Here is a 72,089-nt window from a genome sequence, read left to right on the forward strand (position 1 = left end):
ATGGTGGCCTTCTTAGAAAAGGTTAACAAGGAAATAGGTGAGGAGAAAAGCAGTGCATGGTGGCTACCATGGTCTGGTAAGGCATTTCATATAGTACTCAGCTTGGGCATTGTTAACAAACATGTGGAACGCGACATAAAAAAAAACAAAAAACTTTATAATGTGCTGGATTGCAATCTGGCACATGCATAGGACCCAGGAGGTTATGATCGGTGAGGTCTCCTCCACAAACAGGCCAGTCACCAGTAAAGTCCCTCAAGACTCCATGCTGGGCCCACTCCTCTTTGGCATCTACTTCTAGAAGTTCAAAGCCAATGTCAAAGGCCTCTGGCTGAAAAGGTTTGCTGATGATTTCAAACTGATGCAGTCAAAGAATCCTTCAAGATGAAAACATCCTACAGGCAGGTCTAACACAGAAAAACGGCTGGTGCCAAAGTCACAGCTTTAAACTTAATGTCAAGAAATGCATTATAATATCTTTTGTGAAAGTTGGCCACTTTGGGAAAATAGGCCATCAATAAAATACCCCTAAGACTTGACTCACTAGTGAGGGATCTGGGAACTCATGCAGAATGTAACCTAGCCTTCGACCAACATGTGCCCAGGGTAGTACGAAAATCCTTCTGTTTTGTTCAGCTTGTAAGTAAGAGTATGGTGTCTAGGTCCTGGGAAGTCATCATACCACTGTACTTGGCCATCATCAGATGTATCATATAGTTTAATGTTCCCACCAGCATGCACCTGACCAGACACATGCAGCAAAGATTTATTACAAAAAGAATACAGCGAGTAAACATAATGTCCTATGGGGATTGCCTCAAAGCCCAATCATTATATTCATTCTCATACAGACCAGTAAGATTCATCTATGTCTGGAGTGCAAGGCATCCTTGCTCTGATGAACATTTTGCATACCTGTAAAGTAAACATCAGAAAAAAACAGATCCAAAAACCTACATTTTGCTTGTGACATAAATAGGACATGTAGTGGAGACAAATATGTTTTTCAGGGAATTCCTATTCTCTGGAATAGTCTCCCCATCCAGGTGAAGTAAAGTCCCTTTATAACTCTATTAAACTGTAACTTGGATGAGAAGATGGAAAATCAGAAAATTGGAAAATTGAAAAATCACCTCCTGGTCTGCTGGACAAAGGCAGCCAGTAAATCATTTCATAACTAAAAATCACCCTAAACTGGTGACTTGGCTTGAACTCCCTAACTACCTAGACTACCTCCAACTCACCACTGCTCATAGACTCATATTTCACCCAACAAAATGTCTGGCCCTAACTAATCTCCTCCCCCCCTACATACCCAACAGAACACTAAGATCCAAACATCAGAATCTAATAGCTATCAATAAACCTAAACATCCTGCTGGCCAGCTTCTCCTCTCTTACTCACTTGGCAAAAAATGGAATTCCCTTCCATCTACTCTAAGATCTACACCAAACTCTGAAAACTTTAAAAGCCTGCTTTTCAAACACCTGTCCTCTAAGCGAAAATGTACCTGCCTTCACCCTACCTAATAAAAGTTAAACCTTCTCCCAGTGTGCTCTCTTTCTCTTTCTCCTGGGCTCTTTATGCTCTCAACAACAACTATAGCCACTCTGACTCAACTCAGCCTTGTAAATATTGTAAATAGCATCCATGTTTAATTGTGCGTAAGCAGAGTGTATTCTCTATTTCTTTATTCTTTTTTCTCTTTCTACTCATGTTCATACATATATTGTTGTCAAACTCCATATATTAGAGTGCTCCTTAAATGAAATTGTAAAACCTAGAACTCTGTTAAATACCATGACACCAAATGTGTTAATTGTAACTTTTTTGTATAATGTATCTTTTATACCTGTGTACCACTTGTATTGTAACTGTATTATGCAACTTGGAGCTTTTCTCCCTGGGCCTCCACTGAAAATGGGTCATTTTGGCCCAGTAGACTTCCCTGGTAATCAAACTGGAAATAAATAAAATAAGTAAATAAAACATAAAGGTTGGTCACATTTCAGTTGCATGACTAGACTTATAAAGGCCTTAGTGGTTGTTAACCAATGAACTTATGATAACACATTTTAACAGTATAGGAAACACCAGTGCGAGATATATATGCGTTCAAGTCTAAGCAGTTATGAACCACAAACAGAACACTGCTCTGTTTGCATATTATGAAATGTCTGCATGTTTCTTTAACATACACACATGATGTTGCTGTGTTTGCAAATAGTACTTCATGGATCCTAAATACAGTGTTTAATTAATGTATGTTGTGAATCATATTAAAATTTATTGGTGTTTTTGTCGGTAATTCAGACATATGGAGATTGAGTTAAATTGCAGTACTTTTCAAGATTTCAGTTAACCGTACTGTAGGCTAATGATACACATCCTTTTAAATTATTTCTGTGAATTTTTATTTTTTGGCTTCTGATACTAGCGTTGGTACAACATAGATGGACTTTAGACTGCTATAGAGGTTCTTTTATTTATTTATTTTGCAAATTAAGGGATTTAAATACTTTCATTGGAGGGACTGAACAATTACTCCTTAAGTGAATTACTGCATCATAAGTTTCATAGCAGCAAGTAGGGCTCATTGTCTACTAATTACTATAGTAGCTGCTTGTTACAGACTCCGCAAGAAGAAAATGAAGATAGCTTAGAGAACATGAAGAATAACAACAGGAGAAACAGTATACAGGAAAGACAGACTCCCGGATTCCCTAATCTGCCGTGCAGGACTAAACTAGTCCTGCACAAAGCGGCAGATGAAGAAGAGGATGGCAGCGCTCCATGCATAATAATGAAGGTGCTCTGCCAGAGCTCCAAATCCTACACTGAGCATGGATGAGTGCATGGGGCGTGTCTGAGAGCAGAGCTCTCAGAATAAACACGCTCCTGCAAAGTAGAACAGAAGAAAGTGTAAATAAATGAGTGAAACCACTCATAGGTGTCCACATATCTCCACCAACAGTCCCCATGTGTTCAACAGCAACAGAACATTGAAATAAAATGAAGAAACCCTTGTATTTATTTTTTTTAAAACCCTGAGTACAGCTAACCATAAGTGCGTGGGTTTGTCCATCGTTTAGCTATGGTTAAAGCAGCTGAAAAAGCTGAAGAGGATAACAAGGAACAAATATGACACTAAATCAGCACAGCAATAGTGAAGTGGTTAGAGCATCCGACAAACAAGCATTCCTGGTTCAAGTCTCACTGCAGCACAAATAATTTTCCATGGGAAATCTGTATATGAACATAATTTTACATCGATTTGCCATATAACCTACATAATAACATTTAAAAGTGAACTGGAGTACTGCATGAAATGCACATGTGAAGTGTAAGTGTCATAATGAATAAGGCAAAAGTAAGCAGGTCTAAGCACAAATAAGCAGTGGTAAACGTGTGCAAGAGCGTTTTGTGGAAGGGGTAAGCATTGCCCACACAGATTAAGCAAAGTAAAAGCTAACTGAGTGTAAAAAACTGTAACCGGAGGTTAGCAGTGCTTACCTTCGTGCAAACCCGCACAAACCCGCTTACAACCGCTTTAAAGTGCCTAATCACTCTGGTCCATTGGCCCATGTTCTGCCCAGAAACAAAATAAACTGTCTCAGCAGGGCTCAAACCCAGGACGCTGCACACTACAGTCAAAGATAGTTAACCACTAAGCCATCATAGCATTAGATAAGTAAGATTAAGGCCATACATCCACATGGTTTTAGATATACATATATATATATATATATATATATATATATATATATATATATATATATATATATATATATATATATATATATATATATATATATATATTTATATACAGCAATATATATATATATATATATATATATATATATATAATATATATATATGTGTGTGTATAATGTGTGTGTGCGTGTGTGTGTGTGTGTATGTGTGTGTGTGTGTGTGTGTGTGTGTGTGTGTGTGTGTGTGTGTGTGTGTGTGTGTGTGTGTGTGTGTGTATGTGTAGATATACACAGATATATAACTACGACAGCACACAAGAATGACATATGTTCACAGGCAATGCCAATGGAAGTGAGGGGCACAAGCAAGACTTATGTAACACGTAGCATGACCTCCCCCCAGCCGGACAGCGGGAACATACACACAAACCCACAAACAATGTAAATATTCCACTGCTCCCCAGACCACAGGCAGGATGGCAGAATACAACCGGGGGGGGGGGGTACACAGTGGACCCGTGAAATCTAATCTTGGAACATAGACAGGAGCATCCCTTGTGGGATGCCCCAAAAATTGTCATATTATGGGAGAAAGCCGGTGCGACTACCTTTGTGTGCGGGGTGTGTACATACCCGGAATACAAGGATGGGAAAGCCTGATGACCCATGGGTCGAGACAACATACGAGATGGGTCCAGTAAAGTGGAGAGAGGGCAGCGTGTAGTGGTGTGTTCAGACACGACCTGCACCAAGAGTAAGAATGACTGCTGTAGAGGAGGTGCAGGTGAGGGAACTATGGGTAGCTAGTTATGGGTCTAGGTGTGCAGGTGTTGGCTGTAGTGGGTCTATACGGACAGCCCCAGGGATGTAAGCAAAAGTGTTCCTTGGGCAGAGGCATCGCCCAACGAGCAGCCACACCCACTACGAGTCCCACTGCAGCAAAGTCTAACCTATATGGCAAAGAACAGAATAACCAGATGTAGATGTATATATGTAGAGGTATGTGTGTGAATATCCACCCATAGCTACATGGAGATATACCTCTCCCTCTCTGTAGTACAAATGCATACATACAGAGACAGAATGCATATAAATACCCACATATAGATAAATACATATGCAGACACCCATCCACGCATATGTCGTTAGTTTTATATATATATATATATATATATATATATATATATACATATATATATATATATATATATACATATATATATATATATATATATATATATATATATATGTATATATATATATGGTTCTACCTCACATAAACGAAACACCAAAACACCGACAACGCAATCACTGAAACCACATAACCGACAGTACAAAAACACGAAATTCCACATGCCCGACAACGAAATAACCGACGGTACACAAACACGAAACCTCATACACTTCACACACCACAATCAACAAACAAAACACATTCCCGTCCAAAACCACATACACAACACAAACACAACAAAATCCCTACAAACCCACACTACACCTCACATACACAACTACCTACAACCCTAACCCAAACCCTAACCTAAGGTCCGTCACTACCGACACTTACCTGACCGCTCCCTAACCCTAACTCACTTATCCCTAACCCAAACACAATCACTAACGCACACTTACCTGACCCGCTCCCTAACCCTAACTCACTTAACCCACCCCTATCCACACTTACCTTACTCGCACCCTAACGTCCGTCACTACCGCATACTTACACAGCCTTTTCCCATTTCGGCATCCTCGGCGTCGGTGCTTTCATCCGTCAGGTCGGACTTCTGCTTGTCGATCTTCTAGGTCCCGTCGCATCGGTCTTCTGCGCTGTCGATCTTCTGGGGCTCGCGATTTCCGTGTTGATGTTCCGGCGTGTCGTTGAAGTGAGGTAGAACCATATATATATATATATACAGCAATATATAAATATATACATGTATGCATACATATACAGATATATCTGTATATGGTAATGTAAATATATATAAATATATATATATATATATATATATATATATATATATATATATATATATATGTGCGTGTGTGTATATATACTCATGTATATAGCTAGGATATGATACAGCAGTTATGAATTACATATGTTCACAGGCCGTGCAAATGGAGGTGAGGGGTAAAATCAACAAATGTGTAACATGAAGCATCAACCCCCCCCGCCCCACCAGCTAGACCAGTGAAACATACAGACACACAATAAAAGTAAACACACCCCTGCTTCCCGGATTACAGGCAGGATACTACCAGTGGGAGACACCCGGCAAGTCTAATCTTGAAACAAAGACATGTATTCAAACATTTTTTGGTTTCCTGCCATTACCCCACTGTCGAATGGCAGGCCACACATGTTCCCAGTGTACAAGGTAGGGGAAGCCTGGTGATCTATGGCGTGAGACAACATACGTGATGGGTCCCGAGAAGTAGGGAGTGGGTACAGTGTACTGTTGTGACCAGACCAGACCTGCACCCGGAGTAAGGAAGACTGCCGAAGAGGATGTGCAGTTTGGGAACTATGGATATGAAATTATGGGCCTAGCTGAGCAGATGTTGGCTGGAGTGGGTCTATGTGGACTGCCCCAGGGATGTAAGCAATAGTGTGCATTGGCAGGGTCGCCGCCCAACGGGCAGCCACTCCCGCTACGAGTCCCACTGCAGCACAGTCTATTGTACATGACAAAGAGCAGAATAACCAGATGTAGATGCACAACTGCAAAGGTGTGTGTGTATATATACCCATACCTACATGGAGTGAAACCTCCCCTTCTCCGTAGTACAAATGTGTACATACAGAGACAGAATATAATTAAATACCCGCATATAGATATATACATATGCAGACACCCATACATCCATATGTCGTTAGACATATATATACAGCAATATATATATATATATATATATATATATATATATATATATATATATACACATACATACATACATATACACATATATATATATATATATATATATATATATATATATATATATATATATATATATGTAGAAATATATATGTATATATGTGTGTAAACATACACATATATATAGCTAGGATATTAATAGAATTATGTATTTAAATTACATTTGTTAACCGGGTAAGTCTGGCTGAGCTTTTGGCTCATTTACAGCAGAGACCCGGGGAGAAAAGCTCCTCAGGACTAGAAAACAATTTATTAAGTAGTAGTATACAGCAGATATATATATATATATATATATATATATATATATATATATATATATATATATATATATATATATATATATCTATATATATGTAGATATATATATATATATATATATATATATATATATATCTAGATATGTTACACCAGTTAAGGATTACATATGCTCACAGGTTGTGCCAATGGGGGTGAGGGGTCCAATCAACAAACATGTAACACGTAGCATCAACCCCCCCCACCCTAGACAGGTGAAACATACAAACACACGATACAAGTGAACACACCACTGCTTCACAGACCACAGGCAGGATACTACCAGGGAGATACCTGCCAAATCTAATCTTGAAACAGACACATCAATGTCCAAAAATTAATGATCATCGGAGCCAGTTCCTGTAATGATTTATCTAACCAGGCTGGATACATTCATGGACCAGTAGGTTGTGCAAGCCTGATGACCTATGGGTTGAGACATTGTAAGACATTGGTCCCGACATATGGAGAGTGGGCAGTGTGTAGTGGTGTGGTTAGACCCCACCTGCACCCACAGTAAGGATGAGTGCTGTAGAGGAAGGGAGGGCAGGTAGGGGAACTATGGGTATGCAATTATGGGCCTAGGTGTGCAGGTGTTGGCTGGCGCAGTTGTATTCGGACCACCCCGGGGATTTAAGTAATATTGCGAATTGGGAAGAGCTTACACCCATACTACTCAGCCTCTAAGAGCAAAACCACTGGACAGAACCTAAACCGTTGGGGGGACAAATAGGGACAGAAAGCACATATTCCACTTACAACCTTAGAAAGCTGAAAGAATAATATGTTATGCATTAGCATGACTCGTCTGAAGGATGTGGAGTCTTAAACCCAATTACTTGTCTGTATTTAATGGCATCAGTTACCAGGTATTTGCCAGATAGGTGCAGATTGTAAGAGGAACACACCAATATTATGAAACAAACTCTGTACAGGCCGCAGATTCTGTACAGTCAACAGGCATGCTTTCACATAACGGTCAGCCATTCCCGATATGGGTCCCACCGAAGCACAGTCCAGTTTACATGGCAAAGTACGGTATAACCATATGTGTTGTTGCATAACCCACTACACAACACCTATGAACACATGGTCACAACACCCCACTGTAGGCATGTAAGCCGATGTAATAGGCATCACAAGGTATTATTGAAGTCCTCATCCCCACCCAGGGGTGTGAGTGTCCAGTGCTAACACCAAATGCAGTGCATATGCACAGCTGTTGTCGTAGACAACATGGCCAGCTGTGGACTTTCCTTGCAGCCATCTTGCACATCCCTGGATAATCCCCCTACTAACACCCCCCTTTGTGCCCCATGCACACTATGTACCTATCAGCCCCTGTTCCATTTCTATTAATGTTTATGGGTACACATAGGTGACACCCTCTTCCCTCACTATATTGCCAGTATCTGGAACCCCAACCCACATATAGTATCACAGCTGTCCCACAAGACACATGTAAATAACACATGAAGGAACACCACAAGCACACCTGGAGCAGCACAGGCTCACCACCTTGCGAAACCCTCCCCCCACCACCTCACAATCTATACCACTACATTAACTTGTGATACTGACACCTGTTGTCCTGCCTCACATACAAATCCCAACATCCGACATACCTTCCCGATTGCTCCCCATCCAATTATACCTACGGGCTACTATACAGTTATAATGTCACCCCCACTACCTACCTACCTACTCCTTAGCTATTCACCTCTACTGTACCAGACAGGTATGGAATAACTACACCTACCTTGAATACCTGCATGTAACCTATCCAGACCTGTGAAACAGGAATCCAAACTCACCTTAAACTGACCTTTGTCAACAGTCATACCTGACATGTAAACCTGACCTAAGCATGGATAATACCGACAGTTTAACGTAAACTAAGCATGATTAATGGGGGACGTAGCTATGTTATGTCTGTTACCCTCTATGAATGTGAACACCCCAGTATTAATTGGGATATGTAGCTGGGGTAAATGTGGAGCTCTACAACCCAGGCCACCACTGACAATGGACAAGCATACAGTCCGAGTGTCCCTATTGACAGTTGTGAACAAAATGCAAGACTTTGTATGTGTGTATGCGGGAGCAAGCAGCTGTAAGCCTGTTTGGCCACCGGTATGTGAGTACCACACTGCTGAAGCAATGTAGAGGCTAACTGAGTGCAAGATACCACAACCAAAGGTCAGTAATGCTGTGCTTCGCGCAAACAAGTACATACCCGCCTACAAATGTTCTACAGTGCCTTAGCCACTCTGTAGCCAACAGCTGTTGTTGTGCCCATTAAAAAAATAATCTGCACTGCCAGGTTGCAAACCCCTGACTCTGCACACTATAGTAGATGTGAGTTCCACTAAGCCATGGTGGATACACATTCAGCTGCTGTGATCACAAATGCATCATCCAGCACAGGCATCCAACAGTATAGGAAATGTATATAAGTGTGTAGATTAATACCAGAACACATGTCCATTGCTCAACCACAGTATTATGAGCAGTCTATGTGCAGCACAGAACAGTGCCTGTCCAATTATACTGTGAGAACAGTAGTCCTGCATAATACCGAAGCAAATAATGATATACAGTGCACATCATGGGGACGTGTGAGCATGCTTCATGCACAGTATGTCACACTTGGGGCGTTGGTTCCGTTGAACCAGGAGATGAGGCTGGTCAGGTGTGTGAGCAAACTGCTGGTACACAATTCCCTGGCAGGATGCTACCAGTGGGAGAAACACTGTAGACTAGCTAGGTCTACTCTTGACACAACAACAGGTCCGTCCCTGGTGGGATGAACCAACAGTTGTGGGTCACATCGATGTCACCACCAGTATCGGAGGAGGATCAAGGGAAGGCTGGTATGTACATAGACTAAATGGATGAAGAGTCTGCAGACGCTTGGGTGGGGACAGTATACAGGAGGTGTAATGAGACATGCAGAGAGGGAAATGTGTGGAGGTGTGGTATGGCAGGGCTAGCAACCGGGGAATGGATGGATGCTGTATACGTGGAGCTTGGGGGCCGGGAGAAGGGAACATGGGTATGTCATTATGGTAGACATATGCAAATGAAGCAGAACAGCAATAGTGCAGTGGCCAGAGCATCCGCCTAACGGGCACGCATTCCCAGGTCGAGTCCCACTGCAGCACATCCTATTTTCTATGAGATATCCATATGTTAACTTCATTGTGCTGTATAACCTACTAAGTTACATTTATATTTGCACAGGAGTACTGCCTTAAATGCACATGTGAAGTGTCATAATGACTAAGGCACTAGTAAGCATGTGTAAGCGCATAACAGCAGTAGTACGCATGGATAAGCAGTTGTAAGTGTGTGTACATGTATTCACGCGGGGGTAAGCATTGCCTACATAGATTGAGCTAAGTAGATGCTAGCTGAGTGTAAGGAAATGCACCCCGAGGTTAGCATTGCTTAGCTCTGCGCAAACCCGTGCACACCCACGTACGACAGCTCAAATGTCCCTAACTCACTCTGTATCCGACAGCCGGTGTTCTGCCCTGAAACACAATATACAGCCTCTGGAAGGCCCACACCTGGGACTCTGCACATCATACACTACGTGATTTACCATTAAACCATGACAGATGTACATAACCACTCATTCCACATAAATATCATCCAGCACAATCAGTCAACAGCACAGGGAATGCAGTGATAACACACCACACAACCTCTTAATGCATGAATCCTGGACATAGTGCACCATAATGTGGGTACATATAGGGATATCTGTCATATCCTGCTCCAATACACTTCAAACATTGCAAGTTACACAGTTATATGTGGTAGAGCACATATATTGCTGGAGATGATACGTCTCAAACACGTACATGTCGGCACGAATGACTGACCTCAGTCCTAAGGTCATCCATTTTAATTGCCAAGAGTATGAGGTACAGGCCACACATATAGACCAGACATGCATGGACATATGGACAGCTATACATCTGTAAATGTAGAGAGATAGACAGCTATAGGTATATATATATATATATATATATATATATATATATATATATATATATATGTGTGTATGTATGACTCACAAGTAACCATATAACAGCAATCATACATAGAAAGAAACACAGGAACAGGAGTACTCGGCTTTCACCACAAAAACAAAAGTATAGCCATGAACAAACAGGACTTTAATGTAAAGCGCTTTTCGTCTGCTTGAAAGCAGACTTCTTCAGACATAGTGAAAAAAGCAAGCAAACATATTTATACTCACAAAAAACATCACTAATTAACAAGTCAATTAAGAATCAATTAACTGACAAGTGTTGATACACTATGGCTTAACCCCACAAAGCCTAGTGCAAACATCATTCTAACCTCAGTATGTGTCTTAAAAAACAAGTTTTAAAATAACACATAACATTAAAAGTAATTAAAATTAAAAACAGGCAGACTCTAATATTCTAGTATTCTAATATTAGAATCTAAGTATACACTGCCTTAAGCAAAAGTGTACCTAAACAAAGTACACATATTTACATAATAGTACTAGACTATATTTTAACCATAAACTATTATACTAGATTCTGCTTAAACTTTAAAAACAATCCCTATATGGTCTCAAGCAACTTGATTCAAAAGCGATGAAATGAGTGAAAGAGTAACATGTCATACATTTTATATTTTATATGTTGTACAGTAGATAGAGAGTTACTCTATCTCACAAGACTTTTTAGCTTCAATAAACAACTGATAGAACAGTTGTCATTCAACACTGGGTATGAGTACGCGTTTAATCTGATGTGCCATTTGAGTTCAAGTTCTTGAAGAAGCAACTGAATTGGTGCCCCTCTTTTAGATTCTGATAAGTGATCAATGACCATAAATTTAAAATTATGGTCACTATATATTGAAATATGTTTGGCTAGAGCGTTATCTTGTTTTCCCTTTTTGATTGCATATAGATGTTCATATATGCATTCGCAAAGCTTCCGTTCAGTCTTACCCACATAAAATCCAGGGCATTTTTGGCACTGGGCTAAGTAGACCACCATACAAGAATTACAATTTGCTCTACAACGCATGTCAAACCCACTTTTATTAATATAGAATCTATTAGATTTGTGTATAAATTTACAGTAATTACAATTTTGGCATTTGTGCATGCCTGGAGTACGTGTTAGATTGCAAAACGTACATTCAAGCAGTGATTTTAAATTCTTAGCCCTCCTAAAGGTTATTTCAGGACTAGCGCCTAGTTTGCTATAAACAGTTGAATTGTTCTTAAATATCTCCCAGTTCTTCTTAATAATATCAATAACAAGGCCACTATTCACATGATAGGTTAAGATTAATCTAGAATTATTATTTAAAGATGGATTCTGTATAGTGGTAGTGGTATTAGTAAGTGGAGTAATGGGAGTATTGTTCTCACTGTTGATGGTAATTTTTAAAATAGGCTGGTAAATTCCTTGTACTCTTTTACTAGTCACTTCTTTAACTAGTTCTTGGAGTAGCGAAGGGGGGTAGCCCCTGTGTGTAAACATATTAACTAAAAGGTCACACTCGCTGTGAAAGGCTGCATCTGTGGTGGTAATTCGGGCAGCTCTTACCAACTGACCTTTAACTACCGATCTCTTCTGGTAGTAAGGGTGGCAACTGCTATAATGCAGAAAAGAGTTGGAGTATGTAGTTTTCCTGTATATACTTGCTACATAGGCTTTCAGCTCATAATTCTTAGCCAGCCATATATCTAAATAAGCAATGGCGGTAGTACTGAAAGAAAAACTGAATTTCAAAAAGTCAGTAGATGAGTTAAGCAGATTCAAAATTGCTAAAGCATCAGATTCAGCACCTTCTAAAAGGATGAAAATATCATCCAGGTAGCGAGTATAATGTTTAATTCTCTCCATTATTATCTTGTTACTAAAAATATACTCTTTCTCCCAATGGGCCATTACCATGTTGGCTATACTAGCCCCGCATGGTGAGCCCATAGCCACTCCCACTTTTTGAAGATAAAAGTTGTCACCTAACATAAAGTAGTTGTTGTAAAGAATCAGGTCTAACAATTCCATAGCAAGTGCAATTTCACTAGCAGTAGCATTGTGACTTTTCAGAAAAATTCCTACCCAATCTGTGACTATATTAAGTGGGATACAAGTATATAAATATTTAACGTCGACCGTTAAAAAATTAAAATTAGGGTCGAAGTTAAACTCACCTATTTTTGCCAAAAATGCCCAGGAGTCTTTACATATCTGGTGCTCTTGACTCAGGTATTTTTGTAAAGTTACATCCATCAGCTTCGCACAAGTATAAGTGGGAGAACCGCGTCCATCCACTAAAGGCCGCATCGGTGGATTCTCTAGTCCTTTATGTATTTTTGGAATCCCAAAAATACAAGGGAACCTGGGATACACTGTAACTAGATATTTATGTTGGTCTTGGTGAATGCGGCCTTCAGTGTACATGTCATCAAGACAATCTTTAATAATGCGATAAGCTCTCTTTATTTCAATTTTCGAACTTAGTTCGTAAGCCTCACCATCCAACAACCTAGTCATTCGATCAAAATAGTCCGCGTTGTCAAATACCACAACACCACCCCCTTTATCAGGTTTGCATATCCGTATATTGTGGTTTTAGACAAAATCAATTAGTTCAAGTTCTTGCTGGGTAATCTCATCTTTCTGTATTGAAAATAAGGAAGCAGAAGCTTTCCTTAAATCTAGTTCACACATATTCTCAAAACACTGTATAGTGGGATGCAGCGGGGGGTTGAATGTACTAGGTACCCTAAGTGTGTCGTTAGTCGGGTTATGCTGGTCATGGCCAAACATGATGTTAAAGTTAAGCTTGCGGGTATACAGTTTAAGGTCAAGTATAGAATTCACAAAGTCAAGTTTCTGGTGCGGTACATAAGTATATCCTTTTGCTAAAAAATTGGCCAAGTCATTACCTATTGGTGTATCAGAAAAATTATAAATACTAAAGTCTCCAGTACTATTAGTAGTTATTACTGGTTTCTTAAAAGTAGTGGCCAAGTCAACTTCTAGAACCGCAATACCAGAACTAACATCTAAACTGGAATCACAAGAAGTATCACCACTAAAGAAATAATCAGTGTATATTGTCCCATTATTAATAATGGGATTAATGGCAGAATCAGCAACATAATCATAAACATGGTCAATATTTTGAGCATTCTCTAAAGTTTCTATCGAGGTCTGCATTGTTTGGGTCTTGAGAAGTTTCCCTGGTTCTGTTAAAATTTGTTCTGTTGCTTTGGGATGGCCCCTAGGTGGTTGGGATCTTGAAAACCCTGTAATGGGCCTATACCAGCTGGTGGACCTCCATTTACATGTTGGCCTCTACGGTTCTGTAGCCTCTCACTTCTCCTAATTATTGGATCCGGTTGTATCTCATCAACAATCGGATCCAAGTCCATCGTCGAAAAACCACTAGGAGGAATATTGTCACTGTTGTTCACAGTATTGGCTCCATAGTCAGTATTGGGAGCCTGCCATAACTGGGAAGTTGCTGGAAGGGGATAAGCCGTCCCCTGCTCATAAGCCTTACGGTCACGGTCCAACTTCTTAATTTTATTGAGTGTTAATTTGTTAAGGTATTGGTCTATGCTGTTAAAGCAGTGAGTGTATTCAAACTTATATCTATCAAATTGAGCATGTTGTTTAATGTCACTGTCCAAAGTCGTTGCTTCTAATATCAGCTCATTGACCCATACACTATAGTGTTTGATCATAAGATTAAGTAGTTCAGCCCCTTGCTTATCAAATAAAGTTATTAGTTCCTTGTGAAAAACAGAGTTAGGGAGTAAACCAGTAGGGTATTGAAAATGTCTCAGCCCTTTCGGTATCACGTTGCTTGAAAGACATTCCCTAAAATACGAAATTTCCAACTGCAACTTTTTGATTTTGACCAACATTTTATCAAAGGACTTTAACTTAAATACTATGTCGGCTACATGGTTTACCTCTTGTCTGTTTGCATTAAGAGCCATCCGTTCACGGTTAATGGTATCATAACCCCTTGACAGCAAAAACCCTTCGGAAATCCAGTTGCCAAATGTAGGAAGATCATCAGAATTACCACCACTCGTGTTTGTGTTAGGACATGAAACAATGTTCGTAACTCCGGTACTGTTTTGTCTTGGTACCACAGGTCTAAGTTGCTCAGCGTTGTTACACTGTGGGTTGCTAATATTTGGTCCAGGCGTCCCATGCAAGGTAAGATTCCCCATTACCACAGAGTTATCAGTCGCCAAAAAGTTCGTAGTGGTAAGCGGTTCGTGGTTGCCCTGGATTTTATGTGGGTAAGACTGAACGGAAGCTTCGCGAACGCATATATGAACATCTATATGCAATCAAAAAGGGAAAACAAGATAACGCTCTAGCCAAACATATTTCAATATATAGTGACCATAATTTTAAATTTATGGTCATTGATCACTTATCAGAATCTAAAAGAGGGGCACCAATTCAGTTCCTTCTTCAAGAACTTGAACTCAAATGGCAGATCAGATTAAACGCGTACTCATACCCAGGGTTGAATGACAACTGTTCTATCAGTTGTTTATTGAAGCTAAAAAGTCTTGTGAGATAGAGTAACTCTCTATCTACTGTACAAAATATAAAATATAAAATGTATGACATGTTACTCTTTCACTCACTTCATCGCTTTTGAATCAAGTTGCTTGAGACCATATAGGGATTGTTTTTAAAGTTTAAGCAGAATCTAGTATAATAGTTTATGGTTAAAATATAGTCTAGTACTATTATGTAAATGTGTGTACTTTGTTTAGGTACACTTTTGCTTAAGGCAGTGTATACTTAGATTCTAATATTAGAATACTAGAATATTAGAGTCTGCCTGTTTTTAATTTTAATTATTTTTAATGTTATGTGTTATTTTAAAACTTGTTTTTTAAGACACATACTGAGGTTAGAATGATGTTTGCACTAGGCTTTGTGGGGTTAAGCCATAGTGTATCAACACTTCTCAGTTAATTGATTCTTAATTGACTTGTTAATTAGTGATGTTTTTTGTGAGTATAAATATGTTTGCTTGCTTTTTTCACTATGTCTGAAGAAGTCTGCTTTCAAGCAGACGAAAAGCGCTTTACATTAAAGTCCTGTTTGTTCGTGGCTATACTTTTGTTTTTGTGGTGAAAGCTGAGTACTCCTGTTCCTGTGTTTCTTTCTCAGTTTGCTGTTTTTTGTATTTTACAAGCAATCATACATAGATAGATTAATATGTTCAGTATATATATATATATATATATATATATATATATATATATATGTATATATATATATATATATATATATATATATATATATATATATATATATATGTGTGTAGATACATGCACATATATATATATATATATATATATATATACATATATATATATATATATATATATATATATATATATATATATATATATATATATATCTATATATCTATATATATATATATATATATATGGATACATATACATAGCTAGAGCTATATCAATGTCCAGTTCAATCCCTCTATATATGGGGGTGTAACATATATAGTTATGCATATATATATATATATATATATATATATATATATATATATATATATATATACAGATAGACATGTGTATATGATTTCCACATGGGAACAGACTCCTGGCCCACTCCGTACTACATAACAGACCATGAGCACAGTTAATGGGGGTGGGGGTACAAATGAGGGACACCTGGTAATTACTGCTATGTTACCCCCCCCCAGCCCTAACAGATATTCTGTGCAATCCAATATCCAGCACATGCAGTACTTGACAGCAGGACCCACCACAACACAGCTACAACAGCTACAATGCTCTAACAGTTATCCATGTCACCTGTACATGTCAGGGCAATATCTGTAACATATCATGCAGATACACCATTGTACCGCAGGGAATGTACTATGTTAAAGGGCTGAACATGACAATGATACAAGTATGCACACACATCCACACATTGACAATCATGTGTGTGTATATATATATATATATATATATATATATATATATATATATATATATATATATAGAGATATATATATATATAATATATGGGATATATGGGTACATACACATACACACAAAGGGTATTAGGAGCCATACATGTGTGGCAGTAGTGTCGACGTACTGGGTGCAATGTATATCCCCAGTCACAAGCTCTGTAACCAGTACCTGTGACATGTGTGGTGTGGCAACCAGCCCCACAAAGGGGATACTTACATTGCACATACACCCACTCACAATTCTAAGGACATGACACGACACACAGGTATGTATACACAGACAACTTTTATTTGTGTACCATACAATAATGTATGCCATTACTGACAGCACATGGATGTTAATGTATATAACCAGTGATGGATGCAAGGCCTACACAAAACAGTAGATGCAGACAGTGTGGATATATAACATACTATGGTGTCCAGGCTAAGCCCTTCGATCTGTACAACAGTTAACAATGGATTTGCTTGCACGATATGTAACAGTCGACAAAATCAGATGTAGTTCAGCAACCTCCAACTGCACCCTGTAGTCAAGCCTTAGTGGGACATTCATTACTTGTGGTAATGTCAGTGTATCTGTCACATGTATGGTCCCTGGCCAACAAATGTTGTCGGTGTCCACGCTATGACTGGGATGATAATAAGAATGCTAGCAGTAGTCAATGATAGGCCATTACCTAACAACCCCTACCAGTATCACAGCAGGACAAAGGCTGCCATATATGAGGAGGATAAAGGCAGGAAGGCGGGGCCATACCTGCAATATTGAAGTTATACACCCTGGAACATGCTGGTTACAGGATGTGTTGAAACATACCCTTATGCAGGAATATGACATCAGGTACACAAATGGATATAGCCATGTACTGCTAGCATGCAACACACACACTGCCAGTGTAATATCCGACACAGGACCTGTGTGGTGGACAGACAACACATGATAGGCACACCTCTGTCCAGCTAGAGCATAGGCCCACAGTAGTGAGCTATGCAGACAGACTGCAGTCCAAAGTAAACTAGTATGTACACACACACACACGCACACACACACACACATGCACACACACACACACACACACACACACACACACACACACACACACACACACACACACAAACACACACACCCTGTAACACCAGTACTATGCAAAGCATTACACCACTCTACTCACAGTCTATCTGTATGTCCTGATCCTCCTACATATATATGGCTGCCCTGAGTGTGCAGGTTCTCCTTTAAGAGGTATTGCTACCTGCTGTCTGTAACATTGATGCCCACACACATGAAGGATGTCCATCACACAGGGAAAGTACAGGGAATATGCCCACATGATGTAGGGAGTCAAAGTGGGTGGTTGCCATGACAGTGGTAATTGGAAGTACTACACATGTGTACTCAGATATATATATGGCTATCTGGATAAGTACATGTCCATATCGTCCCACCATATGTCCTGGACATGGAGTGTAACCCTACCCCAGCCCTTATAGTCCCAATGTAGTAGTGCAAGGGGATGTCTGGTATGTATAGCTGGTATATTAATAGACATTTGCTACTGTCATTGCCATTGTCGTCACAGACATGGTGTGTGTGGAAGGTGACATCTGCTCATAACATGTGTGCCATTGGCTACTGACTGACATCCTAAGGTTATCATGGTACAGTACCTGCATATATAGCAGGCTCAACAGCCATGTCACAGTACAGGGTAGGATACACCTGTGTGACAGTGCATAACCAGAACCAATGTGAACACAGCCACATATGGTACACTAGCATAATAGTACAGTATATGGACTATCTGTCCCACACCATCCTCATATGTGCCACTCACAGAATGACCCTACATATACTGGGCTGCTACACAGTCTGGTCTGATGGCTGTCTGTGGAATGGGACATGTGTGTGTATGGCCCTAACACACATGTAAGGTAAAACAGTACCATACAGTGGGGCAGCATGTAACAACAGATAGAAGGGGACCTAGAACAATGACATCTACCACAGTCTGTAGACAGGCCATAATACATTTTAACAATACACACACTACCAACATTCACCATCACTACACAGGCCTAAGTACTGTACAAACATCCACAGAATTTCCAGGGTATGGCATTAAGTGTAACCTCTACTGTACATGACATGTGTAGCACTCTGATATATCACTGACATGTTATCAGATAGGATGACACTTTTTACGGTGTACAGCACATATGCACCCCTTCATGCACAACATATGTACAAACGTTGACAGAGGTGTGGCTGACAGCACATACACAGGGCCAGTATAGACATGTTGCTGTGATACTCTCATTAATCTACCATTGTAACGGGGTTTGTTGCAACATATGTCCAATGAGGGATATGTAGTCAGTAACTGTCACGGTCTTCACCATCAACAGACTGCAATCCTCACACTGCCTTCTGCATTCCATGGATAGATGCATCGTAGCTTACACATGGCACCAAAGGCACAACACTGCCCAGTCTGCAGATGAGCCTGCAGATGGGGATTCCTGATATACATGGAACTGACACGGCAGGTATTGCAACATGTACGACAGGCATATCCAGACAAACACTGTTAATTGAACATTACTCCATATGCAGTATAGCAGCACTTACAGTTCGTAGTCAGGTCAGGCATATCCCCCTCCTGTTTATTACCATCTTTCCACAATGCATGTTGTTAGAGGTAAATCCTCAACCCTATCTGAAATGCCGTTTGTCAAAGGACAGTTCTAGCTCCTGCTCACAGTGACAGACAAGGGCCAACACCACCAGGATGTTCCCAGGTATTGGAGTGTGTTTCCATGCAATTGGCTATGGGAATGTTACCACACTGTTCCACATGCAGTCAGCTAGGGAAGGGCTGGAATTCGTGCAGAGGCCATCAGCTGATCATGAGCATCATGCTAAATACACATGCTGCTGCCTAAGCAATGAAAGTGTGGCCCTCCACATCTGCCAGAGAGGGAGTGGGGGAGGTAGACAGAGGCGAATACTTGTCAGGGAGGGTAAAACCAATGCATGTTTGTGTCACCCACCTACCAGCACAGGGTATCAAACACCCGACGGCAATGTAGTGCTATCACAGTTCGATGCTGTTATTGGATGCGCCACATGGGTTATCTGGTGGGGAGCACTCAGAACATATATGTGATGGTGAGTGACATCTGCAGCAGGGATACGGTAGATATACAGTAGGTGATGTACACATGCCTGTCTGCATGAACAGGTGCCAGCATCAGCACAGGCATACTCACACAAGGATGCACACACATTAACACACTTGGCAGGGCCAGGAGTACAACCCGTCACTAGTGAAATTGCCAAAACACATGCACCACACAGATGATATGGAGGTCGTATGGGCAGTGAGTATGAGGGGGTGTCAGACATAAGACGGCATGCTTCACTGTGCCCTGGGGGGAGTAGTGTATGTGGATGTGGACATGCGCACCATACAACACACACACAAAAACACACAGGATCCAGTTTGGACATGCATGGGTGCATGTCTGCATGAGTGTGTGGTGGCCAACAGTGCCAGCAGGCTATACATGGGTAGACAATGGGTATACCTTGGTATCAGCCCACATGACAATGGTCTGCATTGTGGCACAGGCTTGTAGCTTCTGCATTTGCTCGCACAGGTGGGTATTGCATCCGTCTTCCAGTCACCTGGGTGACTACTATGTGTGGCCAATGCTGTGTATCACCTGCCATGTATGTGTTCCCTAGTCCATGACTTGGTTGGTGTCTAGGATGTGCACACCTCCCACATGCATGTAGAATGACATGTGGAACTGTACGTGGGGTGTCTGGCCCATGCTGTGAACACAAATTATCATCAGATGTGCCAGTCTTGCCCACATGTGGCAGGGAGTGGTACTGGTCAGCAGATTTACCCTGCACCTACATTGATAGCATGCTAACAGCATTTCCTGATGTCAGTGTCATCTGTCCATACAGGCCATGTTGTCAGGCATGGTATGTCTGTTGTGAGTCACATGTGAAGGCACAGTGGGGTTGCTAACTGTGATTGGCAGGCCTTGATGTCACATGTATGTGTATGGCTTTGCACCCCAGCCTTTTAGCAATTTGCATCTGTTATCCCTGTATGGTTGACATTGTGATATATAGTAGGGCCACCATAAATGAAATTAGCAAAATCCCTCCACATTGCCCACAGGTGTCACAGACTCACAACCACCTCTACATAGGATACAAGTTACAAACACACACACACACAGACACACACACACCTGTCATGTCTGGGAGTAGAACCCTTACCTAACTAGTTTACTACACTACAGCACTACACAGTTATATTATGCACCACAGACATTACTGAAGTACATCTTCCCCAAAGGTGTATTTCACAATTAATGACATCAGCAGGATGACTAAAATAGTGGATTTGTAATGTACTGCGAGTGAATAGCCTATAATGCATTGCTCCATACACAGACACTGAGACACACACATCACATCCGGAACTGGTATGGATGGAGATGGAACACTACCACCTTTCTAAATCACACTACATCAGTACACAGTTACAGAATGTGCTATGGCGATTACTGGGCTATCAATTTCCCAGAGGTATACTTCTAGGTGAGTGACATCAGCAGCCTTGGCAAAGTAGAGTATTTGTATTGTATGGAGTGTGAGTAGCCTAAAAAGCATTGGTCTTTACCCAGTCACACACACACACACACACGCACACACATACAGCTGCTAGGGATGGGGTTCAAACACCTACCTAACTAGTTTATCACACTACAGCAGTAAGCAGTTACAGGACGTGCTACGGCAATTACTGGGCTATCACATTCACAGAGGTGTACCTCTATGTGAGTGACATCAGCAGCCTTGGCAAAGTAGAGTATCTGTATTGTATGGAGCATGAGTAGCCTAAAAAGCATTGCTCTCTACCCAGTCAGACACACACAGACTCACACACGCAGTTGCCAGGACTGGGGTTCGAACACCTACCTAACTAATTTATCACACTACAGCAGTACGCAGTTACAGATCATGCTACTGCAATTACTGGGCTATCACGTTCCCAGAGGTGTACTTCTAGGTGAGTGACATCAGCAGCCTTGGCAAAGTTGAATATATGTATTGCACAGAGTGTAAGTAGACTGACACAGTCAGAGGCAGACAGGCACACACACAAACACACACTCACACAATTGATAGGTCTGGGGTTAGTACTACCACTACCTAACTACTCTGTTACTACAGCAGTATGCAGTTATGGGACGAGCCATGCATATTACTGAGGTATAGCTCTCCCAAAGGTGTAATTCACATTGGATGACCTCAGCAGGCTGGTCATGCTACTGCTAGGGGGAAGGCAGTGTGTGCATGGGCCATTCCTCATTCATATAGGGGTTGACATGTCACATGCGGGCACACACATGGTCATATGTCACAGGTGCTTGTATACAGCTACTGGATGGCTGCTTCCTTGTACAGTCTTGTTGCACAGCTGGCACGTACACCACATAGTCTGTCATGCTGACAGGTACTGGTGGCTAGTATCCGCAGTGGGTTACATCTGCACCTCATGTGTTGGGGGCCCTTTGGCTGTGTGCCAGTTGGGAAAGGCCCGCATGTCTCCTTGTCATGGTCACCCTCTTCCACACATCTATGCCCATGTACATGTGGCTTATTATAGTGTGTTGTCCTTACATATTTGTCTGTATTCCTATCCACTGTATGTGCAAGGCAGGAGTGGCGCATACTGACATGTGTCCGCACTGAGAACTGCAACTTCCAGATATGTCTGGTCAACTGGTGTTTGCAGACATGGCCTTCATATGTTTGTGTGTGAGCATGCCCAGTATGACCTCTCAGTATGTTGTAGACTGACATTGCCTTCATTCCTCTAAGTGTTTGAGCATGCCCAGTATGGCCATCTGTGTTGCATGTGTGGATCATGTCCAGGTTGTTTGTACTGTGGTGTTGACCTTTTGTTCTACACTGACAGGTACCATGCTGTGTCTGCAGGGTATCCGTCGGTCATTTGCCATTGACTGTTGCTACATTTCTGCATAGCGGGGGAGGCACCTGACTGTTTCTACTGTTCTACACAGGAGTGGGGGGGGGCACACCTGACTGTTACTCTATGTTTACGTTGGATGGGAGGCACACCTGACACTTGTACACATTTGCTAGGACTGTACTGGTATGTCAGTTCCTCCATTTCAGTCTGTAGTCTTACCTATCCTGCGGGCTAGGGCTTACCAGTGTAGTACAGATCCTAGCTTTGTTTACCTACATATTAGTGTCTGACTTCCTAGTCTTCACAAATTACATCCAACTGCCTGGCCTGCTGTGGTCTGTCTGTGTAGGCCTGGGGGAGGGGTTAACCACAGAGCACATTCAGAGGCCATAGTACAGCATTTTTTTGTGTTTGTCTTCACCTGTCCTATTGGCTGAGGCTGTTGTTGGGTATGTGATCCTTCCTGACTGGTATGTGTGGCTCTTATAGACACCCCTGTTGCTCAGGCCGTTTCCTGCAGTGGGTTTTGTCACCCTGTGTAGTACTGGCTACTATGGTGACACCAGTGTGTGTTACAGATCTCATGCTGCCACTATGGGTGTCTACTCTCTGCTGCCTTGACATCCGGCCACCCAATTCCCTTGCATGTTCACATCCATACCATAGCTACAGGGAAAAACACATTCTACTCCATTTGGCAATTGGTAGGTTGATTGACTTACCTTGAGAGTGTGCCGGACTTGAGGATGGTGCTGGAGGACTGCCTACATTGGATGCACATAGTACACTCCCTATACATGGTTGGGCACAGGTAGTGTCATGTTTGGCATCCATTTTACTGTCTGTGTGAGTCAGAGAAAGGTGTCATTCCCTGGGGCCCTACTGTGTCATTGCATATGCTATGTGTTGCCTCTTTGCCAAGGCCAGGGCATTCTGGGCATGCCCCCTTCTGCCTACTGGGGCAGGCTTAGGTTGTTCCTCCTCCAAGTCACTCTGTACCTGTACAGGCCTTGGCATTGGTGGGGGGCTGTGTGGCCCTGCCCCATACAGCTCCTGCTGCAGCTGTTTCTGCAGGATCATATTGTGTAGCATAGCACATACCATTACTATTTGGGTACATGTAGCTGGTGAATACTGCAGGGCTCCACCGGATGTGTCCAGACACCAGAACTGTGACCTGAGCATCCCAAACACACGATATTATATGTCTGGCCTGTGCATCCTTATGGCGTTGTTGTTCAGGGGTGTGTGTTCATTTCTGATGGGTGTCATCAACCACAGCTCCAGTGGGTACCCAGCATCCTCCACTAGGTGACCATAGGGGATGTCCACATCAGCAAATCTGTGGTACAGCTGCGTCAGTTGCATATGTGTAAATCATCATAGCTTCCAGGGCAGCCAGCACACACATTCAGTATAATTCCCTGGGCATCACATACGACCTGGCAGTTGATGGAGGGGATGCCCCTGCATTTGATGTAGGCCCTACCCTGCTCACCAGGTGGCGCCTTGATGCATAAATGCATGAAGTCTATAGCACCCACTACCCCGGGGTAGTTAGCTATTTGGTGGAAGAGATGCATATTGCGGGTCAACACCTCACGTGTGTTGAGGAAATATAGGTGCGCACTGGCATGTGCTGACATGGCATCCAGGAACTGGTGGAATACTGTGGATGCTGATCCCTGTGAGATGCTCATGTTATCCCCAGTTGCAGTTTGGGAGATACCTGCGGCTAGTATACCTAGGCCTACACATACCTTGGTATCCAGTGGGATGGGTTCCCCTCGGCCAGTGTGGTGTGTCAGGTGTGACCTGCATAGCTCAATGATTTGTTGTAGGATGTCTCTGTCCATCCTATAGCGCTCCACTATCTCCAGCTCATGTAGCCCCTGGTAGGTTACCCTGGGTCTGTAGACTCTTTTCTTTCTCTTCACTGTGGGTTGTTCTGCAGCATTGGCATCCTCACCACCCTCAGCCTCTTGCACATGTTGTTCTATGTTGCCTGCTGCAGGCCTTCTCATTTTGTAGGTTTGGTTTTAAAATTTCCCTGCTTGTATACACTGGTGGTGTAGAGTATGGAAAAACCAGGGGGGTAGGTGTTTGCTTGGTTTATAGTGGTGTTCTGGGCTGGGCTGGTCTGCTTCCTGTGTGATTAGCTGATTCTGATACATTTCACCTGGCAGCCCAGCTAGTTCTCCTTCATTACCTTCCTACTGCTATTTTCCCTTCCCATTGCCTCCCTGTTTAGGCCCGTGTGCGTGCCTCGCAAACGGAGTGCTCAAATGTGCACAGAGCTGCTTTTTCCAGGTTTAACTTCCTTTTTCTTCCTGTAAAACCTGGTGCGTGGTGCACACACCCACTTACACTTTGTAAAGAGTGCTAGGCAGGTTTAGACACACCCCTAGCTTAGCTGTGCTAAGCTAGGAGCAATCCCGAGCCACAGGTCTCCAATCCACTTACAGTATGCCTGACACCACCCCCCATGATATCACCTATATCCTAGTCTTGCACTCAGCTATTTATACTCTTACACTGTTGGGACCTACCTCACACCCTGGGAAAATCTGGGATTCACTAACCTTTCCCTCATTTGCATTGGATTGCCTGCTAATGCATAGTTACATGCCCCACACTGAGCCTCCCCCCTTAGCAGCCATTACTCACTGGCCAAGTTGTTTTCTGCCTGCCATTGACTTGCATGGCAGAATACTGATTTTCGTTAGCATGCTTATTTTAAGTTTATTTTATTATCCCCCCCCCCCCGATCCAGTTTGCGCATCGCTGCCCTATACTTAATCAGGTGAGCTTGGCAAAAAGAAAATTAAAAGTTGTTTATTTATTTTTTTACAGTTTGCAATGCCAGTGGCCTTCTACTTGGACATTGGCATGCTTCATCAATGATATGCAGCCTTTATTTGGAGCTGTCATAATTCCATTTTGTAGATTGCAGAACTGTACTTGGTTACTAACCGAGTACATTTCTGCACACTGCACTCGCCCTGCAAAGACAGTTGCCAGCTTCCTGGATCACATATTATCCTCATTTGGGTTCCTATTAGCAGAACGAAAGACCGTAATCACGAATACGGAAAGAGCGACATGTATTGCGCGAAATACAGAAACGCCGAACATCCGAAACAGCAAAAATGGAAATGTCAAAGTGCAATGATTGGCCCATCTGTGGTATAGCTCCATAAGGTAAGTGTGTGATAGATAGGGCTTTACGGTTAGGACGTGGGTTAAGGTAAGTTAATAGATAGGTAATGTATGTAAGATTTAGTGTAGTGTTAGAAGTAGGGTTTTATTTAGCTGTGTGTATGTGTATTATTTATTTGTTTTGGGTGTATGTCTGTAGGGGAAGTGTGTGGTAGTTACAGACCATAGGGTTAGGGAGGGGTTAAGGATAGTGCATAGATAGTTGTGTATGTGGGGTTTAGTGTAGTGTTGGAAGTAGGATTTTGTTATATGTACAAAATAAATAAACAGGTTGACCACGGATGGTAAATCCAAATATACATTCACTTTCAGCAGAAAATCCAAATATACGTTCACTTTCAGCAAAATGTTCTTTAATAAAAAACAAGAGTAAGCACTTTCACAATCTAAAACAGCTGATTGCTTCTTCAGAATCATTAAAAACAGTTAAAGCATTGTTTTTTAAACCAAATACATCCAATCAAATAATACTTTTCTATGACATCACCTGATTGATTAATTAATTCAAGTGCAACAAATATACAACTAACTACCTTAAATCCTGTTAAAAACAGTTTAAGTATCCTATAATACACATAACATATATAAAAAAATCAACACATAAAACCATAAAACAATATCTAACTAATATTTTAATGGTCTAGATTTTAAAAAAAAGGTTTCAGAGAGACAGCATTATTCAATCCTGGGGGCTTGTCTGCTTGAAGTAATATAATCCATTTCTGTTCTACTTCTTCTACCCTGTTCTTTATGTCCCCCCCTCTATTATTATTACTTATTATTTCTATAACCGTGAAGTTGAAAATATGTCTTGTATTCTGTTCTTCTACATGTTTTGCTAAAGCCTTTGTGTCTCTTTTGTTCGTTATATCTCTGAGATGTTCAAGAATACGTTCTTTCAAGCATCTATTGGTCTTACCAATATAAAAAGCGTGACATATAGTGCAAAAACCAAAATAGACTAAATTCTGTGTTCTACAATCAGCGTAGAAATTGACATCGATAGTGAATTCTAAAGTGGGATGTTTATATGTAGATTTATTATGTAGGTACTTGCATGCCATACAATTCCTACAGGGAAAAGCCCTAACCTTTGTGATTGCTTTAGTTGTTTATTAGATGTTGATTTATAGCAAAGTTGCCTTTTTAAAGATTTTTTATTTTTAAAACAGAAATTAGGTCTGTCTTCTATTATACCTTTTATTTGTCTCTCATTGATTTGAACATAGGTTTCTGTGTCATTTAAAAGTTCCATAATGTTTTCATAATAAAATACTTTATCCATTACAACAATACTGCACCCCTTGTTGGCGGGCCTTATCTCAATACTGTGAGATTCTCTTAATTGTGTTAATGCTTTGATTTCTGACCTATTCAAATTATGAAACATAGATGGAAGATTTTTAGCATGAACTGCTTTAATTTCATTCTCACAAATATTAGTGAAAGTTTCAACAGTTGGATGAATTTTTGGAACGGATACATTAGGTTGTTTAAAGATTTTTTCAGTTCTATGAATTCCAGTATTTTTAAAAACAGTTTTCAATGTCAAGGTACGAGAAAATAATTTCAGTTGTTTTAGTACATCTATTAATACTGTTCTTTGTGCCCAAATGAAATTTAATCCCCTGTTCAAAAGAGAAGTTTGGGCATCAGTTAAACAAAAGCTGGATGGATTAATTACCAAGTCTTTTGATTTCTGCTCCTGGTTGTTATTGTGTTGGAAGGATTCCCCTGTTCCTTCTGTTGTCGCGTTCTCCGTCTCCGATTTTTCCTGCTTGATCTGTCCCTTATAGGTAATGCCTTTTTTAATACAAAGGGAAGTATGGAAGTTTGCGTGGTTTCTCTCTGTTCCAAAAAAAAACTGACAAATTAGTTTCATTTTCCACAGTTCTAGTACTGGAAATCAATGAAGAGGTTTCATTCATACTTTCGCCATTTTCAGTAGTGGGCGGTTCTATATCTCCATATCTGGCATTGACGTCAATAGTTTCACCAAGGTCTTTATTTAAAGAAACAGTACCATTTAGATTGAGTGTTTCAGAGACACTCGATACATTTGTTCTCTCTGCGGTCTCAGTGTTAAAAAGCATTCTCCTGGGCCATGAGAAGACTTCTTTACATTGGAAGTCATTGAGATCACGCTGCAACTTTTTCATCTTGATATTCTGAAGTCTTTTATCATAGCCTTGTATGTTATCAGCTAATTCATCTAATTTACTTCCTATTACCTCTGCAGGGAAGTTGTTTATCAACTTCCCTGGTAGCTTTTTTATCTCATCTGCTAATTCCTTTTCATGAGGTTTAAAAAATTCAATAAGCAGGTGCATATAATCATAACTAAGCTGCAGGTTCAAATTTTGCCATTTCTGAAGTAAATCAGGATATGTTTCTCCGTATGCTGGCATATTTAATACTCTGAGACCTCTTGGTACTATCTTATATTTTAATGATGCCTCTAAGTGAAATCTTTGCCACTGTAACCTTTTAAAATTATACATCTTGTTCTCCTAGTCTCTATATGATTCTGTAAATTTTTTATGAGCATCATAGTCTATTTGCTCTCTATCACTCACCAGAAAAAACGGATTCAGCATCAGAGGGTTAGAGTCTATGGAGAGCAACCCAACTAGTCGTTCACATTGATTCTTTTTAATATTGTAGTTACCTTTAGCCATGTTCCAGTCTCTAACCACAAACTGAAAATGACAGAGAAAAAGTTCAGAAGACTGGATTAATGCCCGGTTTACACCTCAAAGCGAAAATGACAAAAATAAATAAACAGGTTGACCACGGCTGGTAAATCCAAATATACATTCACTTTCAGCAGAAAATCCAAATATACGTTCACTTTCAGCAAAATGTTCTTTAATAAAAAACAAGAGTAAGCGCTTTCACGATCTAAAACAGCTGATTGCTTCTTCAGACTCATTAAAAACAGTTAAAGCATTGTTTTTTAAACCAAATACATCCAATCAAATAATACTTTTCTATGACATCATCTGATTGATTAATTAATTCAAGTGCAACAAATATACAACTAACTACCTTAAATCCTGTTAAAAACAGTTTGAGTATCCTATGATACACATAACATATATATAAAAAATCAACACATAAAACCATAAAACAATATCTATTTAATGTTTTAATGGTCTGGATTTTAAAAAAGGTTTTAGAGAGACAGCATTATTCAGTCTTGGGGGCTTGTCTGCTTGAAGTGAAAATATGTCTTGTATTCAGTTCTTCTCCATGTTTTACTAAAGCATTTGTGTCTCTTTTGTTCTAGACCAATGCTTTAACTGTTTTTAATGAGTCTGAAGAAGCGATCAGCTGTTTTAGATCGTGAAAGCGCTTACTCTTGTTTTTTATTAAAGAACATTTTGCTGAAAGTGAACGTATATTTGGATTTTCTACTGAAAGTGAATGTATATTTGGATTTACCATCCGTGGTCAACCTGTTTATTTATTTTTGTCATTTTCGCTTTGAGGTGTAAACCGGGCGTTAATCCAGTCTTCTGAACTTTTTCTCTGTCATTTTGTTATATGTATGTGTATTTATTTTTTTGGGTGTATGTCTGTAGGAGACTTGTGTCGTAGTTACGGATTTTTGGGTTAGGGAAGGGTTTAGGATAGTGCATAGTTGTGTTTGTGGGATTTAGTGTAGGGTTAGAAGTAGGGTTTTGGTGCTTTACTTTAGGTTAGAAACAGGGTTTGGTTAGTGTATGTATGTGGTTTATTTATTTTGTTTGGGTCGGTAGTATGTAGTGGGTTGTGTTGTTGGCCGACTATATCAGTTCGTTATTTTATTTTTCACTGTTTAGTGCGTTCGGTGTTTTTGTGGTTCGCGTTATAGGTGCCGACGTTTAGGTATTCGGTTAAAGGGTTTTTCGATTTGCTAATATAGACCCCCCCATTTGCATCATTTTCACCTGCAAATGAGGGTAATTTGCATACAGGAGCTCGGTCCATTCAGGATTAGCCTAAGAGCTCATGTGCACGTCCCGGGAGCTCGTTCCTGGATTGCACGTCAGCCATATTGCCGAAAATAGCTCTTAAACTAATCCTGCACACTATAAAGGGCTTCATAAATCTGGGGGAGTATATCAAAAGAAGGTGCTTAATATTCCGCCACAAATGGGAAAAAGGAGCACTCCAATCTATAATAGAATGCCAGTAGACTGATGTAAAATTCTCAAAAAGACTTTCAGTAATGAGGATGTTTTCTTTTTTTCACACATTGGTATGTGATATGGTAGATATATACATTTGGATGTATCTGTGGAAATTGCAGCGTTTATTTTCAGCTATCATTCTTTGAGTGAATGTCTCACAATAGAGCAACAAGAACCTATGGAAACATGCCCCACAACCGCAACACTGATGGAACTAAACAAGATGAAAACATTGTTAATAACTTTAGACACAATGTTCGGTACAGGTTGTTCATGATACATTCTACTGGGCTGCAGTCCATTAAAATAGTCAGGAAATCGTATTTTATTTATTTTATCAAAAAAGTCAACTTCACATGGATGGAATTCCAATTTCTGATTAAAAAAAAAAGAAAGAATAGAAATCACCTTACTCATCTGGGCTGTTGGGCATAGACCATCTACAAATGGAAAATTGGATAATTATGCCTTATTACAGGTCTTCCTGTCATTTTAAGATGTGCAGAAGAAAGTCCAGAAATGGTGCTTCCAAGAGGTTGAATGGGTTGTCATATGAAACTGCAAGGAGCTATATCTTATGGGCTCAGTCTGTATCATGTGACTGGTGCCTGAGGCAGCCTGAATGAAAGTGAAAAACATGTATGTGTGGCTAGACTCACATAAACATAAGGCATAAAAGTGTTTCATTTTACTAAATGAGTTTTGGTACTGATAAAAATGTTTTATTTTGTTAAATTAATTTTGGTACTGCTCCCAGGTCAGCAGGAAGGGCAGCATCACAACATGAATTTTCTTCTTTGATGTATTTAATGTGTCAATGCATGTGTGTGTGTGTGTGTGTGTGTGTGTGTGTGTGTGTGTGTGTGTGTGTGTGTGTGTGTGTGTGTGTGTGTGTGTGCGTGTATGTGTGTGTGTCTCTGCCTGTAAAAGGACTGCAGTGTGTTGCATGTTATGGATCAGATAGCACAGAACTGAATTATATTAATGTATTCATTATTTATGTATGCATGTGTTTATTCATTTGGTTACAATTAGACATCAAAGCTGTACACAGCCATACAAGTTGCTGTAATTAGTGGGTACACTGTTGTGTTTGTGTCCATCTGTCTGGCTGCATGCATGTCTGTGGTACAGGGGATTGCAATTGGCTGACTGTATGCTTCTGAGAAAAGAGCCATGAAATACATGATGTGACCATTACTTATGTTTTTAGTCATTAATTTGATTACAGTCAGATATCTGAACTATATGCAGTCAATAAAGTGATGTGTGAACATCTGTGTGTGGGAAGGTTGAAATACATTATTGTGGCCAATTATTTTATTTTAGTATAGTGTGATATCAGAGGCATATACAGTCTACAAATTAGATTTACTTGCTTTGTACAGTGGTTATTAATGGAAGACAATTATTCTTACTGGCCCTGCTGTCATTTGTTGAAGTTGAGCAGTCATTAACTTTTCATGGCTTATGAATATTTACATAATGTAAGCTGGAATTCTTTATTGTGGCTACTGTTTGTGACAAATAAAGCTGAAATGTATTATTGTGTTCATTATTTGAATCACGGTCAACATCTGGAATGCATACAGTAAACAAAGTTAAGTGAATGACCCTGCTGTAACTAACTCATGTTAAACAGTCATTCTGGCTTTCCAGGGCTAGTGTGTATTTGTTTAATGCAAGTTGCAACATTTTAATCTTGCTACTGTCTGTGTAAAACAAAGGTAAAATATAATGTTGTAGACTTCAGTTTATCAAATTAGACACATGAGGTGTGCATAGTCAATAATGTGCATGACTGTGTATGACGACTTTCTGTGAATTAAATTGACTGATTCTGCTGTCACTTGTTCATGCTTGCCCATGTCGTCATTTGTTTAGGTTAAGTAGTTGCTATTCTCATTTTTCAGAATTAGTGTGCATTTCTGTGAAACCAGCTGTAATACTTTACTATGTAAATTGTGTAATATAGTCAGACATCTGAAGTGGTTGGGCAGGGACCTTCTGTAGTGGGGTGTTATAGTATATCTAAAGTAACATGTTAGCCATATTTTCTGGCATTTCGTATTACAGGAAAACAACATCATACAGAATAAGCAACCATCTTTGGGTAGGATGTGTGAGGCAGCAAATAATCATTGGTACAGTGACATATGAGTCCTTCTGTGTAGTGTATGTTTGTCCTTTTATACAGGTGTTCTGGTTTCCCCTCCAAGAACCTTGACAGTGTGATGGGTTTTTTTAACAGGCTTAAGAGCAGTACCATATCTTCCTCCTCTTTCTTTGAGCCCACGTAGTCTAAACTGGCCATATAATATGTGTTCACATATGGTCACTTTAGCTTGTGTGGGGACTGCTGACAATGTGGTCATTTCCTTAATTTGCTTTACAATCAAACCTTAGAGGTGTGCAAAGAAGATTACTATACTTTACTTAAGGCAGTGCATCAACAACAGACTGGAATACAATGCAGTCTCCTTATCTTTTAATTTTTCTTGCAACTTGATATCTGATATGTGTGCTGATGGATACCTTTTGTGAGTAGGAGTAAGGATGCTTTCTGTACATATGCATCTGACAGCAACAAGTTAAAATACATTATTATGGCTATTTGTCCATTCACTTTCACCCAGGGCTAACATGGAAAATACAGATGGTGGTTGCCTTTTGAGGACATGGGTGTCATTGTCCCACTTTTCTCAGTCCTCATTAGGCCAGTCACTGAATATAATGTCCCTTTGGCATGTATCTGTCCAGACACATACAACAACTGCAACATCCACAGACTAAACTAAACACAGACTTACTAAAAGGATACAAGGCCTAAACGTCATTTGATACATGGACTGACTCAAAACCCTGGCACGGTACTCACTATCCTACAGACTGCTAAGAGGTGACCCGTGTCTGCCATACAAGGTGTCCTCTGACCTATTACTGATGGATTTATTGAATAACAGCAAAGCAAATGGCATCAGACATATTCAGTCTAGGCATACAAACCTGTCCTGCAGCATCAAAAGAATGGTTTACAGGGGCAGGTATATCACACACAGGATATTGCTGATGCTGCCCATTTTCAAGTACAATTTACTTATATGGATGGGAAACAGATAATATATCCCAGAACTGCCCCCTGTACTCCTAATGGACAGAGATAGCTCCTAAATCCTTTATCTCATACATGGGTCCCCTCAAATTATCTATGGTATGATTCCAGTTATTTTCATTAGGGGAAATATATAATTATCAACCACTGGATGGGTAAGGCCAATCTATAACATAGCTGAATATGTTATTTCAAGCACAAAAAGGGAAACTGGCTAGGCTTCATATGGCCCACAAGGGCAGCTAGCTTAATACTTACCTATGAACCTATGAATCTATAAATACTTTGTATATGTATGACAGCTTGAAATATATGACTGTGGCCATTTGTTCTTTCACTTTCATCTAAATCTAGCAGCAGGGGTATACAGTGATGGCGACTATCTTTTCTTGTGGGCATGGAAGTGGGCACTATTCCCAGATATGATTTAAGTATCCTTCCAAGCATTTATCTTCTCAGTTTATTGGGAACTATTACTTTGTCAACTTTGGTCATTAAGCTTTGGACATAAATTATTTTTTCTAATAAAGAAAAAAAGAAGATTGAAATTTTCCTTACTCGTGACTTTTGTTGAGGCTACCATTCAATCAAAATGTTAGAATAAAGCTGTATAATATACTTCTGAGCATCTAGAACCTAAAAGTCTCTGGGTGCCCAGTAGCTGCCAGACCCCTGGCTTAATATACTTGCTTCCTGTAGATTTATTCTAGTGTAGTCTTGGGCAGTTATTTTGAGTTAAAATGATGGAAGAAAATGTTTAGATCAGACAAAATGTCAATAAAGCAAGAAGTAAGCAATCTTTCTGGATGGTAGAAGGCTAGGGGGATGAAAAGTAAGGCAATGGAGAGTGCATGGAAACTGTACACAACATGGGATTTCATGGACTGCTTTATGTAGGGCTCCAGGTCTCTTGAGGTTGACCCTGTTTATTGCAATTGGATATCTGAGATGTATACAGTTAATTGCAATATTTATAATTAGTGAGTACTGAGGTAGTCTGTGGATGAAAGTGGCTGAACTCAACTGTTGTTTGATCACTGGTAAATGGCCATTGACCAGCCGTAGTATATTCCCACCTCATTCCAATTAGCCTCATCCTTTCAGTTGCCTTCTGCAGTCCCCCTTGCTTTGATGTCACCTGCTGCTACTCACCTAATACAGGTATTTAAAGCATCTGAAGATTAAGGAAAAGAGAGCACCCTAATTCAGTTAACTTGATGTGTACGTATAAGAATAACAGAACTCTAAATGGTTTACAGAAAGGGTAGTTAACAAATGGAAAGCTCTTTTCAAAAGTGTAAAAACTTGTGAAATGTTTGCGCTCTTTAAAGATGCTTTGGACACCTTTTACGGAATCCACTGCTATATTTTAGATTGGTTAACAGTGCTCAAGCCGATGCCTGAATGCAGTTGTGTTTTTTATTCTATTGCAATGCAAAGCAAAGTGTGGCATAAACAATATTTACTTGTTTAATACAAATTCTAATGTGAGACATATGCTGCTACCAGGAATATTGCTGTATTTTACATAAACATGTGACGTGGTCACTATTCCATAGCTGGCAGGAGTTTATTTTTTACATAAACATGTGACGTGGTCACTATTCCATAGCTGGCAGGAGTTTATTAAAATTAGTGTGTCAATATTGTATCAGTCACTTCATCTACTGAATTGGTTATATTACATAGTTGATAATGGCTGACAGAGGAATCAGTACACTGAGATGGCTTAACAAGGAAATCTTCCTAACCTAGTTGAGGTATATTAACAGAGAATTTGGTGAAGGGCTGCATGGGGTATTTAGTACTGTGATGCTTGTAAGGGTACTGTGTATAACAGTACAGTATAGCTCCACATAAATTATTTTAAGAATACACTCATCATGTCAGCTGCATGAGCATTAATACAATGTCCTTATTTATTCTACCCCTTGTAGAAAAACGTGAAAATATTTTAAAACGTATTCTTTTTTCTACATCATTTTCTGCTCATCTGCCATCTGTTCCCCACTTTAACCCCCCATTCTTCCAAGAAAAGGCCAACATCTAAATAACCATCAGGGGTTTCTTGCTATCTGTAGTCTAGGTTAACATGGCTATGCTCTACTCTCAATGCCAAACTCAGACACATGCACAATCTCCTGTGCATTCATGTATTCCCAGCTTACAGCTTACATATTACTTGGTGGACACTTCTCAGTGGTTCTGCATCTTATGTAGTTTAGCAGATCTAGCCTTTTCTAGACCCCATGCTTGCAGCAAACTGGGTTACTTTCCCTCCAATATCTTGGTTGTGCCACAGTGACATTTGCTTCTATTCATCTTAGCTACCTCCTCCAGTACCCAGACCACTAGTCAAACCCAGGTCATCTGGGTAGAAGGTTCATAGGTTCACAGATGTTTACAAGGCTAATGACCACAAGGGACTTTTTAATCCTAGCCATGCATTCTACATCTCTGACTATAGATTCAGTTCTGGATAAGCCATGTACATTTTATGTAGGTGGCAGTAATGTGAAAGCCAAAGGAATTAAAACTGTTCACTTAATAGCTTATGTAGTTGGTCAGAATCATAGCACTGCGCAACATCTGTTTGACTACTTTCCACAGCAGATAGCCAGAAAATTTCATTAGTGTAAGCAGAGATTTTCACCTCTGTGGTACAGATCTCTATTTTTGCACACCCCCCCCCTCCACACAATGTAAATTAGGTTGACTTACCAGCTGCCAGACAATCTTTCCTGTATCTCACAATCTCCCCTTCTCATGCTATCCCACATAGAGACAGCCTTAAGGAGGTGGGAAAGGGACTGTAACAGTAGAAGGCAGCTAAATCCAACCTCCACAACTGGTACCACCCTCCTGGATTAGGTCATCTTGCAAAGGGAAGTAATTAGAAAATGGGGAGGCAGAGAGGAGCTACTTTCCCCTGCAGTTTCACATATACTGCTTGCACAAGGCCATTTCTATTAGGATCAATCAGCCATACAGGAGCAAGGTTGATATCACAGGGGGCATGCAATGGTGTTGCAAGGGACCCATCCTCACCTATGTAGTATTGTTTTTTGTGAAACTCCTGTACTTGCATGAAATGGCTACATACTCTTTGTATCATCACCAGAGTTTGCATGTTTTGGCTGCATGTTCCCAGCATGTTTTCACACTCCCTTTGAGGAAAGATGAGCAGTTTGAGTCTCTTCATTGCTCTTCCCTTCCACCAGCTCCATTAGGTGAATGAGCTGATTGTTGAATTCTGTCAGCCTTGGTCATAGTCAGGTCTTTATCCCTTTGCACCAGTGAAACTTGCTGCTCTGTGCTACAGGTACAGCTTTAGTTAAAGCCCCAGTCATAAGTATCAGATCTATCTTGATATGATGACTTCCATGATCAGCAATATCTGCAAACAATATTTTTAAAAATATAGCTTGCAATGGGGGACTGGCACACATGTCTTTGTTTACCTGTGTCTCCCTTCCCAGTATGTGTGTGTGTGTGTGTGTGTGTGTGTGTGTGGTGTGTGTGTGTGTGTGTGTGTGTGTGTGTGTGTGTGTGTGTGTGTGTGTGTGTGTGTGTGTGTGTGTGTGTGTGTGTGTGTGTGTGTGCATCTCTCCATCACTTATGTGGGGACTGTTTTCCTATGCCAGGGCCAGATTGGTGCAGGTTCAATATTCACTGATCAATGTATTTGTTTAGACAAACCCAAAGCCCAGAAAGGATATCTAGGAATCTGTACAACTAAAATCAGGATCATACACTCATTATTCAACCCATTTATCCAGGGATGTTTTAAAAATATCTGTGCTGTCCACCTTTCTTATGCTAAATAACACAGAGTTCTAGAGTTTACCAGCTCGATATTAAAAATAACCTTTTTTTAACATTTGTTCTAATTAGGGGTTGTACAGTAAGGCTCAAGTTATTCCTAGTAATATGAAGTGATTCATAGACTCCACTCCCAACATAGTCAAAGTAACTTCACTACTCTGTCATCCATACATTAAAATGAAATCACCCATCGCTAATGTATACATCACTGAGTAGAATGATTATCTATGTAATCCATCAATCCTTATTTATTTATTTAACATTTGTTTAACCAAAAAGTCTGAGTGGGACAGAGCCCATTTTCAGCAGAAGCCCAGGGAGAAATGCTCCAGGCACGAATGTGGGAGGAAACTGGAGCACCTGCAGGAACCAAAGCAAATGCAGGGAAGACACGCAGACTCCACACAGAAGGCACCACAGCCAGAAATCAAACTGGAGAAGCTCTTGCTGTGAGGCACCTATGGTAACTGGTGCAACACTGCACTGCCCAAATCATAAATTGTAAATGCTTAAATGTAATTATCTGTCTAGTGAAGCTCTTCTCAATATGTTTCAGTTTCCTAATTTGAATTTTGTTTTAAATACACACTGTCGCATTAAATTCAATATGTGGCCCTTCGAGTACCATGTCTCCACAGTGATAAGAAGTGCTTTTATATTGCTCGTCTCATAAGTAAAGGCATTGCCTCCAGAAAAAAGAGGTTATAACCCCCCCTGTGCACTTCCCTCATCAGGCCAGTAACAGAGCACAATGCTTCCTTTGGTATGTCCCTTTCCAAACACCTGCAGCAATTGGAGAGACCGCAAAGCTTCCTTACACAAAAGAATTCAGGGTCTTCAAGCTCTGTCTTAAGCAAACAGACTGAAATCATTGTCACTTTACTCTGTGTCATACAGACTGCTCAGAGGTGACCTGTGCCTTGCATATAGAGCAATCTCTGACCCAGTTTTAATGGAAATGGTGCACATTTGCAAGTCAAATAGTACAGGGGTCACTCGCTCAAAGGATCTTAACCTGGTATGTGACATCAAGAGAACTTGCTGGACAGACAGATTTGTCTCACAGAGGTTGCCCCACCTTTAGAACAAGCTTCCTATTCATGTTAAACAAAGCCCCTCATTGGCCCTATTTAAGCATAATTTGGATGATGCTAGGGAACTCAAAATTCATCCTGGGGGTTCCACCTGTATCCCTCTTGTACAGGGGCAATAGACGGTGATTTAGTGTCTGCTTGAACCAGACACCCTTGGGAACATGAGTTATACTGGGCTAGGCTTGTAAGGGCCTTGGAGCCTTTAGCCTAGTAATCTCCTATGACTCTATGATCCTATTACTGCTTTAAACCCAGAAAATACAACATCTCTCTCTCTCTCTCTCTCTCTATATGTATATATATATATATATATATATATATATATATATATATATATATATATATATATAAAATAATTAAAGTACATAGTACATTCTTTGTGACAGCATAACACTAATTATGAAACTGATATGCTATTCTTAACCAAAGTTATCATCAATCACAATACCCAAGTATATTATTAGATCTGCACCATGCAGCCGATAGACACATAAAGCATTTTACCTTTTTTTCTAATCACTGCTGGTGACTAATACTTTTTTTATCTTACTTGCTGCATTGTAGAGTCACTATTTTTTTCACCTTTGTATGATGCAGCTATGTTTCTATATGGATGACATCCACTCATCTTCTTTGTGCAATCCATTATTGAACTGTCCAGATTGTTTTCCATTTTGTTTGTGATAATTTGCTTTGAATGTTTAGTTTATGGTCTGTTTGACATTTGATGCTGTTTGGACTTCATTTGCTGGATTATACGGCATGGTGCCTAACAGACAGACTTCATTTTATATTGCACAGTTCCATTGTCTATTGACTGTATGCTAAGTCATCTTCCTACTTATTCTCTGTCTCTTCTCTCAGCTTTCTCCCATCTCCAACATTTTTCATCCTTTTTATCAAATAGAATATAACACTATTTGCACAGTACTTTATATGGTATATTATAATTTCCCATATTTTATAATGGAAAAATATTAGCATTCAAGTCCTAGGGCATCAAATGTTATGTCTTTGAGATTCGGACAGTCACAGAAGGATGATAAAGTTTTCAGAAGTATAAATTTATAGTTACGTATATTTTGAGAATTGCCTTGTCACCTCTTCTATGGTAATAAAGTTTTGGGGGTCGGAGGTTATAGAGACACAGCCTCACGAATGGGGCTAAATTTCACTGAAGAGAATAGTATGAGTGCTTGTAAATGTGCAGTATTTTTAAGGGGTCTACTTTGACCCATTGAAATTACACTTTATTGAATTCTACTTACCTGACTCCACTTCTATGAAACAATGTTAAACCGAAAGAACGGACTGCCGAAATCCCTTCCCTGTGAAAGGAACCACTTGGCCACTGTGGTGAACTTTGCCCTTTCTTCAGTGTAGTGCAATCTCAGAGTTGGTATATTTAAGTAGGGGGATGTTGGAGGCATTGTGGGTGGAGCCTCCCACTTTTGTGGGTTTAGTTTTGGTCTGTTGATTTTTTTTCCGTGGAGGCTAAGGTGGAGGAACAGGCTAGCCACCCTTTGCACAGATACTAGTAAGCCTGATCAGCAGATCAAATTTTTTTTTTTTTTTTTTTTTTGCTGTTCACATAAAGTGAAGGCAGATAGTATAGCATGAGGGGGCATTTTTTTATTGGGGGAGATAGTGCCAGATGATATATGATTTTTTTATTTTGATACCACTTAAAGTTTTTATTCTGATATATTGGAAATGAGTGGCAGTGTTTCAGAGATGGAGACACATTGCGTCCGTATTAAAAATTAAGAAAAACAGTAAAATTATATCATTGTAAGTATTAAAATGTCAAACATGCACTCAATTACTTTCACATGCATGTTTAAAAACATACTCATATTGGTACACAGCACAACAAATAGTCAAGCAAAGAGGTTGCTAGATTATTCAGTTTAAAGGAATGCTGCTGATGGTATTTGGTTTAGATATCAGTTTTTCAGTTTGCATTGCTGACACTGTACGAAATCATACTGTTCAGACATGTACAATTAAAACACTAGAAAGAGCTAAAGGTATTTGAGTTCATATCCTATCAGTGGTCCTTGGTTTGTCAACACAGCTTATATTTACTGCTACAGGCAAAATCTGTCAGAAAGGGGCAAGTGAAGTGTTGCCAGAGACATGCTTTCACTGTTCCTGCTAGAAAATGATTTACAAAGACCTTCTGTCCCTCAAATGAGCCGATCTTAGCGGTGATGACATATTGCATAAAAAAATGCTGTGGAAGATGAGTAAAGATGACATAATACACAAAAGCCTGCTGTGTTAGTTCAGTTTCTTGGCCGCGTTGTCTTAGAATGTCAGTCAAGCAAATGGAATAAGTCACTTTCATAGCAGTCCAATATCAATTCTTCTGTTTATAGGTCAACTTTTGTTACAGTCTCAGATATAATTAAACCACATTTGTTAGTTCAATAGGGTCATGACTCTTTTGACAGCACATCTTCCACCAATATAACACTATGATATTTAAATATGAAAATGTACATTTTTGAGTACCTGCTACTTTAGAAGTTTAGATAATAAATTGATTTCTTCATTTAAATTTTGTTTTAGCGAAATTAAAATGTGCAAGAAAGGTAGAATTGCACCCACCCTTCATTTTTCAGATTATTTTCTTTACCATATTGTATGCACACTGAATATTATCAGAAGCTTAAGTGACACTAACAAACATGAATATACTTATTAATTCACTTTGTTTTCAAAGAGCAGCAAAACTTGTTTAGATTGACAAAAGTCCTTCCTATTCTGCATTAGATGCAAAAGTAAAGTTGTCAAAAATATGTACTGAAACAGTCTAACCTGTGTGTGTGTGTGTGTGTGTGTGTGTGTGTGTGTGTGTGTGTGTGTGTGTGTGTGTGTGTATGCATGTGCGTGTGTGTGTGTGTGTGTGTGTGTGTGTGTGTGTGTGTGTGTGTGTGTGTGTGTGTGAGCATGTGTGTCTGTCTGTCAATATCTGTGCACACTTGTGCATGCTGTCACTTGCAGAAATTAAAAATATTCTGAAATAAGCAATGAGACACAATGTAATCTCTAAATGATTGAATAAGCCATGTACATTTTATGTAGGTGGCAGTAATGTGAAAGCCAAAGGAATTAGAACTGTTCACTTAACAGCTTATGTAGTTGGTCAGAATCATAGCACTGCGCAACATCTGTTTGACTACTTTCCACAGCAGATAGCCAGAAAATTTCATTAGTTTCAAACTGAAAATACTGGTGGTTAATTTGTGAATATCTCACTTAATGATGCCCATAAAGTAGTTATCTGCTTGGGTCTATATGATATTATCACACTCTTACAAAAGCGAACGATAATTAATTGACCCCATGTAAGCAAAAGCTTACAATGACGAAACCTCAAAACAGCAATTTTTTTCCAAGGGAAAAAAAATCGCTGTTCCAAAATAAAAAAAAAAACAAACAAAAAACAAAGAAAAACACCTGTAAAACATTACATAATTACTCCCCCCCCTTAAATATACCAACTCTGAGATCACACTACAGTGCCGAAAATGACAAAGTAATGAAAGCGGCCAAGCGAATTCTTTTCCGGGAAAGAATTCACTGAAAAGCCACTTCGCTATTTTGCATTTTCATTCTTTTAGGTTTTATCAAGATGCATTCGACAAAATGCGTATGCGATCATGCAATAGGAACCCATCTGCTTAATAAGTTCTTTTAGCCTCTTTCATGATAATGCACTTTTGTAAGTTTCACCATTTGTTTAGACATACAAAATGTGGCACTTACAGAATACATTTGTACTTCTGTACAGAATGAGGAGAAAGCAGAAGTGGAGTCTCAACCCTTAATGAAATATACTTCAGCTGTTACTACCCAACTGCTTTGATTTAGGTATACCTGTACAATTTTTGGACACTTAATGATGTTCTTCTAAGATTTACTGCTTTTCTTCAAAAAAAATCAGACCTCTTTAAGGGTATTAAAAACTATCCAGGAACTCAGTTAAGCTTGCACAATGGCAATGTAAAATTAAATAAATGACTCATTGTCACTAACTGTATAAAGCCTAGTAACTGAAAAATCTGTTAAAAAATAAAAAAAAGTTCAGTTCTTTTGACTTTCTATAATTTTTATAGGCCATATGTTGATAGATATCCCTCTAGCAAATGTCTGACAAAAGTCAGACAGACACAGGGAAGCACTACAGCTCCTAACCACCAAGAAGGGTGTACTCTGATGTGTATATCAGGACTGGTCCTCCATTATGAAATGGAAATGAGGGGAAGTAATGGAGTACCATGGAGTGGGTCACAGGTCATGTTTGCTATCCCACAGTGCTCTGCATGCTGAGGATAGATAATGGGATTCTGAAACATTTATTGTTAATTAACCATAGTATCTCTTCATGGAGATGTCACATCATATCCAAGAGAGAAGTAAATGCAGTACAAAAGGAGATAAAGAGAGAACATGAAAGGTAAAGACTGGCATATCTATGTGTTTCAAAAGACTGGATTGAGGTGACCTTTCGAAATACACATCAAACTTCCTAATCCTGTCCTGTTACCAGCCTATAATCTATAATAAGTTCCAGCATAACACACACACCAACATACACACATGCGCAAGTGCACACACACACACACACACACACACACACACACACACACACACACACACACACACACACACACACACACACACACACACACACATACACAGATAACATATTGCAATAAGGAGTTACCATTATATTAGCAGATATGGTAAAAGCAGTTCTGTACAAGGTGAAATTTGGGAAAGAGAAAGGTTGGATACTGTGAAGGTTATAAACAATGTGTTAGGGAACTGCACGGTGAAGTAGATGCACTGTGGATAAACACAGAACCACTGCTTAACAAATTGAAAGTAGAAATAGGTAGTTAAGACCTCATTCTTACTTGCAACATGATAAACCAAGCAAAAACAATTTTTATTTTAGGAGATAACATAAAGTACATCTAAAGGTACAATGCTTATGAACAGACCCTTACTACCTAAAAATGTACTCTTTTTCTGTGTTCTTCAGTTTTACCTCACACAAGAATCTGACTACCATAGTTTTACAGATGCATGTAAATTGTGGGTGAGGATTTTTCTGTCCCCACACCCACTATGGCAGCTAAAATGGATCACCTGGCTTTTCAAATATAATTCTCATGAAGTCAGGCATATGAATGATATGGTGCCTCTGAAGCCAACACTTAAAAGTAGGCGTACTTTTTATTAAGTAAGAGTAGTGGCAATGTGTTTTTAATGATGACTTGTTAGTTTCAGCTAACAATTAAAACAGGGTGGGTTTTTTTACTGAAGAGTGATTGGTGTATGTTTATTTTAAAATGTGATGTTTGTGAGAAGCACTTTGTCTGAAGAAGGGCTTAGCCCGAAAGCGCTCACTTTGATACTTTTTGGTTTGTTTTGTGTTTTAATAAACATTTTACAGTATTTGTACAGCAGCAGTTCCCAGTGACGTTTTTGGTTTGCTGATTTATTTCTTTGCTGAACTGGGATTTGGCTAAGCACTAGCTTTATTCTTTTTGGAAGTCAGGCATAGAGAATGGTGTCCAACCATGAAAACCTTAAGAGCCTTCTGATTTGCATATTCTGCACAAGTAGGTATACAAGCATTTTTAATCACAGTCTGTGATAATATTGAAAGCCTCAAGCAGTGCCCTGCCCTTTGCATAAATTGAATTGGAATCTAGCCTGTCACCGCAACAAATATTGCTGATCTATTATAAATACATTGAAAAATAAAACTGAAACCCAAATGGTTATACAACTAAGATAGTTCAGGCTTCAAAATAAATAAAAAAGCTGGGTTCTTTTTTAATTATTTTGTTAGGACTACAAAATGACATTGTGAGTTACAGGAAATAGTAAAGCCAATCTTTTTCATCAGGCAAAAAGTAATGGTCCCAACATTAATCTTGTTGAAACTGTGGCATCCAGAGGCAAGAAATGAGAGATGGTACTGTTTCATCTTACAGCCTGTATTCTCTTTGCTAGACAGTCAAAGAACCATTTTGTTTTATTAAAGGTCAGATCATGAGCAACCAAGATTCCTGTAAGCCTGGCATGATAGAAAGTATTAAATGATTCTGTGGGAGTATATGACAACAGTGATGCAACCTGTGACACAGGAGGTACTGCCATCACAGCTAGCTGGAATTCTGTAAATAATTATGTCATTTGTGAATATTAACATGATTTATATAGAAGTATAACAAAGGGTGATACTGTCAGTACAGGTATCTGAAATTTTGAAAATAATTATATGTCATTTGTGAATATTAACATGATTCATATGAGATGTTTGTGTTACAAATGTATTAGAACTGTATTTCAGGTGTATATCAAACTGCTGGTACAGAAGTGTGTGTTGAAATAAATTTAGCAAAGTGCTCAGAATGTAACCACAGCATGCCATACTGGAATAGAACAGAAATGTACCTGCATTATTCTGTTTAGATGTATATATTTAACAGTGGAAACTGAAATACAGAAGGTTAACTTAAGAAAAATAACTGAAATTAAGTTACTTTATGGCCACACAATAAAAATATGTTATCTTTCAGCTTTAGTGCAGTAACAGACACAATAGAACTAGAGAACGTTCTGTATTGTCTTGGAAGTGTTTTATTGTTTTATGACTTCCAGCAAGTACCACGATATGAGGAAAAGCTAGTGTGTATGTATTTTCATGGATATATGCTAAATACTGCTAGCTTTTAGCAGTGGAAATTTTACCTGGGATAGAGTCACATGACAAGACATTATATAATTCTGCAAGTTATCCCAGCAGTAATATTTGAGATATTAATTTAAGAACTCCCTGAGAGAGACCACATTCTGTATTATGTCTTTGACCTGACAACAAACATCAAGATCCACTCACCACATCTGCCTTGCTGCTCTAATTATGTAAGTGTACTAAGGTACAGTAATTCACTTAGATATAGTCAGGAATATAGCAAAGCTTATTTTAGATATTTTTTCTTATTTATTTGAGACTGTCCTGCAATGTTGTTTTAAATATTTCCTGTGATTTTGAACTCTAATATCACTGTAAATACAGAGTATGTTCTTGTTATTTTATTATTCATTATTAAATATATTTAAACCTTTCATTGTGGCTCATCTGTCTAGATATATTTAATTTCTGAGAGTAATTACATATTTATTTAGTGACACTGTGTAGGCCACTCCTAATATCCTTGCTCTTGGTCAAACTACCATTTGTTTTGATAGTAACATTACACAGTAAGACTGGGCAGCCTTTGTTAAGAGCCTTAAAGTAGCTAAGGGGTTCTGGTGGCAGTCATAAGTACTTTATAGTCTGGGCAGAAGGGGGCATAGCTAGTAAACCTGTGTCAGCCTTTCCCAGGTGTGTGTGTGTGTGTGTGTGTGTGTGTGTGTGTGTGTGTGTGTGTGTGTGTGTGTGTGTGTGCACGCGTGTGTGTGTGTGTGTGTGTGTGTGTGTGTGTGTGTGTGTGTGTGTGTGTGTGTGTGTGTGTAAAACAAATTTCCAAGAGTGTGTGTGACAGCTACTTGGGCAGGGACACAAAGCACTGGTTGGACTGAGAGAGTGTTGCAGGACTTGGTTTGGAGCCCTGGCTAAGGACTCAACTCTATAGCTGTGCCAATGGGGAGTCTTATTGGGGATCTGGAGAAAGTGGGAGAAACAAGACCAAGACTGACTGGTTTCTGTGTGCTCTTAAGGGACATTGCACTTGATTGTGTTTCATCTGGAAATACTTTGTGTGTACCTGTCATCCTCCCAATGTACTTCCCCCACTGGTGCTAGTGGTAAGGATTGAAGCTCCTTGGTTACTGGGCCAGTGGTGGGGTGTCACACAATCATTATCTTATTAGTTGCAGAAAATTTCCATCATGTCCAGAGTGGCTGTATCAGCATTACAGAAGGTCTGAAATTTCTGTTGGTAGCTTAAAATTTTTACAATTTTTATGAATGATCCAACACTTTGGAAACCTGAAACTCATCAAAACTGGTTATCTACAAATTATCTTAACAAAAATTACAGCTGATTTTGTCAAGTCAATGGGTTCTAACTTCGCCTTTAACCCTCTGCCCGCAAAATAAAATCAATATTGTTTGCATATAATAACAATCCAAACAAGTGGGTTACCACTCTTACCCTATGTAGCAATAATCATACCCCAACTCAAAGAAGACAGCATCAATATTGTCCACAAATGAGGAAAGCAGCACAAGAACATTTCCAGTTTGCTAACTGAAAACCAGCTAAAACTCATTCTGCCTGAGAAAAAAATGTCATTGATACTGTGAAGACTGGTAGACAAGGGTGAAGGCTGCCAGCCTGTCAAATAGAATTTGATACATAATTCTGTCATTTGTAAATATAAATGTAAACTACAGGCTTGTTTCTTAAATGAAAGAAAATACTGTAAAATGTTGAACTTCAAGATTGTAGCAACATTGCCAACTGCTGTAAAGAAAACTAAGTCAAGCATTTCACATCTGTTCTTTGAAATTAAAATTATGTCTTGTGTGTTCTTTTGATCTCCAAAGCTCGGAGTCATTCTGTCTGGATTAGCACATTCTTTCTATTGTTTTAACTTAAGAAATAATTACAGTAATTATACAGAGTATACATGTGAAATGTCTTTTATTGTTGTAGCTTCCTGAACAGGTGTTAGCTTGCTAAATAATGTAGCCTGTTGGCCTGGGAACCCCAGGCTAAGTGTCAAAATGATGTAATGTGTATACTGGGAAACCTAAGTGTCAAAAATGATGTAATCTGGGAGGGCCCAACAGAAATGTTTGTTAGTGATTTTAAAAACTATTGCTCAGAGATAGACTGTAAGCATTTTGATCTTGGACATCAGACTCAGCACTGTCTATGCTCTATATGTATAAGTTACTTTAGAAGTATGTTTTCTTGTAGCAATAGCTAGAAATTAGAAAAGATTAGACTAAGTGTTTTTCTGTTATGTCAGTTTCTGTGTGATCTCTAAACTCTTGAATAGCACTGTGGTGTAGTAGCATTGGCTTGTGTTTTTAGTATTTATTATTAAATATTTTTAAACCCTTTTCAACTGTGGCTGGCTTATGTAGAGATAATTTAAGCTCTAAGAGGCCCTTCCAATAAGCCTTGCTTGCTTAGTTACATTACTATTGGATAATAATATTGCACAGTAATAATTGGGCACCATTTTAAGGGTCTTTGGGTAACTGATAATTATTAGCTGGTGGTGGCAGGAATTACTACTGTATAGTCTGGGTATAGGGGCACAGCTGGAGAATCTGTGTCAGCCTTTCCCAGGAGTGTCTGTGAAGTTGTATAAATACTTATCTCAAAGTGTGTGTGTGTGTGTGTGTGTGTGTGTGTGTGTGTGTGTGTGTGTGTGTGTGTGTGCGTGTGCGTGTGCGTGTGTGTGTGTGTGCGTGTGTGCGTTTGTGTGTGTGTGTGTCAGCTACTTGGGCAGGGACACAAAGCACTGGTTGGACAGAGAGGGTACTGGAGGTTAATTTGCCAGCTACGCTGAGATCTGGACCCTATAGCTGTGCCAGTGGGGAGTCTTATTGGGGACCTGGAGAGCAAGGGATCAACCAGCCCCAGACTGACTGTGATCTCTGTGTGCTCTTAAGGGAAATTGCACTTTACTGTGTGTATTTGTTATCCTTTCCTCTTATATGAGACACCCTCTCTGGTGTTAGTGGTGAGGATTGAGGTTCCTTGATTGCTGGGCCAGGGCATGGGCTTTACAGATACCAACCAGAATTTTTGCATTTTATTAGCCCCTGACAATGCTTATCAACAATGTTAGATTTATTGCAGCATACGTGCACTGCATCCATGTTTTCTTTATTCTTCCCTGCTTCTACCAACTTGCTATCATCTATTCAACAAATATATAACCAAGAATATAACTGAATGACTAGATTTACTGTGGATAATCATGAAAAGACTGATACTCTCATGCTGTAACTTTTCTTATTTCTGTCACTCTCCACCCATTGCAACTTCCTTCTTATCTATCTCACTATATTCAGTGACTCTCTCCTTTCCTCTCTCTTCTATTCATGTTTCTTACTCTCCACCCCATAAAGACATCAAAACAAACATCTTCTACTTCTTTCCTATACACTTCCTTCCAAATATTCATTACCATACCCAACTGTCCATGAACAACTGAGCAGGGCTATCATGTATATAAGTTATCTACCTTAATCTCCCCAAATCCTGAAAGTTCACCCTTGTCTCACTGATCATTCTTGTTATAATCATTTTGTGGTTTTATACCATTATGAGACCCCTACTCAACAACCTACTGATCCTCCACACTTCCTGCCATATCTCATCTTTTTCTTCCATATCTCACTTTCTCTTTTCCATCTGTCCGTTAACTTCCTCATACATCTTTCTCTTCTTCTACTCCCATGTACATTATATCTGTTCACTCCTTCTTGATCCTGCTCCAGTCTCCCTTACTTAAAACACTCACCCCATCTGCTTTATTCTTGCCCTCAACTGTTACATTCATCCACATTCATCTCAATACCATTTTTCATCCCAAATTCCTCAAGCAGTCTTTCATGGGTAACATAGTCCTACACAAGCCCTACCTTTTGTAAATTCAAAATGTACTTTACTCCATTTCCTCCAATTTCTACAACTGCATCCTAAAATTTCATTTTGATGGTCATTTAATTTATCTTGTATCCACACTTTTTTCTTCCTCTATTAACTACTTTTTAAGCACTGAGAAGATGACCCTCTCTGCTCTGCATGTCCCATAAGTCTTATACCATCCCTCACTCTGATACTTTTCCCCTTTAACTATCATTTTACATTGTTACATAAACCACATTAGTACAGCATCTGTCCTAAGGTTAATTATTCTACCATTCCCCCAAACCCATCTATCCTATACCATCTATATATACAATTGTCAATTAGCTATAGGTGAAGTAGGAACATACTTAAGCAAAGACAATGCTGAGGGAAGAATCATTACATTCCCAGCGTCTTTCCTTATTCATAATGTGCCTATTCTACTGACCCATTTATTCAACTGCCCTTGACATTTACTTTTTAACTTTTCCCAGTTTTTGTCCTAATATCCTCTGCTGTAAAAGACTTTTATCCCTAAACACTTATCCTCTCCCTGTGACCATGGAAGAGTCATTGGTTACCTCACTTCTTCTCTTATTCAATCGACAATGTTTTTCTGCGGTTGATATACCAGCTCTAAACTACTAAACTGTCTTTAACACTTGCGACAATATCCACCCTGTTTTATCTAATAATGACATATGATCCTCACTCATAAATAAATTTACTTTAATATGACATCTCTCTTCCCCGTCTAGCTGTAAGTTTCCTCAGCTATTGCACTAACGTCTCCATTAGTTGTATACATAATCCCACAATAGGAGTCAGCCTTGATTCTTTGCCTTCCAGCCTAACTGCCTCAAAGAAATCCTTGTAAAACCTAATCCACAATACTGGGTCCTTATATACCAGTTGCACTTTCTTTAATATGTCCTACCACCACTATATGCTGGATGGTCTAGAACATAAAAGGCCAGCTAACTGAATTGAAAACATTCTGAATGTCCATTAAAACTATATCATTCAAACCATCATCCTGTTTTTGCCTACATTTATCAAAATTAATTATCTGTCTCCATTTACTTGTTAATCATCCATCCTTCATGAAGCCTGCCTGGGAGTCCTCAACCACTTTAGTCAAAATGGCATGTAACATTAGGGATAGAACATTTGCATATGTTTTTCTATCACTTTCCACAAATAAATGGGTTTATAGTTCACCTGGTCCTCCTGCTCTCCCTTCCCTTTGTACATTATATTTGTTGCCTAGCTCATTGACTATGCTACTTTCTCCTCCCTCCCTATACTATTAAACAATTGGTCTCTTCCTCCCCAGTATCTAATCCAACCAGTTTACAGAAATCTATTTAGGAAAGTTTCTGTTCTTCCTGCTTTCACTTTCTAGATGTGATTCATTACCATCTCTACTTCCCCCACTCTTATGTGCCTGTTTAACCAAATTTGGTCCTCTTGTACTAAAATCAGACCCTCCCATTCTGCAGATATACTTCCCTTGCACATCAAGTACAAATCCATTTAAAGGCCTCTCAGTTCTTCCACTGTTTTCTTGTTACTAATAAATCATCTGCCTTCCTTTGACCTGAACTCCACTACTCATGCTTGTCGCCTCTCATTTTTTAATTTCCACACAAATAACTTAAACTTCCTCCTCCTCCCATTTGTGCATACAGCTCCTCTCCTTTCTGTTTTTTCCTGCACTTGAGTTTCCAAGAGCTCTTTCTCTTCATCCTTTTGGTCCTGAATCTCCTCAGTATGTTCTCCATTACAAAGATTTCTGTGGTCTTACTAATAAGCCTTCATTCTAGTTTACTCCACACTGCTTTGATGTTCCCACTGCCCTTCTATATATCATAAATATTGGCCCTCCAGATAACCCTGATACCATCAACTCTCTCATCCCTACCTATTATTTTATTAATGTCACTATCTCTTATAACTTATTCTACACCCACTTCCCTTCATCCTCACTTATCTATTTCTTAGCCCCTTTTCTACCTCATTTCTATTAATGCTGGGTCAGAGACTCCTCTTTCCTAAATGTCAATATCTTCCATTTCCCACAATGTCATCTCACCTACCAGTATCCTAGCAAGTCAATTAGCTTGTTTCTATTCATTCCAACTGAACATATACTGCCTTCCTCAATCTCACCGTACACGTGATATAGGCCCAGACTTGCAATCTCTAACTTCACCTTCCACATTCTTTTAACATTCAGTTTTGGTACATCAAGAGTTTATCAGTTAGAGCTGATGTCGGATGGTTTGAGTGTCAGGAGATGACTTAACAACAACCTCTAGCTTGCAATCATCAGCAAACTTCATTAGCCCTAAGGCTTGCCTCTCTGCTTGGAGGTCTGAGAAGCAAAGGCCAAAAAGGAGAGGTCCCACCACTGAGCCTTGAAAGATACTGCTGGTTACTTTCATTTATTCTGATGTGAGACCTGAACTCACACTTTGTGGTTTCTGTTCCTTCAGCCAGTTGCTATCTATCTTACCACATATGGATTGATTTTAATGCATTTAGCTCCTGTATGATGCTAGCATGGGGAACGATGTCAAAGGCCTGGGCCAGGTCATCATACGCCATGTGTGCCTCATGGCCACTGTCTACAGGTTCTGTTACCCATTCGAAGAGGATAAACAGATTCAGTAGATGTGCTTTACCTTTCACAAAGCTGAACAGTTGGGAGTCAAGCAAGTAAGATTCTTAATATTGCAGTTAATGAGGTAAATTATAATACATTCCATGGCTTTCCAGATGTAGCTTATAAGACTGGCAGGTCTGTAATTACCTGGGTCAGTAGTAAGGCCATCATACTCATATGTATTAACCCTAATTGTAACTCTAACCATAGCCCTGCCCATAAACCTAACCCTAAATCTACACATTGTTACCATAAATCCTTTCCATAACAGTACCACTACATAAAATCTAAATCCAACTTCAGACCAGTGACAAGTGGAGTACCACAGGGTTCAGTCCTGGGTCCTCTCCTGTTTGGTATCTACTTCTCTGAAGTACAGGCTAACACAAAAGGTCTTTGGCTAACAAAGTTCACAGATGACTGCAAACTAGGAGCCATAATCAAAACTCCTAATGATGTGGACATTCTACAAAAGGGCCTCACTGAGACAGATCCCTAGTGTCAAAGCCATGGCCTCAAGCTCAATGCCTAAAAGTGCATTGTCATCCCTTTTGGTAAAAACTCTCTACCCATGAACTACCACATAGGTGATAGTCTACTTAACACCTAAAGTGTGATAAGAGGCCATGGGACACAGGTGGACAGTAGTCTCTCCTTTGATAATCACATTGCCACAGTAGTCATGAGATCCTGCTACATGGCACACTTCATCACAAAAGGTTTCTCATCCAGAAAAAAAGAGGTAATTGTTCCCCTCTACTCATCACTCATTAGACCCATTATAGAGTACAACGCCCCTTTTGGTATGTACCTCGCAAGACATCTACAACAACTGGAAAGGCCGCAGAAATACCTCACAAAGAGGATTATCAGCCTCAAACAGATGCCCTACGCAGACCGTATCAAGAAACTTCAGCTTTACTCTGTCACATATCACCTACTCAGAGGCGATTTCTGCTTAACATACAAAGCTATGTCAAACCCAGAGCTGTTGGAAATGCTCCACTTAAAGAAATCCCAATCCCTCCAAGCTACACGCTCTAGGGACCTAAACCTTGTCACCACAATAAACAGAACATGATGGAGGGATAGATTCCTGTCCCTGAGACCTCCCATACTCTGAAACAAACTACTTATCTATATCAAACAAAGCTCCTCATTAGCACTCTTCAAGAAAAATCTTGATGATTGGATGGGAGATAGGAAATTCACCCTGGGGATCACTTCTGTGGCTCTGCTTGACAGGAGCACAGGAAAATAATTTTCTTGGGTGGCAAAAGCCAGGGTACCATTTGGCTAGACTTATATATGCCCTAGGGCCAATAGCCTAGTATTTACCTATGAATCTATAAACAAGAAAAAAGGAGTCAGAACACACACAACCCAATGCAAAACATGCACAACACTAAATCTATTCACTGTTAATATAACCCCAACTTGCAAATATTTGCCTATTCTCACCAGCTGCTATAACACAGTCTTACACATCTTCACAACCACAACTTTTTAATTTAAACATTTATTTTCCTGCACAGTCCTTTTTATCTACATTATATTCAACCGCATGTGATTCACACAAATAAGAAACCACTCATTGGGCCATTCTCTCATTTTTATATTGTGGTCAAACCCATATCATTAAAAATTCATAACACTGAAAACTCATTTCACAGAAAACATACTTCACAAGAAATATATCATAAACACATGTTTTTGCAGTGGGGCAAGCATCCCTACACCCCCCCCCCAATGTGGGGGGTTTTGTCCTCCCACGCTCTTACTTACATATAGTAACTCCTTGATCTCACAACCATAGAGAAAATAAAAAGCACACCACACACAGTGAACCAGTGCTTAAGGGTAAATATGGGCAACTACAGATGTAGGGGTACAACATGATGCTGCCCATCACAATTCACACATACTGTGCTAGACTCACTTCCCTAATAACTCCTGTAATAAGAAATTACACCATTGCATGCATTCTATGCAATTCTATACGGTTCTACACACACTCCTGAGAAACTCTACTAAATGGCCATGATTAGTGAGTTGAGCAAGACTTGTATCCCTGCAGGAACTATGTTCTTGACTGTTTTGTAGGGTTCATAACTCAAATTTCACTGGATTTTGATTGGTACTACTTGAATCAGTAAAATCACTCGCAATCATAATCTTAGTGATGGATAAAAAAATACTGTTTATAATGCTCTGAGATTATTCTGATAATACTGTTGTTACTGTGTGCTGTAACTGTGAATATTGTCTTGCAGGGTACCACAACGGTGCAGTAGTCAGGAGTCTGCTTAATTTTGCTTGGTCAGTTTGTTTGGTTCTCATTCTCAGCTGAGGTGCATTCTGTGTAGCTTGCAAACATCATTTCCTGAGTCCATGTGGTGATTTTCTAGATGCTTAACATTCCTCCCAGATATACAGTACATTAACTGGTGATCTTCTAAATACGTCATAGGGTGGAGCATGGCTATGTGCGTTGTCCAGTGTGCTGGTGCTCCATTCAGGATGAGTTCTTTGCCATGTGCCAATTAAATGTCAGGATAGATTTCTACTTCCTTGTGGCTTTGCATTGCATTAAGCGTATGATCAGAGTGTATCAATGTATTGTCTTATGATTTCTTGGAGCTATTCTTCTGAAAATGACAGTCCTGCTTAAATGTACACAAGGCTAAATTGCAGTAGTACAAAGCAGTTTGTAAAAAATGGCTTCCACATATTTTTAGGCCCAGACCAGACCAAGTGGTTTAAAGATGAAGGTGAAGATGCAAACTGTTTAATAATTCCAGACAGCGATAAAAATAATGTGTGTGTGTGTTAATTTTTTGTAGTCATTTGCTGTGACATACAGAGAGTTCCTCCGTTGACTGGGAATAGATCCATTGAGGCAGAAAGAAAATTCTGGTCACAGAACACTGCAAGCCACAATTATCACAGTGTCACTTCAAATCGGTTGTTATAAGGGAATTTCAGAGGAATTACCTGTCTCTGATCACTTCAAAGCAATATTCAGATTTCAGCACTGACCTACATTATCTCCTCAGGGTGAATGGCAATGAAGTGTTCATGAACAGGAACATGTTCTACTTGGTGAATGTGTAGGTGTGTCTACATAACCTTAGCAAGAAAACATATCATGTACAAACACAGGCATATTATGTATCTACTGAATGCTTTCTCCCGTCACAGCAGTTTTTAGTATATGCAAAAATACACCTCTGCTCCATTCTCTCTTAACTGTGAATCTTGTTTTCTTACACCTGCTTACTATACAACCAGATCTCTGAATGTTTTGTTTGAACCAGTTTCACCAATAAGTAATTGAAATGCTACTTTAGATTACAGAATTCTAGAGTAAAATAGAAAATGTCTCTCTGCAACATGTAGTCAAAGCCTTGCTTGTCTTTTTTTTTTAATTCCTTGCAGTCTACAAGTTAAATGTGTGCATCATGTGTACACAGAAGGCAGATATCTGCTGTGCTCATATATATATATATATATATATATATATATATATATATATATATATATATATATATATCTTCCTTACTTTACAAATGCTTACATTAGCACAATTTATATTACACATTTTGTTTATGATTGGATTGGTATGATTTTATCTGCACCTGCAAGACATGTGACTTGCATCAGTAATGCTGATAAGTAGCAAATATACCAAATATGCAGCTTTATCACTTTTGGAAATAATACTGTTCAGTTTCTAAGCTTATGCCATTACATTTACTGACTCACATGCACTTACCTTGCCAATTACAGGTACTGACTCACCTTGGCCAGGTGCCAGTTCTAAATTAATCTTCTGTTTATCTCATTTAATAGACAAGGTACACTGTGTGCTCTGTATTTGAATGTGTGAGTAATAACTTTTTATAATGTTCTGCTGGTGTCACATGAAGATGTGCAATATTTATAAACAAAGCTATCATATCTATATTTCATCTAGCTATGAGGTAACAGAACACAGGAAGGCACAACGGACTGCAATTACTTTTTTGTGTTGTACACACCTTTCCTTCAGGTATAACTTGTGGTGCTCAGTGGAATTCAAAAACTGTAGACTTATAGTGGCTACGTGATATCTTTCTTGTGCTAAATTTAGAAAGCAGTTTATAGAAATTTGTACAACAACATTTCTGCTGTTGTCATGGTTCTCTCCCTATGCAATCAAAACAAGGTTGTGACAGTTATTTTCATTTTGAATGTTATAGTGTATCTGAAAGGACTGTAATTCCTTACATTTCAACTAGAACTAGGTATAGGCTATGGAGTCTTGACATCTGAGCTTGCATTTTTACAGTTAAGTTTTGGTTCCATGGTTTCTATGTATCTATATTTCAGAATTATTTGTGTTTGTATTTTCCCACTGACAATTACTATCTGCAATAAATTAATAGTGTCAACTTATTTTCACATTGAAAAGGAGTAGGGCATAAATCTATCTGTCCATTCATCCATCCAACTTTCCTTCCATCCAGTCAACCAGCCAACTAGCTATTTACCCAGTCATTCAGACACCCACACATTCATCAGTTTATTTGTTCCATTAATTACTTATTTATTAAGATACTTATTGCATTTGTTGAGCTGAAGTGTCCAGCTAAGCCTCCTTTTTAGTGCAATCCCTAGCAGAAATACTCCACAGATAATAATATTCAGTGATAATACAATGCAGTTTACAAACCAAACAACAAATGTAAAGTTGGTAGAGCATATGTAAACACTGAACAAATGATAAAGTGAACCGATGCAAAATTAGATGGTCAGTTTCATTACTGTAGCTGACAGCATTACCCAGACAATGATGCATTACATAATTCACTGTCTTCATGCATACAAAGTTTTCAAATTCTACAGAGAAACTGAGATAAAAACCATGCCAGCTAAGCTACTGGCCATTACAAATTATCCTGTCCAGCATTCATCCATTAATCCATCTATCCATCTATTTTTTAAACTTTCTTGTTGCATATTGCAAAGTTACTAAGGCTAACAGGAGATAGCATGTGTCAAAATTTGCAAAAACACTCCCCTGCACATTCCCAAGAAAGTTAAAAAATATAACCACTTCAGGGCATGAGTTCTGCCCTAGGGCTCCATATTAGTTGGCTGGGCCTGGCACACCTCCCATGGGCTGCACCACAGTGATATTCACACTCAATGCCTAAATGACCTCTAAATATTTTAAAATTATTGCTCTTAAAATGTTTTGTGATAATTTAGAGCTTTTCTCCCTGGGCCTTTGCTGAAAATTGACTTCTACCCAGCATGACTTTCACGGTAATCAAATGTCAATAAATAAGTAAGTAAAGAAATAAATAATCCAGCCAGGTCTTCGTACTCTGGGTGAGTAGTTTCTGTATGCCAAATTCCTCACTCCCTCGTACAGAGATAGCCAAGCAACTATACAGAGAAAAGTCACCTTCAGCATTATGTTTAGCTGCTATCAGAAGCTTGATAAAAGAGATAAGGATAGGAATGTAGTGTGATCAATTAACTGAGGACTTCATTCTACAGCTCAGTTTTGTGCTTCAGTATCACAAGCTGGGACAATGCCTATAGAACTGCCATAGCTGCACTCATCCACTGGCCAATCTCTCAGTTCCCTCTGCCCTCATTCATCCTCATTCATAAAAAGGACCTGACCCCTTCAGGTATTTGAACATCTCTCTTTCAAGTGACAGCTTTTATCACAGATCTATTATCCATATTATGTGATTTGGAGGCATGAATTTCCAGTTCTTTACCATAACAATCAGCAGTAAACTGCTCTAATGTATGAAGGAGATTGTGGAAACCTTAGTCCAAGAAAACAAGGACTGCAGATCAGATGTATCCTGTGTCTTGCCTGCACTTTGACATCCTATCCATGGAAACCATGAAAACTTGGGAGAACAAGTTATATCCCAATCTGTACTTGGATGTATCTAACATAACGATGAGACTGGAGTAACAAGTTATTCTCTATTTTGCTATGTTGGACTGAGCTGTGTAACAGGTCTTCTACTGTGGCTGAGTATTACCAGACATCACCTTGCTACTGATACTATCTACATCCAAGGAAGTGGAATTTTATTTATCGTTAAATTCAGAGCTAAGCTAAGTTATTTTGACTGGTTGTGTTGGGAGAAAAGTGATGTATCGCACTAAATTTTGATGTTGTTTTGTGTAAGAAAGTAAATGACTGGTGCTCTGAGCAATTTGCTGCCCTATCCAACAGGAATGCTCAGACAGAAAGGATATTTGTAGCTATGTCTGTCTGTTTAAACGACCGTGGGTTGCTTGTTATTATACTCTACTTCTCTGGGCTACACTGAGTTGTGTAGCAAGTTTTCTGCTGTAGCTGAATTTTAACTGATGTGATTTTGCTATTCTTTGTTTTTCCAGTTTCTACATTGAGTCAGGGTGTCACAGTGCCAGATCCAGCACTAGTAAACCTACAGCAACCCACTTAGGTGGAGGGGCTTCTCCCCCACACTCCCCCAATTATATATACCAACTCTGGGATAGCACTGGAGTGGAGAAAAGGGCATGGTGGGCAAGTATTTACTTACTCTGGGAAGAATTTGTCATTCAGGTGTTTAAGCTTTCATGATTTTCATCTCGTGAAAATGGATTTTGATTATATGAAGTTCGACCTTTCAAAGTAGATCCATACATATATATATATATATATATATATATGTATATATATATATATATATATATATATATATATATATGTGTGTGTGTGTGTGTGTGTATTATATAACCACACACACACACACACACACACACACACACACACACACACACACACACACACACACACACATATACCCACGCAAAATTTCAGATGCTGTAGGGAGCTTACTCTCCTCTCCATATTGTGATTCAAGGGTTTGGCCCTGTAAAAATGGCTACAGTTTGTAGTTTTCCTCTTCTGATATTTCAGGCTTTTGTGTTCAGTGTTTTGGTCCTTCATTTTCTTAACATTTGTGATTTCCTAGGGAATCCATTTCATATATAACCTAATATGCACAGCAGTGGTAAAAAATGGTTCTGCATTTGTTCAGTCTTTACAAAGTAGAATTTTAATTAAGGAGAAAGTTGTTACAAATTAAGGTATTTCTCTGAACACAACTGCTTGTACCTGCGCTTGCTCTGACTCCTAGGAATTTAAATCAATTCATCTACCACTTCATCGAATTAATAAAATTTGTAAGGAAATGTGAGTTTCTTGGTTTCTGAATCATCTTGAGAAGGAGGGAGTATATAAGCATTTGGGAATAGATAAAGGATCAATGATAAAACATGAACAAATGAGAACAAAGCTTGGTAAGAAATACTTCAGAAGACTAAAACTGATATTAAAAACTGTCTTAACATCTAAGAATTAAGTCCAAGCTATAAATTAATTTGGTCTGCCTGTTCTAACTTACAGTTTAGAGTGATTGGCCCCAAAAATGACTGGATCAATTGGACATGTAAACAAGAAAAATGCTTCTTGCTTATCAAATTATATATATATAACAAATCATTCTATACCAATATTATATATTCCTCACTTTAAAAGAGGTATGGGTGTCCTTTAAATTTACTACGTCTATAGGCCTACAATTGGGTGACTTCATATATACAGTATCTGCTGATCTCTTCAAACCAAACATAGTGAAATGTTATTAAAACACGAGGGAAAAAAGTCTAATATGACATATTTGCCTAGTTTAGCAGAAGCATTTTGCTGTCAAATGGGACTGGTAATCAAACCAGAAGTAGACAAAAATCAGACTGCAGCTGAATGTGAAAAAAAAAAAAAGAAAATATAAGGAGGAGGATCAGATGAGAAGGGAAAAAATGTGGAAAATTCACAAATATTGTGGCAAGTCAAAGATCCTGGAGCAATGTTGTGTTGACCAAAATTTGATGCTGGAATGGTTAAGGCAGAGCCAGATCATAGTCAAATGGGATCCTAGGCAGGGTAATAGCTTGCCTCCCCTGCAGAAGTCCCCCCACCTCCCGGGCAGCACCCCCCACAGCCATTTCATTGCCCCCATACTTGGCTATTTCTCCCCAGTTACCATAAACACTGCTCATACCCGTCAGTTTGTATACCACTTTCTTTTTTACCTCTACAATGATTACAGGTATTTGGATTTAATTAAAAATATTTATTTCAAATTTTACAGCACAAACACTGATAGTCATTTGCTAAACAAACAATAAAGTTTACACAGTGAAAACACACATAGCATGAACAGTAAACTTTTCTGGTCTTGAAATTCACATTTATTGAAACGTCATTGAAATCCACATTCAAAGAAAATGCGTCTGGCCAGTGGCTGATACAGTTTACCTTTGGGCTGTTTTTAAACCACAGGATCCTTGCACACATTTTAGGGCCATGCATACATTCATGTTTTCTTTGATTAACCTTCCTGATTGTATAAAATTATATTCCTTGGGGTAAATCAATAAACCTTACATGGAGCGAATTTCCATGTAAGAATAGTTGTAAGGCTCAAACACAGATCATGGCCACTGAGCGATCCAGGAAACAAGGCTTGTGGCTTGCACAAGCATCCTGAAACTGTGCAGACATAGAGGTGTCCATTGAATACAAATCACCTCATCTGCTGGTAAAAAAACATGCAAATGAGGTGATTGTGTGATCCCGGAAGCATAACGGCACCCATGTAGGTGCCGTGTAAAGATGAAAAATGTACGAGGTTACATACCATGTACTGGAGGATAAAAATTAAACAGGGGCTGCAACCGCCCAAATAAAAGGTTGTACAACATTCATTAGGCATGCAAATGGCCAGAACTATGGTTAGTGATGTAAAAAAGTAATGTAACAGATTAAAAATTAAACTTTTTAAGACATATGCCACGTTTAAACAGTGAGCAGTGACGTGCAAACATGCTATTTAGCAAAAAAATAAATAAATAAAAATTGAAACATATGACATTTAAAGCTATTTTCCATTATAGTGGCCAGCATGCAGAGTCATACAATGGCAGGTTACAGTGGTTGCTAAGGACACGGCTGTGGTGTAGTGCAGTATCCAGGGTATACGCAATTATGTGCATGTAAATGAGACAAGTTTACTGAATAGCAAAACGGGCCACCATGTCCGCATGTACTAACTGTGTAATGGCTAGAACCATGGTAGTGTATACAGAAGAGACAGCTGACATGAAAAGGTGGTGTGTCATGGTTTGTGTAAGCAGATTGGAGTTCATCAGCTTCTGTTTGCACTTAGCTAAGCACAGCTAAGCAGGGGGGGTGTCTGAGGCTGTTAAGCTGTGCTTAGCTGGTTAAAGAAAAGCTAAGCATGATCATGTACAGGGAAGGGCAGCCTTGTCACTTATCATGACTCCCACATCTGGCATGCATCACGGTTATACCAGCCATTTGCCAGGGGGGGATATTCCATATGCCCATCTAGTGTTGGATTCTGGCTACGCACTGGAACCATGGATGATGAAACCCATCAGAAATGTATACACACACACCAATTGAAGAATACCATAATGAGGCACACACACAAACTAGGAACATCATAGAGCAGGTGTTTGTGCTGCTCAAGTCACAGTTGACATATTTGATGGAGCCCTGTAGTACTTTCCAGCCACATGTGCACACATGTTCATAGTATTTGCCATGATGCACAATATGATCCTGCAGAAACATCTGCAACAGAAACATCACAGGGAAAGGACACACAGCTCCTGACCATTGCCAAGGTCCCTACAAGCATGGGGGGACTAAGACAAGGAACCCCCTGAGCCTGTGCCTGTAGGCAGATGTAGGCTTGCTCAGTATGCCCTGACATCCTAGGGCCCAGGGACTGACAACTCACTCCGACTCACTCCTCACTCCGACTCACATACACACAGTAAAATGGATGCTAGCCACATCACACTACTGATATCTTACCATGTATAGGCCGTGTACTATGATGTGCATCTGACAGAGTCAGCCCTGAAGCACTGTCCTCTCAGCTAGTGCTAGCACAAGGTAAGTCATTCTTATTAACAATAAATGAATGGGGTAGTAGACTGTGGTAGCATATGCATGGTATTGCTGCATGTATGCATGGGAATGAAGTGGGTTACTGGGATAGCAGCAGACAATGGACAGCTATGTGGGACAACAGGAACTCTCTCCCAAATACTGGCTGCCCCGCAATATGCAGTAGGTCCTAAGCTAGCAAAATCCACTGCACTATGTATGGGACTTACAAACAGTGGGGTCATAGGACAAATACATGAATGTCAATGTTGGAGTCCCATACATAGCTCTAAACCTCTTACAGCAAGAAATCTGTACAAAGCCATATAGAAATGTGTGGAAAAGGCCCAAAATGGGGACAAGTCTTAAATGTTACTCTTACAAATATAGAAAGTTGATAGAATAACAGGTGTTGCAGCATGAATTCTCTGAAGGGCAAGAAGTTTGAAACTGAAATGTCTGTCCTTACTTTCTAACTTCAGTCTTAAATCATTTCACTATTGTTTGCCACACAACCACAGGTTTTATGAAAAATGGACCCAAAATATGAGCCAAACATCTGGAAGGTCTGTGAAGATGTGTACAGTTAAGAGGTATGCCCATCCTCACCCCAACACACCCATTTTCACATAGAACTGCTGTAACATGCATGTTTGTAAAGTAATAGCAGAAAGCTACACATTCCCAGGCCTGTCACAATCAACTTAATAACTTGTTCCATTTCTACAATATGCAGGGGTCAATGTGCTATGCATGTTTGTGATTAATAGTGTCAGGAAGTAGACAGCACTTACTGGTGGCTGTTGTGGCTTAGTGGTCTAAGTACAGTACTGTGGTTGTTAGGGTCCGTGGTCTGAGACTGGCCATGCCAACTATTTTGCATGTCAGCTACACCAATGGGAGGAGTTGCATACACTGTCCAGAAGACAATATTTGCTACTGCAGGAAAGCTGGACAATGGAGGGACAAGGGGCCGCATATATGTACAGTACACAGCTCTGAGTAACCCACACAGTGCCTAGTAGAACAACAGGTTGTGACATGTCAGTCTAGTGCCAGGATATAAAGGCTGCCACTTTACCGTGTCAGTACTGACGACAAGTAAGTGGGCAGCATCCGTACCCCTGGAATGAAAGGGTGTCACAGAATGTCCACACGTACGCCTCATATATCTGTTCTATTGTCATAACATTGCATCTGCCTGGCAAACGATTTGCAAACCAATAAAGGTTGATATGAAAACATCAATGACTGACAGTTGAGATGCAGATGTCATACCCATAAGTAAATGCAAGCTAATGCAAAACTATTCTACCAACTGTCTATGTTTGGAAGAGCAACATTAAGAGCCTGCCCCCATGTCTGGGCCTCTGTCTGAATGTTATATATGGGCCTCTCCAGATTTCTGTCTCTAACATTTTGAGAGCTATGGCCCACATGTAGCTTTTTAATAACAGTGCAACACAAATCGTCTGAGGACTACAGCAGATGCATGGGGCACATGGATGGACAACCTGCTAAACTGTACCTGTACAGTCAGAGGTGTGAAGTCGGTAACCTTATGTGTGATGTTATGACTTCTACCCCCACTCGCACCATAACTACAAATAGATAGCAGCAACTGTGGACAAAGGCTGTGACTGGACTACAGAAGGACAAAGAGACACATATAAGGAAAGGGGAACCACTGGCCAGACAAACGTAGAATGAAGATGAGCTCCATTGTGTAATAGTAGTCAGGTATGGGTTGTAATCTCATATCACCTGCCTCGTGTGTGTGTGTGTGTGTGTGTGTGTGTGTGTGTGTGTGTGTGTGTGTGTGTGTGTGTGTGTGTGTGTGTGTCTGTGTGTGTGTGTGTCTGTGTGTGCGTGCGTGTATTTGTGTGTGTGTGTGTGTGTGTGTGTGTGTGTGTTTCTGTATTTATTACATTTACACCAAAATACACATGACCAACAGGCCTATGTCTGTGTAATGGTCACCCATTTTATGGGCCTGATACTAGTGTCATCCACAACAGTGGCCCACCTGTCAGCAGCTACTGATGTCATCCACCCCAATAGCAGTGTCAGATACTCTTCACATAAATAAGCCATGCGGCGCACATAAGTATGTAGAATTATAATGTAGACAGATAGGTAGTGGTTTTAACCCCGACAATGGCAAGTCAGTCGATGCATGTGTTTATGGATATCCCTTATGGCTGTCCGTATTTGCTGCATATGTGAGTGCAATGACAATACATTTTAAGGCCTGTTCCACCCTGTTAACCCACCATTACACTACTGTACCGGGTCTGTACATGTCATCTACCTTAAAAGCAACTTTGGACACTCTTCAGCCATATAAGCTCTATGGTGCATGTGATAAGTGTGTAGCACTGTAGTACATACAACTAGATAGGTAGGAGTTCAAATCTCAGCACTGACAACTGTGTTTATAGGTTAAACAATTTTGAGTTGTAAACCACCCATTGCCCTGCTTTACATGACCTGCTGATACAGCATTGGATGCTTTCCAGGCATAATAAGCTCTGTGGCGCACACAATAAATACATAGCCCTATAGTACAATAAACTAGATAGGTAAGGGTTCTAATCTCAAGACTGTCAAGTGTGTGTGAACTGAGGTACTTTCTGAGGGTAACACTTTTATACCCAGGAGTAAGGCTGATTTAGTGAAAACCATCATTGATGTGAAACGTTTCATTAGAAAAATGATTTTAAAGCTTTTTTGGGGGGACACGGTTATGCATAATGATATTTATGTTGCTAGCAACTTTGTACTATCAATGCACCTGGCTTTAACCCTGTTTGATAAAAATGTGTGAAATTGACCTACAAAACATGCTGTCTACAAATCATCATCATAGAAATTTAACATTCAACATTTCTGTGGAAGAGAAACTAGCTATAGATGCTATTAGAACAGCAGGGGTTAGAATCATGCAACCCGATAAGGGCAGTGGCCTAGTAGTGATGCAGGAAGAACAATACACAACAAAAATGTTAGAAATCCTGGATAGTAATACATACCAGGAAAAGTGTAGGAATGAACTTAATCAAGCATACTCTAGCATTCCTTTATTCATTAATGACTTGTTCATAGAAGGAAGAATTGATATATCAACTATGAATTAACTTACCATGTTGTCACCCAGGGCCCCAATTTTATTTGGGATTCCCAAAATTCATAAATCTTTGACAGACCCACCCATGAGACCTTTAGTTGATGCTAGAAATAGCATCGCCTATCCTTGTGTAAGAGTAATGGATAACATCATTCAAAAATATGTGGCACAGGAAACTGCCATTTGCAAAGATTCTTGGTCATTCCTTCAGAATATCAAAGGTCTTACATTTGATGAAAGATTAAACTTTTTGACCATTGATGTAAAGTACTTGTATTCATCCATTCCTCATGAGGAAGGCATCGAATGGGTAAATTTTATGATTAGAAAAAGAGGAGCTCCCCAATCAGCAATTACATTAGTACAACAATTGTTAGATATTGTATTATCTTACAATTTTTTGACTTTTAACAAGATTTACTTTCAGAAAGTTGGTGTGGCCATGGAGTCCCCATGTGGGGCAATTTTTGCAAACTTAGTCATGGCATACCGGGAGCAGGAGATAGTAGGGAAGAATTGTGAGGTGGCTAAAAAGATAAAGTTTTATACATGCTTTCTTGACGACATTTTTATATTAATAGAAGGCAATGAGAAATTAGCCACTGATTTAGTAGCATTCTTTAACTCAGCTTCCAGCTTTTTGTCATTTACATACACCTACAATAGGATTGCATACCTTGATGTTGATGTATGGAAAGATTATAGAGACAAATCCTTTTATGCAAATATTTTCAGGAAGGAGACCTTTTCTAATAGTTTCCTACATTACAGTAGTAACCACCCCTGGTACCAGCAAAGATCAGTAGTGAAAGGCCAGTTGGTCAGGGCTGCATGGATGGTATCAAGGGACACTGACTTTTTGGATGAGTGTCAGTTACTGAAGTATATGTTTATTAGACTTGGTTATCCCAGCCTACTTATTGACAAACTTACTGTAGAAGTTATAGGGAAAAGAGACCAAGGAATATACCAACCAATTCTTGGCAGTGTACCACATCTAGGAGTCCAGGACCGGGTTAATGTTGAAAACATACTATGGTTGAAATTTATTACCCCCTTCAGTATAGACAGTGAAATTATTTCATTTATCATCCAAAAAATTGGCCCTTGATCCACTACGACAATGAACTGAGAGGGAAACTACCAGAAACACCAAATATAGTGTGGAAGAGAGGTAGAAATTTGAAACAAATCATGGAAAGTCAGGTTCAGGGAATCCCATGGAGGAAGGGCATGTTTCAATGTAACATGTGTAATTATTGTGCCTATATGGCTAGTGGGGAGACCTTTAGCATCAGAAACAACACCTATAAAGTGAAACACAGATGTAACTGTCAGTCAGAAGGGGTTGTTTACATAGCACAGTGTCAACAATGTGCAGCATTTTATTTTGGGAAGACAGACAGGAGATTATGTGAGTGGGTCTATGAACACCTATACTATATTAGGAAAGGTAAACTAAAGAATGTTTTAGTGAAACACACCCCAGAGTACCCCAACCATAAATTTTTATTTAAAGGCATAGACTGTATCCCTTCAGATGGGAGGGGGGCCCTGACGCAGTCCATTTAGAAGTATTGAAACTTTATTGGCAGTTATGCATGAATGCATGCTTACCCCCAGGCCTGAATGAAACATGTTCTATCCATTGTATTTTAAAATTAAAGAGTTTAACCAGATAAATTAGCTTCAAAATTAAATGGTTTATTTTGATAAATTAATTTAATTTATTTTAACCTATTACATTTCATCTTGTAAAAATATGGGCATACATGACTAAATTAATTAATTAATTAATTAATTAATTAATTAATTAATTAAATGAATTTATGTATTAAATACAAGTTTCTAATATATGTATTAAATACAAGTTTCTAATATATTTTTATTTATACCCAGATATCTATTGTAGTAACCAGGAGTATTAACCTAGTATCTATTTTTCATAGAAATGATAAACATGATCATAAAACGTACTCCATACGTTTTTGGTTTTCATGGTCTTCATGTTTTAATTGATTGTTTTAAATGTTTATTGTAGTTGCACATGCTTAATTTTGTATAGGGTAGAGACGTTGTATTGTTGATGTAGTTCTATGTTCGATTTTTGCAGCAGTATTAACCCTGTATTTAAATTATGAACTATTATGAAATAATAAACATGTTGTTAGCCTATCAGCACTGCTAAATGGTTACCCGTGATCACAAGTACAGGATATGATGTAGCATTCTACTATTTGTTTTTAATCTGAGGAAGTCCCAAAATTTTGTGGGATGAAAAGCGCTTCATATCATTTTAAATAAATCTCTTTGTTTACTTTAAACTGTGTCAACGAGCATCGCTGGTCGAGACGGAGTCTTCAGCTTCTCATGTGCTTCCATGTGTGTGTGAAGCATATCCCTGTGGTTGTGTGTGTGGGTTGGTTATACCATTTTGAGGACTGTTCTGCCCTCCTGACACCCTCATTGCATTAAATGACAAGGCCTGTTGCTGTCATCCACCTTAGATACAGCATTGGACATTTTGCAGGCATATAAGCTCTCTGGCGCATGTGATAAATATGTAGTACAACAAACAAGATAGGTAGTGGTTCTAATATCAAGACTGCCAACTGTGTGTGTATGTGTGTGTGTGTGTGTGTGTGTGTGTGTGTGTGTGTGTGTGTGTGTGTGTGTGTGTGTGTGTGTGAAGCATGTCACCTGTTTGTGTGTGGGGGTTGGTTATACCATTCTGAGGCCTGTTCCACCCTTCTGACACCCCCATAGCATTACTTGACAGGGCCTGTTGATGTCATCAACCTTAGATGCACTGTTTCACACTCTGCAGGCAATACCTCTCAAATGTATACAGTTTTGCAGAATGTCCAGATGATTAGTGCATATATTTTGTCTGTGTGTCATAAAAGTATGGTTTCCTGGCCAGTCTTTGGCAAAGCATTAAGAGCTGAAGTCAGACAATAATGACTGACATCTTAGTGTCAGACTTCATACCCTTCACAAAAGTAATAGTAATACGAAACTGGTCCCTCTATCAGTTATCTATGTTTGTAAGAGCAATATGTAAAACTTGCCCCTATTTTGGGCCTGTATCACCCCATTATTGAAGGCTTTGTCCACATGTATTGTTCTAACAGGTTGAGAGGTATGCATCATGCATATCAGCTCCATGGCATATGCATTAAGGACATAGCAGTATATTATATACAACTAGATAGGTAGGAGTTGTAATATCAATACTGGCAACTGTGTGAGTGTGTGTCTGTGTATACATATTCTCTGTAGCAATATGGCTATCTTGCTTGTGTGTGTGCAATGCCTATACCATTTTGTGTGCCTGTGCCACCATATTTCCACAGTAGTAGTGGCAGACACTGTAAAACTGTATAACCTCTGTGCTTCATGAGCTATGTATATTGCGCGGTCATATTTATAACTAGCCAGATAGGGGATGTACTATCAACAAGGGAGGATCATGAGTGGGAGTGTGTGTGTACATATGTATATCCCCTTGCAGCAGTGTGCTTGTGTTATGGCCACAAACCTACCTCTCGACCCCTTACTGAAAGATACGTGGAGAAAGATATACATAAAAGTGGGACAAAGCCCGGATATTCGGGTCAATCCTTAAATATTGCTGTGACAAATATGCACAGGAGATAGCATAACAGGTTGTGCATTCACATGCATTTTCTGAAGGGTGTGAAATCTGACAGGAAAATATCTGTCAGTATAGTGTAACGCCAGTCTTTGAGTTCACACAACTTTGCCAGAAAACCACAATGCTATGCCAAATGGGAAAACAATATGTGGAAAACAGCAGGATATTCTGGAGACATCTGTAGAGGTGGGGGTCATGGCCACCACCTGTCCCACACTGCAGATTGCAGTCCATGTTTAGCCAGGTGTGACCTGTGACAACACAAACAATACAGAGATTCCCAGGGTGTAGGACAACAAACATCTTCTAAGATTGTCTACTACCTGCATAAGGCAGTTACGCAACATCAGAAGCACCTTACTGGTATGAGAAATAGCATAGCCTATGGTGATGTGGCAGAAAGAAGCAGTCATATTCATAAACAAAGGGAAGTCCTGCCTGGTGCACTTGCCATGGGTTATGGTATGTCCTGCCAAGTGTCACAATACTATAATACATGTCCCACATTCTACATTTGATAATGTGGGCAACCCTACCCTGTGTTGCCTATGTGTGTGCAATATGTAGAAGTGTATGCCCTGTGAGTAGCTACCACCCACAATGACCCACATGTATGAAGGCATGAATCCAAACTGTCACCTCATACATATGTAGGTACTGCCTAAAGCTGTGGCAACTGTGAGTAGTATGCTGTCTGCCATTGACCCACAAACCAATGTTAACACACTGCAATGGGGTCATACAGTGGTTATGGAATGATGGTCAGATCCTGGCCTCCAGCTGAATGCAGAAAACAGTACCATTGTACCATAGGGTGAGAAAATGGACCCACTATTTCCCACATAAACTACAACCCCATAAACGCACAAATTTCATTGACAGACATAGCTACTCAGGTTGATAACAGTGTTGCAGTCACCCATGAAATAGTGGCAGTGGTCAGAAAATGCTCAGACGTAGTTCATCACATAGGTAAAGGGACTGCATCCAGACAAAAGGTGGACATTACTTCTGTATATTCCTCAGTCAGTACAACAAGACATTAGCAGGATGGCTGGTCTGGTATGAACCTATGCAGACATCTGCACCAAATAGTGAGGCTATGTTCACACCCACAAAGGTTATCCATGGCCTTCAAAACCTGTGCCATGAAGACAGCCTCGAATCAGTACTGGCCCACTCAGTATTGAACATGGTGTCCACAGGTGAGCTGTGGTATGCCTAGATGGCAATGTTCTGTTCAGCCCTTCAACAGCTGCCCTATTTATGTCAGTAGAACTCTGTGCACATTACCAGCATGGCAGGTTTGAATCACATATGACACAGAAAACTAAACAGCTGAAGAGACAGGTTTGTCTCCTAGAGGTTGCCCTGTGTAAGGAATGCACTCCCCAAGAATGTCAAACAGAGAACCATACAGACCCTCATCAACTGCAACAAGGTTGAGTGGATGTCAAAAAAAATCTGTCCCAGGGGTCCAAAGTGTGTCAAGCAATGGCAGGGGCAACAGATGCTGATAGATGATTCTGATGGGGATACAGTACTGGATAGGCTTTTAAGGGACCCAGGGTCTGTACAGTAGTTACCTCCTCTGTACCTATGAACCTGTGATCCTACAGAACTTCCAAGTGACATGTAGCAAGAGTAGCATGTTGTGTTAAGGGATATGCATGCAAGGTACACTGCCTGCTCTCATTGTCCCTCACACACTGTTCCACGCATATAGACCTAGATAAACATGGACACATACAGCTTTACCTTGCCGATGAAAAGGTCTCTGTGTTTCCACTTCCCCCTCCTTAGCTCCTGTGCTGGCAGCAGCCCACCACAACTTAGACACACTGACATCTGGAATGGAAGCAGAATAAGGTCTGTGAGACAACAGTCGGTCTGCAGTACTAACAGCAATAAATCATCATGGCACAAAGGTACACACACTTTGATGTGTACACATGACAAATGCCAGCAGACAGCACCTAACAGGCCATAACACTACTACACACTGCCATTACCTGTACTATATTCATCCTGTGCAACAGACACATATTAGCATGTCTCTGCATCAATGGTATGGATGACAGGAATATGGCATGGTATCATCACATGCACAGGGTGAGGTGTGGGGCTGGCAAAGGCCTAGGCTGTGCCATACAGTTGACATCATGTGTGTGTGTGCATCTGGAGGGGTGCTGGTCATCTGGGCCATGGAGAGGAGCTGCGTGTGTCTGTCAGTGACCTGCATGTGACAGTGATGTGTGAGTGTGTGCATGCACACAGTAAAGCCATTTGCTAGCCTTATAAGGGGGTATGTTGGATAGCCATTGACCATACATGGCAGAATGTACAGTTCACCATCTCCAGCCATGAACACTGGAACTGATTCTGACAGGAGTGGCACTGGCACCACCATGCCCAAGGCCAGATGCAGTACTACTTCCTGATGGTGACTGGTATCTGCTGGGTCTGTGTCCCTCATGGGACTGTCCAGCCCCATGTGCCCATGGCCTGCCACATTGTGGTGTGGACAGCACCCTCCCTTCATTAATGCTGATGGTACTGCCATTATGGGAGTGTGACTGTGCATGGCCATGTGGGCTCTCAGCTGATATTGTTGCTGACCTATATCCACATGTCCGATGCCCTATTCCCACCATATGTTCAAGCACAGACATTGTACAGTTAAGGACATATTTCACTCCACCGTCTATCCACTACATCAGCAAAATGATGTAAAGCATTGCCAATGCAGTGGAGGGTGTCATGTATACCAGGCAGAGTTGCATCCATGACCCTGAGCATCCATCTGGTGTACCAGTCACAACGTGCCTGTGCCTCCATGACAGACTGAAACGTGTCAGGTGACACATGCTGTGCCACCTCTGACAGGGGTGGGATGGGCAGCAGTCCTCCTTTGAGCAGCCCTGTAAATCTGCTTGTGTGGGACCTCACCAGCTGTCTTGCTATGGCTGGTATCTACAGTCACTGATGCCATAATCACTACACTACCTTGTTTGATGCCACCTCCCTCTGACTGCCCAATATCTGTGGCTACTGGGAACTGGGTATGTGGGGGCATACTGACCATGTGCAGGGACATTAGAGATGGAAGTGGGATGTCAACCAATGGGACAGATTCAGCCCCCAACAACCTCACCTGTGCCTAACAATGGCACCATCATCATCAGAGTCCAATGAGACACTGACATCAGGTTGTGAGGGGAACACATTCCAACTCCCATGGTCACCTGTGAGGGGAAGACAACCTGACTACATTAATTCTTGCACTATAATGTTTGCTGGTCCACACACACAGGCACACACACAGGCACACACACACACACACACACACACACACACACACACACACACACACACACACACACACACACACACACATGAGGTGCCACAAAGGCATTATACAGACCTCACCATCTGACTGATGCCATGCACAGCACACAACAGACACTCTGGACAGGCCCTCAACAACATGCAGTGCAGCTATGTCTAGTTAATAT

Source organism: Protopterus annectens, chromosome 3.part0, assembly GCF_019279795.1.
Source record: "Protopterus annectens isolate FY-2018-M chromosome 3.part0, PAN1.0, whole genome shotgun sequence".
Taxonomy (NCBI): Eukaryota; Metazoa; Chordata; order Ceratodontiformes; family Protopteridae; genus Protopterus; species Protopterus annectens.